General features: G+C 45.2%; 2 protein-coding genes and 2 long non-coding RNA genes across 6 annotated transcripts; 1 reads left to right on the plus strand and 3 right to left on the minus strand.

Annotated features, from left to right (window-relative positions):
* Positions 1–1,241: 1,241 nt before the first annotated feature.
* Positions 1,242–23,033, minus strand: WDR3 (WD repeat domain 3). The gene is made up of 26 exons (XM_035314628.1): positions 22,763–23,033; positions 21,975–22,184; positions 21,298–21,416; positions 20,225–20,303; positions 19,779–19,877; positions 19,211–19,321; positions 18,108–18,209; positions 17,893–17,990; positions 16,869–16,967; positions 16,331–16,561; positions 15,983–16,076; positions 15,232–15,333; positions 13,277–13,362; positions 12,708–12,843; positions 12,036–12,092; positions 11,365–11,465; positions 10,754–10,865; positions 10,505–10,639; positions 8,896–8,946; positions 8,222–8,287; positions 7,252–7,344; positions 6,622–6,669; positions 4,733–4,776; positions 4,114–4,242; positions 2,861–2,954; positions 1,242–2,471 (listed from the first exon to the last, which is right to left on the minus strand). The coding sequence occupies exons 1-26, from the start codon at positions 22,931–22,933 to the stop codon at positions 2,316–2,318; spliced, it is 2,823 nt and encodes a 940-aa protein (XP_035170519.1). The 5' UTR covers positions 22,934–23,033; the 3' UTR covers positions 1,242–2,315.
* GDAP2 (ganglioside induced differentiation associated protein 2) lies at positions 22,974–45,767 on the plus strand. Of its 2 annotated transcripts, none has more exons than XM_035314593.1 (14): positions 22,974–23,100; positions 24,725–25,053; positions 26,221–26,360; positions 30,306–30,459; positions 31,997–32,085; positions 34,186–34,262; positions 36,361–36,520; positions 38,165–38,315; positions 39,237–39,313; positions 40,882–40,958; positions 41,500–41,639; positions 42,581–42,635; positions 43,992–44,135; positions 45,012–45,767. In XM_035314593.1, exons 2-14 carry the CDS (start codon positions 24,878–24,880, stop codon positions 45,057–45,059), a joined length of 1,488 nt encoding a protein of 495 aa, XP_035170484.1. In that variant the 5' UTR covers positions 22,974–23,100; positions 24,725–24,877; the 3' UTR covers positions 45,060–45,767. The 2 variants fall into 2 exon arrangements, with proteins under 2 accessions (XP_035170484.1, XP_035170491.1); XM_035314600.1 differs by having other exon boundaries at positions 22,987–23,100; positions 24,805–25,053.
* A 9,518-nt stretch (positions 45,768–55,285) lies between these two features.
* On the minus strand, positions 55,286–55,804 carry LOC118160093. The gene is made up of 2 exons (XR_004747334.1): positions 55,685–55,804; positions 55,286–55,405 (listed from the first exon to the last, which is right to left on the minus strand). It is a non-coding gene; the product is annotated as an uncharacterized LOC118160093 (long non-coding RNA).
* Positions 55,805–57,212: 1,408 nt separating this feature from the next.
* LOC118160100 lies at positions 57,213–63,587 on the minus strand. 2 transcript variants are annotated; one of them, XR_004747337.1, is made up of 4 exons: positions 63,437–63,587; positions 62,915–62,976; positions 59,483–59,638; positions 57,213–57,524 (listed from the first exon to the last, which is right to left on the minus strand). It is a non-coding gene; the product is annotated as an uncharacterized LOC118160100 (long non-coding RNA). The 2 variants fall into 2 exon arrangements; XR_004747338.1 differs by lacking the exon at positions 62,915–62,976.
* Positions 63,588–70,434: the final 6,847 nt, after the last annotated feature.

Raw genomic sequence — 70,434 nt, forward strand, 5'->3', positions numbered from 1 at the left:
TGAAACATCAGTGTCAGTTTCAAGCTCACCCATCCACAAGGGTTTGTGACATACATATTCCAGTTATCATTTGACCCTGCATTTGCAAGTGATTTCCTACTCAGGTTTGTAAATCCAGGAGATTTCATCAAAGAAACAGCCAGCTGAGGTATCCCAGTCTACCAGACCTCTGGTATACCAGTTGCAGGTACAGACTGGTCACAAGATAAAAATCAGAGAACCGTAGGGAAAGTTCAAGGGGAAGCCCATGTTAGCACCTATGGAGGGGACTTCCCACCACCTCAAACCTTTTCTTCTACCTTTTCTTCCAAGATTCTTCCTGAATCCCAGTGACAGCAAACAGAGATGAAGGTGAAGGAATTCCACCTCCTCCAACTTACCTCAAAGGAGTCACCTGTCATCATCATGACAAGATCACACTGCATCCCACATCGCTCTTCTGTACCATGAGGTACATGCTTGTCATCAGTCCCCAAGTCTATGTGCACCTGTGGCCAGGACTTTTCCCCCAGGGCTCCCAGAGGATCATCAAACAGCAGCTCATTGCTGAGGTTCCCAAATATTTATCTCCCTGGCATAAAGGTTAAAGACAGAGCACATCACACTGAAGCACAGTCAGCCTCCCCCTTTTGGTATCTCTCTCCTCAGTCAGCAGTGCTGAAGGTGCACTGTAGTGTCATGAGCCACCCCCCCCTTTGTAACGCTTTCCATCCTTTGTTTTCCTGGTGTACCAGCCTTTTTCAGCAGCAGTTAACAAGGATACAAGACTTCAAATACTATTACCAACAGAGTTCATCATCCTACTATTGCACAGTGCTTCCTCTTCCTCTCAAGGTTCTCCTTTAGAAGTAAAGGAATAGAACAGCCAGGATGGAGACATGTTTGAATGGAGTTGTTTGATCTCATGCTTCATCTGTACCTACATAAATGTAAAATTATAGAGGCTCTCTGAAACATCTGGCAGAGCTGCATGAAGATTGCTATTTCCACAGAGTCTGAGACCTCTCTCCTGGAACTGGAGTATGAAGTTGTGCTCTAAATTTAAATTACCTGTTCTGAAGAAACAAGTGAACCATCGCATCCCAACAGAGTTACTTACTAACAGCAGTTATTCTCTGAGGTGTGGTTATTAACACCTGAAGTGCTGCTGAAAGATTGACTAACAGAACTGTTTATCGTATGTATAATTGCTAGTAACAGAGAACATAAGTCAAAGACAGAAGAGTCATTAACAACTGGGATGCAATTAAAAATTCAGATGAAGTTCAAGCTAAAAAGAAGTCCAGCTTTGAGTATCTGAGTCAGATCTGTAAGTCCAACAGTATTATTATTTTCAGTGAAGTATCCAGAACCAGCTCCCACCACATTCACAAAGCCCGTGATTACTGGGAAAAAAAAGCAACATATGCTAAAAAACTATTAACTGACTAACAGCAGCAGAGACCTGCCCACTTCACACTGCCCCCCACCGTGAAAATACATTATTTTATCCAATACAGGACAAGTACAACATTGCAACAATTCTATGCAATTTCTAATAAATGGGAGCAAGAACAATACAAATAACCCGTGCTTCTCATCCTCTGTCTGCTAACTCTGTAGAAAAGCACAATGCTTGGCGACAGCCCTTTCATTTGCTCCCACAGATTTTATTCCGTGGGAAAAAAAAAAAAAAGTCCTTTGAGAATTGATAAAACAGGGTGAAGCAGTTGAGGCTTTACTAGAAAAATATCAGGACAAAATTCTATGAACAAAGTTGTCTTATAAAGCATTATATAATCATATCTTGATTAGAGCACAGTTTTCTCCCTGTTCCACTAAAAAGTGAGTGGCTGTAGACCAAGGTGTCACACTGCTGAAGTCTCATAGCCTTGCACACAGCTTTTAAGCACTTCCACAAGTCACCAGCAGGTGTCAAAACAGCATAAAATCTTGCCAGCTGCCTTCCAGGGACAGGGCATGGTCTCACTGTCAGTCCGCGTGCTGACTCACCGCGTTCAGTTAACACGCTGTCAGTGAGCTGATCTCTTCTGCAGAAGAAATCATCTCCAATTCTAACCGGCAGTCTGCTAGAGGAATGGCATGCACCTGCACAGCCACCCCAGAAATGGTTCAAACACATACGTATACAGCAGAACACAGAGAGTTCATCTCACTAGGCAGAGACAATCTTTTTGTGTTGGCATCATCCTCAGAGGGAACAGACTTTGTCCTAGTCACTGGACATCAAAGATGTTCAGCCAGAAGAAAGTTCCATGGCCAGCACTCGGGTTACATGGCCCCATCCAGGTGTTCTGGGTGTTGGGCAGCAAATGCTAAACCACTGCAAGAATCATCTTTTCTTTCTTCTTCCTCTTCCTCTTCTTCTCCTCAAAACGGTCAGTAGCATCAGCAAAAAACATGACCTCATCCTTGGCCTCAATCTCCCTCTTCAGATGCTGGAGCCCTGCCATGTTAAATCCCAGCACATCCTGTAGGGACAGACAAGCACCGCACTGTTTGGCATATCTCAAGCTTGTTAGGGGGCAGAGGGTCCTGCTGCCTGAGAGATTAGTAGCCCACGAAAAGCCAAAGAGAAGAGTTCATTTACCTCTACTAGAGAGCCAAAGCCCAGCTACATACATCAAAGAAAGCCAAGAGTAAGTGAAGGGGAGGGGAAAGGGAGAGGGAGAGAGCATGCACATCACCGGGTATCCTCACATCAGTTAGAACGTAAGGAAAATCCAGCCAATTTGCACGGGAAGAACATCAGATGGGCTCAAGACCTCCAACCAGCTTTCCCACTGGATACCACATGCTTCCAGCCATTGGCCAATCCTGTTATTCCAGATCCTGGAAAAGGGGAAGCTGCAACACTCACCCGGGCCTCACTGACTCTGGAGATGGTGGTTTTCTTCAGGTTTTCTATCACTGTCACCAGCATCTGGTTGGTTGTTATCTGACCAAAATGTATCCTGGGAACAAAGCAGGCAGAGAGCTGTGATGTACAGATGCAGCATTGTTCTTAAAAACATCGTTTAGGCCCTCTCCCGAACCTCTGTATTTTCTGGATATAGGATTTTTATTATTATTATTATTTATGCCTCCCTAGACCAGATTTATATAACAGGCATGGACGGATTTATCTGGAAGAAACTGCTTTCTGAAGCTTCTTTTCAGCCATCACCAAAGGTCTCTCTGGGGCACGACCTGAGGACACGAGTGCATGTGGACAATGACTCCATAACAGTGACTGGTGGGTGCCATTTCAACCTTAATGTAGAACCTTTCATACCACTGAGGCAGGATCAGCAACCCACATCAACATGGGCACATCAGCACTCTGCATCCCGATTAGTCTGTTTCCCACACACCATTTGGTGCAGATGGGGGCTGCAGCAATTCCTCATCTCCCACAGAGAGGGATTTATTCCCAAGGTGGCTTCCCAAAAGCTTCAGAGCCATAAATACATGACAAAGTCCAAATTTTCCCCACACGCTTACACTGCATTCACAGCAAGCAATTTACAGCTCCAAGAGCATCATAGAATGGCTGGGGTTGGAAGGGACCTTAAAGATCACCTGGTTCCAACCCCCTGCCATAGGCAGGGATGCCACCCACTACTAGATCAGGTTGGCCACGGCCTCATCCAGCCTGGCTTTGAACACCTCCAGGGCATCCACAACCTCTCTGGGCAGCCTGTGCCAGAATCTCCTCCTAATGTCTAGTCTAAATCTATCCCCTTTATTTAAGACCATTCCCCTTTGTCTTATCATTATCTACCCGAGTAGGGAGTCCTTCTCCATCTTTTCTGTAAGACCTCTTTAAGTACTGAGAGGTCGTAATGAGGCCTTCCTGGAGCCTTCTCTTCTTCAGGCTGAACATCCCCAGCTTTCTCAGCCTTTCTTCATAGGAGAGGTGCTCCAGAGAGACAGGGTGCATTTCTGTGCTGGCTTACAGCACAGGAGCAAGGAGGACCTCTCTGATCACATTAACTGGCACAAAGTGAGTTCAAGAGGAGCCCAAAGGAACATGACCAGAGCATTGTTAGGGCTTCCTAGGGTCCGGGATCTGGACAGCAATGGCAGCTGAACTAGGACCATCAGACCTGTCTAAGCAGATGCAAGACTCACTTGAGCAGGAAGAGGAGAGCACGGCACAGGAGTTCAACTTCCGCACCCAAGCGAATATATTCATTGAAGAGTCTGAGCAGGTCAGGGACGTAGGAGAAGGGCAGCACCAGGAGAGACTCTTCCAGCTCACTGAGGAGGAAGCAAAGGCATGGAAAGAGTAGCCTCAGCCACTGCACTGCTACAGATGAGCAAGAAACACTTCCATACAGGAAGGTTCTGGCACAAGAGCTGTACTCAGTGTTCCCCAGTACTACTGGTCCATGCCTGCCCACAAAGCACAGTGCATCTGCACAGACCAGATCCAGGGCTAGTAGACACCTTCTGGCATAGCGTAGGCCCAGAGCATTCCCTCCTCAGCATCCCCAGGCTGCTCTTCACATACACGTGCATCTCCTGGCAGCCAACCCGCAAACACAAGCTTCATCCAACACTCCCCATGGAAGAACAATTTCCATTTCCTATTTCCATGCATGCTCAAAAAAGACTGTCAGAGACAGCAACCTCCCTGCTTTACAGCCCTGCCCGCTCTAGCACAAGGTCCATCCCAAGACACAAACAACCCTGGACCCAGAAACCCAACTGAACACAAACCTGTTCAGCAATAAGACTCAGAACTCACCTTGACTTGACCTTCTTGAAAACTTCTAGCACGTACTCGGAAGGCTGTAACAGAAGAAAGACACCAGCTCTGCATATCAAGAAACCTTCCAAGACAAACATGTGCCTTACAGTCCATTTCACCCAGTTTAAAAAAATGCATTAACATCTTGAGAGAGATGGACAAATCAATATGAATATAACAAAGAACACCCCTGCAGCACCAATCAGCTACCAGTCTAGAAATTCTCCCTCCACAAAGCACAAACCCAACCTTCTCAGGATACAATAAACTGGTGAAGAATACTTTAAGAAAACTAATTTATGTAAAACTAGCTAAATTATCTGCCAGCTAAATAAAACCAGCTATCAACTAGCTAAATAAAGACTTGGTGAAACAGACAAATTATATACGCAAAACCTTACGCAAACTCATCTTGCGAAGACTTAATGATTCCCGCTACTCCTGTTTATCTGCTTTAAGTTTGGCACACGCAGAGCAGAGCTGCCAAGTGCCAAAGAGAAGCGCCTAAATACCACGTCACAGGATTTCATTCACTTCTGTTCAGGCTGTGAACCTCACCATTAACTACACTCACAAGCACAGAGGAGGGAACAGAATGGCTCTGTAAGGTGGTTTAGAAGGAAGACAAAAGCAGTTTCACTTGACATGGCACACTTCAGAAAGGGGAGAATGAAAAAACAAGGGTCTTCATGAGGGTATTTAAAAATGCATACTGTAAGTAGGTATCAGAATAAACCATGAAAACTAAAAATGAATCTACTCAGAGTAGTGGATTTTTATTTATCATTTAAACCCATGCAATCAATTAAACCTGTGCATGTGTATTTTGTATAGTCAACAATTCCCAAGTATGACATAAGCAGGTAAAGGCACTTTCCTCTAGCCCTGCATTACCTGAGCATTTAACTACCATATGCAATTCCCTCAACGTAAATACTTTACAAAAAGAAACAGAATCAGTAAAAGCTGTACCAATACCGTAAAAATAAACCTGGGTGGCTACAACACAGCCCTGCCTCGCTGGGTGCTTCCCTGCCCAGCTTGTTTAGGTCAGAAAGCATCCATGTGCTTCCTGCTTCTCCAGTCAAAGCAACACAGCAGATGTGCTGGGACAAGTGTTCCACAATCAGTCTCTCCCAGGAAAGAGGATAACAGACTGACAACACACGAGGTATTTTTGTTCACGGTTAGACACAGTAAATGCTCATCATGGTCAGCTCACCACATAACAAGACATGTCGTAACTTGCCGCTGTGTTTTTACCCAGCAACCTAGCACTCAGGCGCTCTTCCAGGACCTTCTCTGTACAATGAAACTGAATCAAATAAATTTCTACTTACTAAGCCACAGGATTACATTCAGCCCTATTCAAACTATTTAACTCACACTTAAACATGCCTGTATTTACAGAGTAAGAGGGAAAATGGTTCTGGTTAAGTGCTTCCAGATGCCACATGGCCAGGGCAGCACAGTGGCACAGGTTTTCAATTACCAATTCCAGTGGATACTCAGGTGTCTTACATCAGATAGCACAGCTCCACCAGAATATGCTGTAGCAGGAAGATGTGCTGGCTCAGGAAAGATTTGAAATAGCAGGGAAAGCATGTCTTAGAGAACAGCACAATGACTGGCTCAACCTGTACATAAGGTCAAGGCTACCATCAGGGTTATGGGCAGCTGCTTTTCTTTTATTATACACATACCAAAAAAAAAAAAAATCTGTTCACTTTGCACATGAAGCAGAAGTGCTGCGTTTTCATTTCAAGTTGAACCAAAAAATCCTCCCTTCCCCACAACAACCCAATGCTTTGGCTCAGGCAGAAAACCAAACAGCCTCATTCCAGTTGAGGAAGGCACACAGCCTGTGCCCTGGGCGCTCCACTTACTGTAATGTTTCCGTAGGCACGGAGAATGGGATTGACAGGATAGGGAACCTGGAGACACAGAATGGGTTAGAATGAGGCAGGTGTGCGTCTACAAATGCATATTCCCAGAGAAAACTAACCCAGAGTGGAACACAGCTTTCATAAAATATCTTTGTGCAATTTCCACTACTTCCACCCTCCTCAGAACCTCACGGAAGGCCTCATTTGTAGCTGCAAGACAACCTATTCTCAGACATGCATAACTAACTCAAATACATACAAATTTTCTTCCACTGCTTATTGCCACTTCACTTTTACCCACTTACATGGCAGCCATTTATTTAGCAAGAAGTGTTGAGATGAAGGCAAGGAACAGGCTAAGTGATGGGATGAATTTGCAGCAGCATAGACTCCCAGAGACAAAACCTACATCCTACTGTGACTTTCAATACAAAAATCCTTGGAAAGAACACACCACTAACTGTGCTCCAGAGCACAGTGCCATCCTGTTCTCTGGAAGACTTCAGCAAATCTCTCCTATTCCCAGCTGTCCGGATTTTATCTGCATGCTGAGCCTTTCCACCAAGGTGACAGACAGCTGGAAAGTTACACCCACACACCCTGGGACTGGGATTTTCCTCAGTCGTTTACCTCTTTTCCTGCAGCTTTGCATATGGCCTTGTGCTCCTTCAGTTTTGCCATCTCTTCTCTGTACAGCTCGATAGCCTCCATGATCCGCTCAGCCTGCACAGCACAGGAGAAAAAGCAAAGCTCATGTCCCACTGGACAAACAGAGGGGGATGCAGCAGGGCTGACTTGGAGTATCACAGGACATCTTTCTCAGAAAGGTAATGCCTATTCCAGACCACACTGCTACGCTGAGCTCATCAGTCGTGTCCTGAAGGAGTCGAACTCCATCCACATTCCCCCAGCTGCCCAGGATGCAGCTTCAATTACTGTCTTGGTGTTGGAACTATGTAGTTCAATGCTGGAGAGACCCAGCAAGCGCTACCCCTTTGAGGCACAAGCTAGGGTCGGGCCATTTTGACTATTCAGGCTAAGGATTTTCTCTGTATTTACAAGAGCACCAGACTGTTGAAATCTGTAGCCATGAAACTACCCACCACTATTACCTCCCACCTTGGGCACTGCAATAAATTTCCACCTTCCTCAGGTGCCCACAGGACTCCTCAGCCCTTGGAGGAGAGGCTGATACCTGGAGACTACTCCAGCTGCCTTGTGCTTCTTTTTAGCTGCAAACCCCAAAGGGCAAGAACACCCCTAGTCTGTCTCACGTGCAGCTTGAGTATCTACAGGAATCTCGCTCCTCATTCTGTGGATAGATCTTGGGAGGAGGTCATTCCTCGTGGGTGACCCCTCCAGAGCCTTGAAGAGGGTCACATCCCTCTGTTGGCCACAGAGCAAGACAGACTGCTCTTGCAGGCAGAAGCAATTCTGCACCTGCACCTTTGTATCTCTCAGATCAGCTTCTCTGAGTTGCTGCACTTACACAACAGCACAGATTTCTCCTCTTCAAACTTGTGTTCTGACCCTGTGACACCCCATTCTTTGAGAGATCAATAAGGCACAAAGCAATGCTGGGGGATCCGTGCCATCTTACCGCTTTGATGGTTTCAATGGTCTTCTTCCCTGCCAGCCCCGTCTCTCCTTGTGTCTCTCCAGCCACCTACAAAACACAGAGTTTGCACTTCCCCCCTACAGAAACCGAGGAGCTAATACACACAGGCACCCTCCTGCGTCTAATCGGGGCCATTCCCTAAGCTTATCATTTGTCTGAGGAGATAAAGGACTTCCCAGGTGCAGAGCTCCTGCACGGGAACAGAGGCATCCTGGGCTCTGGGAGGCCAGTAAACACGGCTCTTGCTCCACTAACAGAGGCCAAGTGACCTGCCCAGCATCAAAACTGCCAGCAACACAACCCCAGTATCTGTGCAAGAGGGATCAGGCTTCCCCACCCATCCTGCATCCAGGACCTGGGAGCAGCTGCCAGAAGGCAGCACAATCTTGCTAAGGAGCTTCTGGGGATGTGAACAGTGGACATATTTCTCATCCACAGTTTGGCAAGCTCCATGCACGTTCCTGAAATTGTCTGTAGCAAGTACCAGAGTCAATTCTATCACCACAGCTTCAGCAGCACCTTCTCCCACACACCTCCTTGAAGCAATAAAATCACCAGTCTTCTCTGACACCTCTTCTGTGTCTCTTACAGAAATACTGACTTACGAAGGAGCTCTGTACAGTCAGACTGACACAGGCTCAGATGGCGCAACTCACCACAGGCTGATCTTCCTTCGCCACACTTTCTTCATACTCAGCTTCTCGTTGCTGCAGTGAATGAGGACACAATGCATTAAAACTCGTGAACAGGCAGCAAGCAAGGGGACAAGTCCCTTCCAGGCTGGTTGAGCAACAGCGCCTGCAGCTTCTTGCAGCCCAGTGCAGAAACCAGGACTCATCAGCAGAGACCAACAACACCAGTGCAAAACGCCCGCTTGCCACTGGTCCCCTCCCCACAGAGAACTTTGGCATCTCCCAGAGAGAAAGAAATCAGGGTCTGCAATCTGGATGCTGGGACAGGCAGCCCACAGACAGCCCATCAGGCTGAGACAGAGACAACAGCAATTCAGCACCAGACTGAACAGCGTGTGGCGTGCAGCACAGAAGAAATAAGCCTAGGCAAGTTCCAGGACTATTCTAGCCTGCAAGAAGAAAGAGTCTCCTGCCCACCATCTCTCCCATTTATACAGCTCCATCAGTGTGTAATACACTACTGGTGTATTCATGCCCACCTTGTTACTCAGATTTGCCCCAAAAGACACTTTTCACATCTGGAAAAGGAACTCTGTCTCTCTTGTTACCATCACCTTTCCCAGCACTCCAGCTACTGGGCATCAGGATGCTGCCTATGGATCTCCTCAGCTCTCTGCAAACAAGCTGGGATAAAACCCATTTCTTGTGGGTTCCTCAACCACTCCTGCTTCTGCACACACGGCTACAGCCTTTCCCCACTGTGGTTTGAGAACTCCTTTAAAATGGGAGACAGGGAAACAGCAAAACACAAGAGTTACAATTTGTCCCAGAGTAATTTCCCATGGGAGGTGTGAAAAAACGCTACCTCCACCCCAAGGGTGGTTCAGCACTGAAAGAGGTGCTCAGCCTGAAAAAAAACATCCTTCCTTGGAGATGCTGAGGAATAACCTAGGCAAGTCTTTGAGCAACATAAAAGGGCTTTAGTGTCAGCCTGCTGTGAGCAGGGGGTTGGACTACAGACTCCCACAAGAGTCCTTCTGTGAGTAGGACTCTTCACAATACAAGTTCAAAAGGAGGAGAAGGGGCTTCTTGTAGCATCCCTGAGCTCTGGGGCCTAATACTAAACAGAATGGGCTTCTCATGCTTGGAAAAGGGGAAAGCAAAGCAAAACACGTTTAACAGGAGCACACTCTCTGTCACCGCACAACAGCCACCTGCTCAACTGCCTCCAAAGCACACTTGAGTAGAAGAGAGCACAAGAACAGGAGATGCTTGAAGAGGAGCTTGAAGGATGTAGCCAACAAAACTGCAAAAAAACACAACTACAGAGGAAAACCTGGGAAGCGGGACGGAAGCAAAGCAGGGGGCAAGTTAACCAGGCATCTGCAATGCAGTACGGACAGGAGAGCACCAGCAATATTTGCAGTGCTGTCTCCAGACAGCTCAAGGCAACAGTCCAAGTGTGCAGAAGATGGCAATCAACCTTGGCACCTCAACGCCCGGCTGTGGTTAGTGAGAAGCAAGTCTGCCAAGCGTGGAGCCAGACTCTTCCGCAGTGACAAATGAGGAATCTGCCTGCTGGGGAGAAAATGGGTCTGGAACTTGTTTTTGGCAGGAAAAACGCATCTCTCACCATCTCCCTCTCCTCTTCCAACACAAGTGGCTCCCTTGTCCTTTCCCAGAGGCGCAGGGACTTGTCATGGGATGCTGACACCACATAGTCTCCATTGGGACTGAGTGCCAAACACCACACCTCCTGGTGATGCCCCTGCAGAGTAGAGAAAGGAGGCAAGACATGAACACCACACAGCTCCCACTCCTGAGGAAAGTGCTGCTCACACAGGGATAACACTTCCTTTCAACAGCCTCCAAAGCTTCCTACCTCCAGTGTCTGGATGTGCTCAAATTTATCTGCATCCCACTGTTTAATCTTGCTGTCCTTCCCAGCTGTGAAGAAGAGATGAGATTTGGCCACAAACTGGAGATACATCACACTGGGGGGGGGAAAAATAGGTGAGAAAGGAATCTCAAAACACATATATACAGCAGAGTATTCCAAACCCCTGTAGCCCTCATCACCACCTGTCTCTGGAGAAATGCCTTCTGGCACCAGCCCCCACTGTAGCCATGTTCTCCAAGGCAGAGTCTGGCCTGGGACAAACAGCACCAGCTGCTGCCGGAGGGCAGGAGCACCCCATGGAGCCAGTGAGGTTTGCAACAAGAACTCTGTGAGCCCAGCTGCTACCAGAGAGCTCTAGCCACACTTGTGCTTGTTGTGGCCCACCTCCCATCCATGGAAAGGTCAGCTCACGGGCTTGGTGCAAATACAAGGGACCTTCTAGAAAAGGTAGCCAAAGGCTCAAGTTCACCCACTTGGGGAACACTATCGATGACTTCTCCCCACTATGCTGGAAAAAAAAGGTCATTTCTGGATCACAACCCCTTGAAGACAAAGCAGCCCACAACCCAGAGATGCTGTGGGATTTGACTGACCTGTCATCATGGGCAAAGAGAGAGCGGTGACAGTCCCCAAAATCCAAGCCCCAAATCTTCACATTCCTATCAGCAGAGCCAGTGGCAATTAGAGTCCCATCCTACAGAGAAATGCAGAGAAGAAAGGTGTGTGCAGCTGGCTGGCAGCCCTGTGAGGAATCACCAGCGAACCACTGACTAAGCGGTGCCGAAGCACTGGCTCCTGAAACATCCCCTCCTGATCGCTCCACCTCCTCTCACCTTTGGGTGGCACATCCTTGCGGTGCTGGCACAGTCCACGGACAGCACCCTGAGTTTTCTGAACCTCTGCAGGCATTTGAGACCTTAGCTAACTCTTGACATTTTTGGCTTCCAATGGGCCTCATTTCAAGGCCATCCCAGAGCAAGACACAGCCCAAGAAGGAACAGGCACAAAGAAGCTGCTCCACCTCAGCACCTGCTCTGTGCTCCCGCCAACAAAGAATTCAGACTCCACTTAAGTTAGTAACATCAGCAGAGAGCGAGCAGAGATCAGGAGGGGCTTGCTGTGTCCCATCGAACAACTGCTGACTAAGTCAGGAGCAAGGTGATGAGAGCGTTATCCTGGCAGCCCTGCTGCCAGCAGAGGTTCTCAGTCATCAGCATCACCACAATCCCATCTGCAACAGGTGCACACCCCTAATGATACTTACGTAGGAGATGTCCATGCACAACACTGGCAGCTTGTGCCCGTACAGAGAGAGGAAAAACTGAAGGAGAAGAAGGATGTCTTAGTTAGACATGCTGGGAATAGCTGTGTGAAGATGTCAAGCTCCTGGCTAGCTCTGCTCTGCCTCAGGCGGCCCGTCTTTCTAGCACCACCCTACCTTCGCCCTTGCTCTGAGCACAAGTAGCAGCAGGATGTTTTTGCAAAACTGTGATGGGGCATAAGGACACAAGCAAACTGAGCTAACTGGTTCTATCACTGCCTATAGAGTTTCTCTCTGTTTCAAAACCACTACAAACTGCCCCAAACTGTACAAGAAAGATTCTCCTCCCCCAGGATTTGCCTGTGCTATGCCCTGTTTAAGTGCCACGTGTGACACTGATCCATCTCCACCCTTACAGTGCCATGCAGCTCTGGCACACCATCACCCCTGCTGGGTTAGAGTGAATCTTGCCACCTGCCGGTTTCACAACCCTTTCCAGATCAAACATATTTTCTCCCTAGTGTGGGCAAGCCAAGGCTCTGTCAGTTTTGTTGGCAAGCGAGTACCTGAAGTGGGACACATGGCCTCTCTTTGATTTTTACTATTGTAAATAAATTGGCACTCTTCCAACATATCCCTGCCCTGCACAGCGTCACAGCCCATATGGTCATGCACCTTGAGCGTGTCGGTGTAGAAAATCTTCACCGTGCAGTCCAGTAAGGAGACAGCCAGCAGTTTCTGGTTGGGGCTGTAACGCACACACAGAACATCTTCGTCCAGCTGCAAGATGCGCACCTGCTTCATGGACAGCCTGGCAACACAAAGAGAGAAAAAAACAGTTGTTATCCCAAAGGAACAAACTGGGAAGAGGCAGGAATACAACCTCCACACGAGTTAATCCTAACATGCAACATCTTGTTTCTCATCAGGACTTGAGGAAGACGGGATTGGAAATGAGCACAGCACTGCAGGGTGACAGAGTCCACTGCTAAATTAATGAGCTGCAGACCCATCCTGTGATTAGAGGTTAAATTGCACACAAGCAAGGGACCACGACATAACAAGTTCCCTTCCTCAGCCAGGCTCAGACCTCCACAAAACTGCTCTGAGCTCTGACACTCTTCTCCCTGCATTTGGTGCACATGCCATTGGCAATTCTTGTGGTGCAAAGCAAAAGCCAAAGCATCTGTCAGTAAGGATGAATACCACAGCTGAATGCAGTCTAGAACGGTTTCTTTTCTCACCTTTTCTGAACGCTGCTCTCATCCTTCACAAGCTCAAACTCCCAGAACTTGACGCATTTATCAGCGCCTCCTGTCACAAAACCACGCTGCAGGGGAAGAGCAAAGTTAATGTGAAATCCGTTCCACCATAACACAGAAAGTCTTCAGACAAGGAACTGTCAAAGCACAAGGAGGTTTTTGAAACGCCTCACATTCCCACAGCATTAATGATTAAGAGGACACCACGAGGAACACTTGCTCTGGTTGGAACACACATTACCTACTGGCTCAGCAACAACAATTTCAAAAGCTCTGGCAGGCAGGTCTAAGGCTGCAAATGTAAATCTAGACATGGACTGAAATTCTGGGACTGAAAGCGGTCATCTCAGCTGTAGGTAAGGAAGTGCACACATTTTGTGGGCAAGCTGATGCTCTCATTGTTTCTGGATCACAAACAGCTCACCATCAAACCACAAGTACATCTTTCTAAGGGCTGAATGAACACTTTCACATGAAGAATGAGGGTAAAAACTGCCCCATATGTTTTAGTCTGCAGAGTAAATCAATCCCAGGCAGGTTATTACTTGTTATGGTTTCGATTCCACTGAAAACAACACTGTAGCTTCTAGCACAAGATGACCACTTCAGAAAACGAAGCAAAGCATACAAAACAAAGAGAAGAAAGTTGACAGAAAACCAACGTGAACCTGAATTCTGACAACAGGGAAAAAAACAGTACAGGGAATAAAGAGACAAGACAGCTAGGACAAACTGAGTGTGTGAATGTAAAATGGGAACACAGAAACATAATTTCAGTAGTATTTCTAGAGAGAGCTACAATAACTATTAAGCATCATGGCTCAGAAAGCGTGTGGGTTCAGTAAACATTTCTCATCTGTTATGCTTCCGGAAAAGCCATGTACTACAATCACATTACAATACTGCTGAAACACTGCTCTAAAACTCACAAGACTGTCAAAAAGCAGCTACCCGTGTCACACGTTTACAAATCAACGGTTTCAGATTCCCCAAATCTAAGGCTTTTACAGAGCAGAATTAGGTACTCTCTAAACTGTCGATGTACGTTCTCAGTAACTTTGGAAAAACGCTGGGAGATCCAGGAAGAAACTACTATAACACCAGAATTCAGGCAGAGTAAACAGGCAGGTCTATTAACTGTGAGCATGGGCAATAGAAGTGACAGGTGATCACAGTTTCATCAACCAAAGTAAATATCAATTAAAACAAGCTTAGGGAAAATTAATGTGATGAAAATCATCCTTTTCCTTAAGATTAAAGCTGTAGTTCACAGAATCACAGCATGGCTGAGGTTGGCAGGGCCCTCTGGAGGCCATCTGGTCCACCCCCCCTGCCACCAGCAAAAAAAGACTGTAGTAACGTAACAGGTACCACCAGAATGATTAAGAGCCTGGAAAACACATCCTGCAGGAATGGACGAGTCTAGCCTAAGCAGCATCAGATAGATGCGGAGGGTGATATGGTCACTCAGCAAGAGGGCAACACAAAGAAACACCATGTGCAAAGGTGCCAGCAAGTCCAGCAGCTGGGAGTTAAAGCTCAGCAAGTTGAAATTACAAAGCAGCAGAAACAAGGAGGATAATCAGCTACTGCAGGAGGTTATAGGTGGCTGAAGTTCTCCATCCACAAGACACACAGTGCTGCACTCACAATGTGTGGGCAAGTGCGAGTGTTCAGTCATACAGAAGCCAGATGAGACAAGGAGGATGGCCCCAGCCAGCCCAAAGACTCACTGTGATGTGCCACGCAAGCGCAGAGATATTTCATCAAATTGTGCATATATCCACAGCCCAAGTTCTTTCATGCTACCAGCTGCATCCTCCACCTCCCATGATTAGGGGGGTCCCATGCTCCCTCCAGTAACACAAACACAGCACGATAGGAGGGAGCTACACAAAAACACGTGCAACATACAACACTTAGAGTGGCTGAGATACCTGGTCTGGTGACAGAGCAATGGACCACACTGCCCCGTCGTGAGCATTAAGTGTCTCCATCAGACTCCCAGAAGCCAGGTCATACAGCTGCAGCTTCCCTGTCTGGGGAGAAAGACACAACAAAGAGGACAAAACAGCCACTTGACATTCACAGTACACTCCAGGAACAGCTTATGGAGCATTAATCAGATCTGCAAACAGACCTGAGCCTTAGGTGCTAGAGTGGTTTCCCGGAAATGACAAAAACGGGTGAGACTCCAGCACTGACAAAGCAGCCACGCATTAATGGAGAAGCAAAGCTCCAAAGGTAGAGGAGAGCTCAGAGGAAATACTCCCAGGTTATGCAATCCACAGGAGTTAGGGCAGGGCCCTGCCGACAGCAGAGGAGCTCTTGCTCCATTTGTGGGCTCAGCTGTCAAGGCTTCCATAGCTCCGCAGAGGGGAGCGCACCTGTCATCTGTCTCCTGAACAGCCAGCTTCATTAGATGGCTGTCACACACAGATGGTCAGACCCCTGGTCTCCATCTGGGACTTCCCAAAGCCCTCCCCAGCTGTCCAGCTCAAGCCATAGCAGCTACATAAAGACTCTGGGAATAGAACAAACGCTGTCACTGAGGGTTTTGCACCTAAAACGGAGTGTTCCAGGTCAGGAAACTCAATGCATTTTCAGTAAGGCTGCCTTAATGACATTTTCAGAACATACTCCTGGGCCTGGGCAGTCAGGAGTGCAGAAGAGACGCTATTTATTTACCTTGGTGCCAACGATGACCTGCCGATCTCCTGGGACAAAGAACGAGCAGAGCGCGTACTCACAGTCCATTGTCCGGATGCACTGCAAGGTTGACCTGTGGACAAAGGCAGAGTCCAAAACCTCTTATCACACAAAATCTGCCCCAAGTGAGACACGCTCACGATACTGCATCACCACACTGTTCTGTTTACTTCCTTTACTTAAGGAACATAAAGGAGGGAACACACTATTTTATATTTCTCCATCATTCCCTCTTCCTTATCACCATCTCCCCGAACATAGCATCTCTGAGTTCTGAGAGACTGACACGCACAGGGCACAGAGGACTGACACAACAGCATGACATACCTGTTCCAAATCTTTACGGACTCTGCAGATGCTGAGAGAATGGCAATGTTGTCAGAGCTAAAAGCCAACGTCCTAACGTCACTGCGGTGGCCCCCAATGCTTATCTTGGATGCGCGGACAGCCTGTGGGACTTGTGCTGACAGGTTCAGCACGTATGACTCAATGATGTTGTTCTGGAGCAGCAACACAACCTTCAGCTCTCCTTTTGGAGAGAGAATCATGTCAAACGACCTGTTTGATCAGAAAAGAATCAGAACTGTACACAGGGGCCGTAAGACAAAATGCAGGAGGGATCAAGTATAAAGAACAACTGAAAAAGGGGAGCATAGACAGAGTGCATGCTACAAGCAGGTGCATGGTAAGCCACAGAGGGCAACAAGAATAGACTGGCAGATCATGGTAAGCTTCTGCTCGGCTCCAGGTTAAACAGACATCGAGGGGGAAACTTTTTTCACCTCCCCCATAATGAGCTGTGCAGAGCTCTTCCCAAGCAGCTGCTTAACCGTAGCTCAGCCTGTACAGCAGGATTTCCACTTACTTGATTTTAGCAGAAGCTTTGATGTTAGTGACCCGCTGAATCTCCTCCTGCAGGCTCAGCTCCACATTCCCTTCAGGCACCTCTTCCTCACACTTCTGTCTAGAAAGGTCAGATAATGGAGGGGAGTCAAATAACTCAGCCCAGCCCAAACTAAGACAGGGTCAGAGAATAAGGAAACCAAGCCTGCTGAAAACAACTGTCTTGTTATGCAGCAGTGCTAACCCCTTTTAAGAACAGGGTTAGACGGTTAAGTTCATGCTGGTATGCAAGCTACTACAGAGACAAACTGTCTCAAGGAAGGCAACCTCCTCTGGAAGGGAATCAAAGCACTTTAACATGGCACATTAGAATGGTGGATACAGACAACAGCATTGTGTTTGATGGGAAGATCATCTTCTGCTCATCTCCTACCACTCACCAAAAGTCCTCATTCATTGCCAAAGTGACTCCAGATTTATCTGCCCTATGCTTGAGTTTCTACCCTGGAGACTGACCTCTCCCTGTGGGCTATTGTGAGGCATCCATTAAGTACCAGGATACCCAGAGAGCCATTTAACACAAAGTACCCATTAACAAAGCTCTGACCTATATCTCTCTCTGCCTGCTGTAAAACAGGAGATGAGGCATCAGAGTCACTCTCGACTTCTCAAATGAAACTCTAACTCCAGTATGTCCCACCAGAGACTTTGATACAGCAAGCAGTGTAAATATGAATGTCAGGTAGAAGTGAGAAGCTCTGAAAAATACAGCAAAACATTTTCTGCCCATTCCCTTCCACACATTAGCTCTTTCTGCAGGCAAAGTACTCAGAAGGAATGTTTCTTGTGTTCTAAGAAAATTCCTTAGTCTCTGGGAGCAAGTTAGCTGCTCAGACAAGTGCCAAGGATTCACACGAACAGTACCCACAAAACATCACAGCTAGCACAGTCAGAATGACCAGCAGCTTCGAGTTCAAACACTGCGTCATGCTGCTTGAGAGGCTAACAGTTTTCTGGACACAGAGAGCATCCTCATAAATTCTTACTTGGCTTTTTTCTTTGCTTTCTTCATTTTCTTTTCCAATTTCTTTTGGACTTCCTCTTGAGAAAGGACGGAGAACACTTCCAGAACAGCATCAGTCCCCTAGAGACAGAGCAAACAGTCATAGGCGTGCAAAGCCGTGGCTGGCACTTACAAATATTATCCAAGGTCTCCGAGAGCCTCTTCTGTGACTCAATAGCAGAGCCCCCCATTACTTACATGGCAGGCCAAAATCTTGCCCGTTCGGTCTGTGGCAAGAGTAACTACTCGGTCCCTCCCTTCCCGCATGATGGATCCAACTTTACTGCACTTCAGGAGGCGCTACAGGAAAAAAAGAAGAACCTTGGTCTGGAAGGTCAAGTGATCTTCTCAAGCAAACTGAAACACCTTCTTAGAAGGGAATTCAGGAGGAGAAGAGATAGAAAATGAACCTACAGGGTCCTGGTATAACAGAGAGCAAGGACAAAACAATCTATAGCTTACAAAAATGCTTATCTCCTTTCTTTATATCTAAAATGCAAGAAACGTACCATTGACAGTCTCAGTGGAAGAATATCCTAATTTCCTTGGCAAATCATAGCCATTTGAGAAACAAAGCTGAATTTCTATGCTGCAAAGGCAGAGTTCAGCTACTCTGTCGCAAGAGGCAGAGAAGGTAGAGAACAGAGGCTAAAACCAGTGATTAAAGGGAGAGAAATCTTCTGAAAGGAAGTTGGGAAAAATCTTGAACAAGTTCAGTTATCTACCATAATTACAAGCAGTCTGGAGTCAGAGAAAGATCCCAGAAACTTTCCCAAAAAAATCAGACTGGGTGAAGCCTCCACCAGCAGCACAAGTGGGAATGGCTTTGCACAATCCAATCTCGTACCACATGGTGCCACCCTGACCCCATGCATCTGTGCTTCTACTGCTGACCTGCAAAAGCGAGCATCAGCACTGAACTCACCAGCTGCCAAACAGCTAGTAACTACATCATTCTGATGTTGTTTAATGAAAGAGCTCTACCAAACATTAAAGACTTCTTAATCCCCCCCTCTCCCAAACAGAGGTCAAAGCAACGTGTACATGCTTCGGCACAAACGCTTCTGCTGACATTCTGCAGATAAATGGGGCAGCAACTGTCGCTGGGGATGATGTCACGAAGCAAGACAAAAATTACCACGTTTTCCCTAGCAGCATAAACATCTCATTTGGTGTATAGACTCAAGACAGAAAAGCAACGTGTGAACAGCCCTCGAACTCTCGCTGGCTCTGCAAGTGGCACCATGCAAACGACACTACATATACACCAGCCCACAGACAGCACGGAAAAGTGAGCTTACCTCTTCAGGGCCTTCATCTAACTCTAGGGCCTCATCCTCTTCAGTGTTTTTTTCTGTTACAGGTGAAGACCCTTTGCTTTTCTTGGATTCTGGCTCATCAGGGTCTTTTACCTGATCATGGACAAAAATACATAAGGAATAACTTAAACCACAAGACCTAAGGTGTTCTGGTTCCTGTTTCACTCACACTTCATGTCCCTGAAGGAACAGTTAGTGTACACAGCAAAAACAATGGACTACAGCATGCCTATAGGCACCAAATGCTCCATGTTCTCCCCTGCTTATCCCACAAAATTGTCTTCTCCAGCTGGAAGCCAGACAGCTGGAAGATCTGGCATACTCTGGAAACTTTGTTCTGGATGTTCTTGCAGCTTCACATGCAAGCTCAAAATACAGAAAACATCAAAAGTCTATCCCAAGAGCAGCTTCCGGACCCCTCAGACAGCAAAGATGCTGCTTTGGCTCTGTTTCCCAGAACAGCAATCGGATTTAACACGTTCTAGTCCCATTTTAGTCAAAAGATAAGCAGATGGGCAAGACTGGGGGGGTTACAGAGGGAATATCTTACCTCCTCTTGGATGTAACTGATATCCCACACTCTCAGCTCACTGTCAGCAGTCCCAGTGATCAGACGTTTCTCTTCTGATATCAAAGCCATCCCCCAAACCTGTCCAAAGGCACAACGTGAGGAATTGGTTTATGGCTCCATTGACTATCATAGCAATAGGAGAGTATCTTTGATTTATTTAAATGGGAACCAAGAAGAAATTGGATCTAACTGGAATTTCCTCCAGGGACATCTGTATTGGAATTGTCACCCACTGTATGTTGATGAAAGTTCCTAGGAAGTTTGGAAGCCTCTCATTTGCTCATCCCTAAAGCTTAATAACAACCAAAAATACATCAGAGTTTTAGTTCACAACCCCTGAAAACAGAAAAAGCACAAGGTGAGCCATGACATGTAATCCAAAGCCCCTCCATCTCTACGGCTCTCTGCACATTCGTTTTCTTTACCTCGGTACGGTGTCCAACCAGAGTTTTGAAGCAGTGCTGGGTGTCCAGGTCCCACCATTTCACCAATGTGTCTTTGCCACTAGAACAAAAAAGAAAACCTCAAGACATGAGGATAGTTTTCTAGAGTTCATGTAATGCCATGAGCTTAGAAAGCTGAAGAAATACAATCTAAACCTAATACAGTGTGATAAAATCTAAAACGTGCTGCAACATGTCAGCTGCCCAGAGTAGGAATACACTGAATTTCACAAGCTTTGCAAGGACAAGAGTACAGCAACACAAAGATGCTGCATGAAGGTATCTAGCAATCCAGATTCAGCTGCAAGCCCCAGTGTCATGCAGCCCCCTTCCTTAGGGAAGAATAATATTCTTTAGGGTGGGACCAATAAGTGCAAAGTACTGATCAAATTCTAAACGTGCCTTTCAAACCTTTTTTCCATGTTCTCAACCTCTGCTAAGCCTGTGCATTAACCAGACTAGAACGAAAGCCATCACCTTCACTTTGAACAGTGATTTAGAGCTACTCCTCCCAATGGAGAATTACAGCTGAACACAGTCCCTCAAAGTCCCTGTAAGGTCAAACTTTCTGGAAAACACATGTTTCTGGCTATATTATGCTAACCTAATGCTCCAAGAGCATTAGTAATTTGAACATTCATTAAGATTCCTTCTGTTCACCCTACAACAATTAATACTTTTTTATTTTTGGTAACTTTGTTAGAGCCTAATTTCTTCAATATTTTAGGATTTTAGATGTGAGACCTTGTTACTCCATCACAACATCCTATAGGTCTCGTACGTATGGATGGGGCTTTGGGCAACCTGATCTAGTGGAAAGTGTCCCTGCCCACGACAGGGGGATTGGAACTAGATGATCTTTAGGGTCCCTTTCAACCCAATCCATTCTGTGATTCTATGATATAGAAAAAGACCATTCCTTTAAGCAGTAAAAGCACAGTGAGGCCTGAGAGCATAAAATAAAAACACAAATAGCTGTAGCACCTAGGATACATAAATAACAAGTAAAACCATGGCCACTTTCCTGATTTACCACTACACTAAGCTTGGCTCACCTGGTGACCAGCAGGTTCTTCTCCTTCAAGAAAAGGACTTGAGTGACAGCATCCTTGTGTCCTTTCAGCCGGTACAGACCGCTCTCGTTGATGACATCCCACACAATGACATCTGTATCCTGGAACAGAGAGGGTGTCTCCAAGGGACCAGCATTTGTCTCTGCAAAATGTCTACCTCTTCTATGGTACTCTTTGTTAGACGGAGATGCCCCTGCCCATTGCAGGGGGGTTGGAACTGAATGAGCTTTAGGTCCCTTCCAACCCAAACCATTCTATGACTGAAAAGATGCCCAAGAGCACGCTTTCTCACCCTGAATTTGAATGTTATGGATGATTGTTGCAAATGATCACCCTTCCCTTGATGTGCATTCAGACCAATAAACGCACCTCTGTCCTGGCTTGAGTCAATTTTGTTTTCCTTGACCTCACAAGCTTCTTCACCTTCAACAGATCTGCTAATACCCCTCTGCTGCCCCTCAGCTTTCTTCCAGCCCTGGGCTCCCCAACTCCATTGATGTCTTGCAGCCCTAACTCAACTCACTGCCGATTTCTGCTATAGGCAGAGGCCAAGTAACCCACTTAAAATACCGAATATTTTAGCCCAGGTCAAACTTCTCCACAGAGTCTCTCTTCCTCCTTTCTGTTAAAGGGGTGTCCCCCAGATGTGCAAGCCTCACCTTTGAGCCAGATACCAGCCGACCGCCAAGCTGGTCGTACTGCATGGCCGTAACTGCAGCCTTGTGTCCATTGAAAGTGACATTCGCTTCCCCGCTCTGGAGGTTGAAGATACGGATCGATCCATCTTCATAGCCAACAGCCAAGTGCAACCCGTCTGGAGAGGGGCAGAGGTACCTGACCTCCTGCTTGAGACCCTTAAGGATAAGAACCTGCAATTTAGGAGACAAAACAACGCAAATTAGGAGACAAAACAAAAAAGTGATGATAAATGATATTTCAGAGCCACACGCTTAGAGAGCAAAGCGTATTCTGTGCTTCTACTGAACTTCCAACACAGTGTTTCTGCGTCTTTAGAAGTTCGTTTTTCAGGTTCCTGTGCTGAACAGAGCGTAATTAACCCCATTTTACAAGGCACACGGGAACTAGAAGTATTTTCTCACAATCAGTCAGGAACAAGGCCTGAACACAGAATGTATTTTGCGCTCCTACTGCACTTCCATCTAAGCGCTTCTGCGTCTTTAGAAGTTCATTCTTCAGCTTCCTATGCTGAATTGGGTATAATTAGCCCCATTTTACAAGGCACGCAGTAACTAGAAGTCATTCCTCCCAATCAAACAGGAACCGGGACCCAGCAACCCAAATTCCTGCCCCTGCACGTTAACCACCGGAGCGCGAGGGGCCTTGCCCCAGAGCGGGGGGGGCTGCCTGTAAGCACGCTGACCCATCCATCCTCCCGTGCTCGGCCTCCCTCGCATGGAAGGAGGACAGAGCAGCTTTCCCACCTCACCTTCTCCCCCTTCCTCGCGTCCCACACGAAGACGTGCTCGCAGGCCGCCACCGCCACGCCGCGGCCCCGCTCGCCTCCCACCGCCACCATGGCGGCGTTGCCCCCGGCGCTGCCCACCAGCCCGAAGAGGGCGGCGGGCACGTAGCGCAGGTACTGCCGGCTCAGCCCCATGGCGACCCGCACCGGCACGTTGCCGCTGGAACCGGAGGCGCGTCACGGAGGGCCGGGAAGCCGCCGGGGCGGTGCTGGAGGAAACGGAAGAGTGTGTAGGGGTGGGAATGCCCGCCCCGTTCCGGGGTGATGCCGCCGCAGCGGCGCCCAGCGGGACCCTCGGGCCTGTGAGTGGGGGCGCCGCCGCCGGTGCTCGCCCGGAGGAGGCGTGGGGAGAGGGGTTTCGGGCGTGGAGGGGGGTCGTAGCTGGCTTCTTGCGGCCAGAAGTGTGCTGAAACGTGTCACGGGAGGGAGGGAGAGCCGCCCGTGCGCGGTCGGGGCGGTCGATCCGCAGCGGCTGCTGCGCCCGCGTCCCCGGGGGTGCGGGGCTGCAGCCCCTGGGGGGGGGACGGGGACACGGACACGGCGCTCTGTAAAATGTCCGCCCCTGCAGCCTGCCGGGCTCCTTGGCTTGGTTTGCGGCTCGTCGTTCTGCATGTCAGCCCGGTAACCCGTGCGGGAACGCCGCCTCTGTCGCAGGAGGTCCCCAGGCTACAAAATTTGGGTGGAAATATCCAGGAGGAGCTAGAATGCACCTCCTTTCCTGCTGCCTCTTCTTGCCGCCCTGCCTAGGCCCCTACCTTTGTCTGCACCTCACAGAGTGGGCTCTGATGTGTTGCAGAATCATTAGCTGATGAATCGTGCCGTTCTTGTCAGGCTCCTTTCTCCCAGTCATCAGGCCAAAAATCGTATTTATATGCATTTACGTCCACTGCTGTTGTAGCATCTGCCTTTATCAGCCATCGGTTTGGGGTTTTGGTGGGGTTGGTTTGTTTCCTAGCTAGCCAATATACCTCACGTTTTGGAATTGCCATTTGTGGATGCTGCTTTGTCAAGACCGTTATCGACAATGAACCTGTGAAGAAGGTTAAAATAATAAGGGTGGCAAACCAAAGTTACGTATGTGAGCCCATTGGTGCTAGTTTAATTCCCTAGTATGGTTCAGCAGTAGGAGTGGAGATGTAGTTGCCTGCTTGGTAGCCTGTACTGGCAGGTGAAATGCACGTTTTGGGAAGCTCGAGTCTCGATCTAACACCAGTGTTAGTTTGGCCTTTTGAAAAAAGGGTCAGATGGCAGAGTTCAGTCTGCTTCAGTGTTTGAAGTTCATTGGCAAGCGTTCGAGTTTACCTCTGCTTGTTTTTTCCCCTAAATCTGTTGGGGAGAAAAGGTTTTGTAAGTGCACGACTGTAAAAATTGAGCCTTGTTTGCAGTGCCTCAGAACTCATTGGGCTGCGATACAGTTGTACAGCCGAGTTGAACCACTGGGATGGGGACTGTTTTTTAAGGGTGTGATGCTGGATTTTCTTTCGCTCGTTGGAGGATTTTATTTTTGTTTGTTTGTTTTTCTGGTGGTGATGGAGGGGCAGAGGGAGAACAGACACTTGTTTTTTTGTGTGTTTGTTTTTAAGCATGACCCAGGGCTAGACCAAAATATCCAAAGGTTGTACGCACCCTACTGCAAATTTGCTTTTCCTTTATGGAAAGAAATACTGCTTTTCAGAAAGGCTAAGGTCCTTTCAGCACTTGGGAGTTTGCTTTCAGCACTTTCAAAATAAAAGTCGACAAGTCAGTTGAACCAAGTTAACAGAGAAAGAGTTTTTTTCTTGCACTATTGGAGAAATCTTGTCTTACTACAAGTATTTTATGAGTATTTTCATCGTCCTTTGGCTTACACATGACAAAACTAGAGAAAGGGAAAGAGGTTGAGTTGGAAATAAATCTGTTTTTCTGTTACCTGTGATTGCATCGTAGCCTTGTGAAAGGTCTGATGGCTCCATGGGAATTACGTTCTGTAAACAGCTGTGACCTGGTTTGATTTTCTTCCTTTAAAGCACCTAGAAGTCTCCATTGAGAACTGGAGCGTGACAAGTTAACTGGGAAAAAAGAAGCCATTCTTTCCATTCCATGGATCCCTTGGGTGCACCTTCCAAATTTGTGGATATCGACAGTCTGCCAGGCTGGAGTGATGTCTATGAGGCTAAGCAGCTGGACTCTCACCCAAACCCTGTTGAAAAAGCTCAAGTTGATATTAGATCACCTTTTCCATACAGGAAGGACATCAATGCAAAAATAATATTATGGTAAGCTCCACATGGTTCCAATGCCTTTGTCATCACCTCTCCATTTCCTGCAGGATCTGACTGCCTCAAACAACAACCACTCCATGTTTTTCTACCAAAATCTATTGATAAGTACAGAGTGCTGAGGTGAACTTACTCCATCAGTTTTTCTTTCCTGTATCTCAGACACTCAAACCTACTCTATAGGTGAGTAAGTCTGTTAATCAGTATGAACAGAGGAGGATTTAGAATGATGAAATGCTGTTATAGAGTCCTAGAATCAACAGATTTATTGGGGGCTGCTAATTAAGGGATCAGCCTGGACATCTTTCCTGGTTCATACGTGTGGGAAATATGAACCTGATGAAATAAAAAAAGAAAAGCAAAAGGTTAAACATCTCCTGTGGCCTGTGTTTGGGTAAAATAAATGTGAGCACTTTGAACTGTCACTTGAATCTCTCCCTGTGCTTGGGAATTGTTATTTCCCTTCCTATGCTGTTTGATTCCAAAATCCCTATGAGAGCTGCTGTGACAAAAAGCAGGTCAGAGTTCTGCTGTTCCATCTTCTCGCATGTATCTCTGCTGTGTTTATCTTCTGCATGTCTGATCCTTGAGCAGCAGACTGAACATGATCAAATTGTGGGTTCACAATTCCAGAACAAATGTAATGAAAACTTGACTGGCCACAGTGTCGCTTGAGATCTTTGGTGGTCTGAGGAATAGCAGCAGCAGCAGTAAGGTGCCCTGGATGGTATGCCTGCAGATAGGGGCGGGGAAATTGACATGTTTGAAGCTTTGGAAATAGCATATCATAAGGAGTGTCATCTTATCTCTAAAATATGAGAGAATACATATATTTTTAATGTCTTATATTATGCTGCTTCACATTTTCTGCTAACTAAACCACCCTACATAAAACAAAAACACTGCATTATCTACATACATCCCTAAATGACTGTTGAGGCTGAGAGTTTTCAAGGAAATGAGGGGTTGCATGCAATCTCCCTTTATCAGTTGGAAACAGAGGATGATTCTGCATGGTGAGCATGTCAGGGTACACTACCCTATGTGGGAACTGCAATATTGTTAATGCTTTAACTTATCATTTCCTTGCTTGTCAGCATTTATTTGAGAATATCCTGCTTAATCTGACGTTTAACCTGCAATAAACTTTCCTTGTTTCCTCAGGAAAGGAGATGTAGCATTACTGAACTGCACAGCCATAGTAAATACCAGTAATGAGTCTCTCACCGATAAGAATCCAGTATCTGAAAGTGTCTTCATGCATGCTGGGCCTGACCTGAGGGATGAACTCCAGAAGCTCAAGGGTAAGTAGCTGGAGACATTTTTCATACTGAAATCTGCTGTCCTTGCATAGTACAAAGCATGAGCCAAAATCAAGATGTAGCTTTTTCTTTTTCTTTTTTTTTTTTCTCTCCCATGTCTGGTGTTAAGGTGAAATAAAGAGGGGAAGCTAGATTGACATACATTTCCTCCACTTTTGGTGAGGTTTACATTAGCTAGATCCTTTGTTAACGTGTTATATTGATGATAATGAGACTTATAAACGTTCAGTTTTATTCTCAATGTCTGTTAGATGAAAATAAGTGTCCTTTTTATTTTGTGTGAGGAACCATGAGTTTATAGTTATCCAAGGTCATACAAACGTCTGATACAGCTTGCAGTTAAAACTAAGATTTCCCACATGGTACTGAGCTGAATTTTGAGACCAAACTGATTTATGTGTAATACTGGTCACTCTCTTTGGTAACAGCTCTTTCTCCTTGTCATGTAGTAACAAAATGGATAGAAGGAGCATTATATTTCCAATGCAGGCTCTCAGTAGCTTAAATCTCAATAGAACAGGCATGTTTAGTTTTATAAAATCCTATTCAATTCATTCAGCTTGCCTTTTGTGGGTAAGCTGGAAGTAAGACAGGAGGAAGAGCAACCATTGCATAGAAGAGGGAAAAGTCCATGTGCATCCTTAGAATGGAAACAACTGTTAAAATACAGCAGATGTAACAGAATAGCTAGGACCCTGGTACATACACTCACTTTTCTAAAAATAAACTGAGGGGTTCTTTCAGTGCATTGTGAGGTGGGAAGAGGGACATTTCAAGGAGTCCTTAACATTCAAGATCTGTCAGCTCTCTAGGAGGTTCTCTATAAAAGTTGGGCTGAGCTTCTTAAATTCTCTTTTACCTTCCTGAGCTGTATGCAGTTTACATCCTCCACCCCTGTGGTGACACTGATGGCTTTGATGTATTCTGCAGATGCATGACTCCTTGTGATAGTTTCCCTTTAGTCTTGTGACAAGATCCTTTCAGAAATCAATACTTCTCGGATGCTCTACTGGCGTGTTGTGTGGTGGAAGAAACTGGGTTACAGCTTTGGCTTTTGTGAACTATTAAGGAGTTTCACAGTAGCAGAAACAAAGCTTAGTTAAGAAACTAGTTTATCACACTTTTGTCACCTCAGCCTCATTTTTGTGCTTTTTCCCATTTAATTTTTAATTTTTCTTTATGTGGGAGAAAGTTCTTGGTGAGAATTAAAAATGTATGATCTTGGGTCTAAACCTGTAGATTGTGTGGAGTGGTGGTTTTTGGTCAAGTTACTTATACTGCTCCATATATTTCCATGTTTCATAGACTGAAAGAAAAAACATGATCTTAAAGCATGTGACATGCTGATCTTTAGAAGAATTGTGCTTTCTTTAAGGCTCAGCTAACGTCTGTGTTCCTGGGAACAGTGTAGTTTTGATTAACACACAAATACTACAGGGAGTAAAGGGAGGGATTTTTAATCACCAGATTAAAATAATAAGATCTCAACTTCAATTCCATTTTTGCCACAGACCATGACCTTGTACAAGTCACTGTACTAGACCACCTGACTCTGTGTCTTAAAATGGGAATAATACTTGCTGCTTGATTTAGTTTTGCAAATTTTGTAGAGATCTCTACACAGAAGGCATTGGGGAGTACAAAGTGTGATGAACATGTAGTTAGAAATTACTGATTCTGCATGTGGTTGTCTGAATTTATTAGTTTCCCTACGGAGTTCACAGTTATACCTAAGTCAAACTCTCTTAATTCTTTTCCACAAGAGAAAATACTTTGGACAGTTTTTATTACAGGCCTTTGCTCTTCTGAGTTTGTGTGACTTTATTCTTCCTCCTTGATCCATTCAGATCACAGAATCATAGAATGGTTTGACTTGGAAGAAACCTTAAAGCTCATCCAGTTCCAACCCCCCTGCCATAAGCAGGGAAACCAGCCTCTAATCCAAGTTGCTCCAAGCCCCATCCAGCCTAGCCTTGAACACCTCCAGAGATGGAGCATCCACAGCTTCTCTGGGCAACTGGTTCCAGGGCCTCACCACTCTCATAGTAAAGAATTTCTTCCTTATATCTAATCTAAATCTACCCTCTTCTAGTTTAAATCCATTCCCTATTGTCCTATCACTACACCCGCTGACAGAGTCCCTCTCCAGTGTTCCTGTAGGCCTGCTTTAGGTACTGGAAGGCTGCCATAAAGTCTCCAGGGAGCCTTCTCTTCTCCAGGGTGAAGAAGCCCAGCTCTCTCAGCCGTTCTTCATAGGAGAAAATAATAGCTTGATATCTAATATATTAAATGTTTTGGCTTTAGCTTCTCATTTTCCTATTTTCAGCTTACCTAGATATGTTCTTTGGAGTTGAGGCATTTTAGAGGATGTACAGCAGTTCAAAGTCTATGCTTAGTTTTAGTATGCCGCTGTGTTTTCCACTTAATTTAGAATAAACAAGGTTGACTTCTATAGAAAATAATGTGACTTACGGGATCAAAAAGTTTACAAGGTGTTGGCTTAAAGGCAATATGTTGCTGCCGTTGAAAAGGCATGCCTTAAGTCTTGAGTAAGATTCTCAACCTGGAATATTTCCTGCCATAAAACATGCTTTCATGTATGCTGTGAAACAGCCTGTCTGAGCACCACAACAAATTCAGTGGAGTTGGAGAGAAAGTGAACATTTCTGTTCAGTGTGAAGCTTCATAATCAACTTGAACCAGGCGGCAGCAGTGCTGCTGCCAGAAGGGTGGTCCCAGCCACTTGTTCACACAGCATTTCTTATCATGGGCAATAGCAACCTATAAGATCAGGTTGAAAACTGATCTGGTGAAAAGATTCGTTTTCAGCTAGATCAGAAAGCTTACGTGGATCTCTGCAGCTGTACAAGCAGAAGGAAGAAGATGAGAAATATTCCTCCTTGAGGGCTGGGAAAGAGAGAGACTAAAAGTACTTCTTCAGCTGTTCAGAACTGCAGTGGACTGGATTTCTTGTGAAATGATTTAGGTGAATAAGGGGAGAGGTACCTTTCCTGAAGGAAAAACAGATTTCAAACACAATAGCTGTTGCTGGATTATTATTTTTTTTAATCCAAAATGTATTGACAAATGGAAGGCAGTAGAGAGGCTTACAGATGTCACAGAGGGTTCTGACAAAATGCAAAAAAACTTGCAAAGAAATGCAGAAATTAAGTAGGAGTAACTTGCAGGGGATAGCCAAAGAACAGTGCTAATCAAAGTGAGTTAAAGACTATGCTAGCATGCAGTAAATGATCCTAGAGAATGTAACTGGAGGGTGCTGGGAATGGAACAATTAAATGTGGTGTTTAAACTTCATTGCCTTTGGACTAGACATCTGGTCTGTCAAGGAAGGTATGATCTCCTTGAAAATTATACTTATGCCTTATGGACACTAAGAAATTTGCAAAGCGATGAATGTGACCCTGCTCTGGGAGTGCAGATGAAATGTGTGCTCAGTCTTTCCAGTTCATGTAAGTGAGTTTGATTAAGGAGCTTTGCAGTCCTTTTATCCAAAAAGCAGTTTCCTAAAACGAGGCTGTTAAATTCAGAAGGACTTTTTATTGGTGGTTGTATAGTATATCGGTATATCACTGTTCTGCATGTTGTTAATACCTTTCTCCCTTTGGCTCTGTCTGTAACATAGTAAGCACTGCAATTAAGACAGCATTTCTAACAATTTATGGTTTGTCTTCCTATGCGTAGTTTTTAAAATTGAGAGGAATTAGCACAGCCTTCATCTCTTCAACATGACTAGGTGGTATTAAGCAGTAGGTATGAGAGAGAAAGTGTTATCCTTAATATTAGATACCCAAAATACTGACTTTTATGGATGAAGTCAAATATCTGACCCAGGAGGAAGTCAAGGGCTTGATTACTTCTAACCTGATGACATTTGTGCAAATCCTGGTGTTTATTTTTTTTTTTCAGGGTGCAGGACAGGGGAGGCTAAACTCACCAAGGGATTTAATTTGGCTGCACGCTTCATCATTCACACAGTCGGACCCAAGTACAAGAGCCGGTATCGCACAGCAGCTGAGAGTTCTCTGTACAGCTGTTACCGCAATGTCCTGCAGCTCGCAAAGTAAGTGTCCAGCGCCTTACGTAAGGCTTGCATGGCACATCCGTTCTCCTACAGGAGGCCAAATGTCTGTGAATATCGTCTCACATCGATTGGATTGGGGTCAGAACATAAGAATGTTACTGTGTTTATGGTATACCCCACGTCTTCTGATCTGTGTTGAGGTTTAAATAAAATGTAGTGAGAGATCTGAGGGGGTCAAGTTCTGAAACAGCGTAGCCAGAGCTGTGCAGCATTCAGACATTCGGAGAAGCATCGTTTATAATTCTGCCAGACTCCATGGTCAAGCAGCAGTTTTAGGTGTCTCTCTGCAGCCACACAGACATACCCAGTCAGATCAGACTGCTGTATCAGTTCATATTTTTGGCTTCTCAGCCCTCTTACAGTAGCCACAATTCTGAGTCAGGGTGCAAGGTTATTTCTAAATCAACAGTTACTGCAGATGGGTCTGTAGTTTTTCCTCTTTCATCCGTAGTGTCTTCTACTTCCTCTTAGCTAACATTTTTTTTCATCTTTATGGTTTCTGTTTTTGTGTTCTTTCCTGAATTCTGTTCTCCCATGCGGGCTGTTGTGATAGTAGTCGGCAAAAAATTCTTGAACAAGAACAATGTCAGAAAATTTACTTCACAATTACACAGGGTAGGGAAGATAATTCTTCCAAGACTGATCTCTGTGTTGTAGTACAGTAGTAACTGTTTCATAATCCAGATTGTAGCTAAGTCTTCTAGTATATACCAGTTCTTGGTTTTTGCTTTTTTTCTGCCTCATAAGTGGCAAGCAAAGCCAGGTCTGGATTGGAACCTCCAATAATGAAAAAAAAAAAAAAAGATAATTATGCTTGCTGATTTCTGAGTGACTTTTAGTCCTCCTATTCTCTAGAGTGATTTTTGACACCTGTGAAATTACTGTCTACCAGCTCTGAGCTTGTTCAAACTCCTCTGACTATTGGCACCACTTTTACTTTACTCTTCTAATAATGTGCCATGCTTCTGTTCTTACTGAATGTATCTGTATATATACTGTATATAGCACTCCTTGCAGTGGTTGTCTAATCGTATGTAGGATCAAGTAAGCCACTTCACTCAATGTATGGACCACTGACAAAACAAATGGCAGGACAAGTGAAGGAACATAATACTTACAGTAAAGAGCACCTTTTCTTCCCCTCTTTTCTCTTGTTGTCAATCCTATACAGGAAGAAAAGTATTTTGAAAGGATTACAGGGAGCTCGAGGTAAGAACTTCATTCAGGATATGAGAAATTGCAGAAAGAAGGTAGCGGAGGTAGAAGGAGAAAGCTGAGAACAAACACAAGAAGAAAACACCATGGATTCATTAAAGGCTCTTTCCTTCCCTGCTTAATAATAGTATGTGTGCATCTGGCCAGGATAGCATCCTTCTGCACAAACCTGAAAGAGGGTTACTACTACACAGAAGCAGGAGAAAAATACTGGTGTTACCTACTGTACTGGCAAAAGTTTGTTCTCACCTGACCTCAAGTTATGTGTCTGTTCATTGACTTCTCTATTTCTGGATTTCAGGGAACAGGCAATGTGCTCTGTAGGATTTTGTGTCATTAACTCTCTGAAAAGATGCTACCCCTTGGAGGATGCAACCCACATAGCACTGCGTAAGTTTATGTTGGAAAGTGAAGTAAACTGGATGGCAATATTCAACAGATTGCTTACCTCTGACAGACTGCTATTGATATGGGGAAGCTTTTTTTAGGGGGCTGTAATGTGTCACAGGAGGCCATAAAGAGGCAGGCTTTGCATGGGTGAATAGGAAATGGAGGATAAAAACAAAAGACCTTTCTCTGAGAGGCTATCAGTAAGCATCCATGGGTTGGATGCTGTGTTGGAACTTAGTGTTTGATACATTTTTTAATGACGTGGAAAAGATGCTGCAGAATGAGGTGAGAGTTTGCTAATAATAGAAAAATGTTCAGGATAACAAGGATGAGGCCTTAACTGTGAATAACTGTAGATGGACCTCAAGCAACAGAGTGAATTTCACCTACTATTTCAGTGTTGTCAGCATATCCAAATGTAAAGTCATATTCTTGCCCCACTGACCCACCCGTACGTGGTTCTGCCTCCACATGCAAAATGATGGGCTAATGCTAGGAAGCACGACCTTGAGATTATAATGGTTCCGTGAAAACAACAGCTCAACAGAGTTCAAAGGAGCAAACTAAATAAGACTGAACAAAATGAAGAATGCTGTGCTGTACACCTGTAGATTGTCCACCCCTCAAGTTGCACATCCAAGAGAAAACTAGAAGTTCAGAGAAGGTCAACAAGAACAGGCAAATGCAATGAACAGCTATGTAGGCTAAAGGCTTCTTTAAACTGCAATACACTGGACTTGAAAGGCGTGTGATAGATGTCTGTAAAATCATGAGTGGCATGGAAATGGTGAAAAGGAATCAACTGTTCACTGTCTCCCATGACAAATACTATGTATTTGCCTTTTTTTTTTTCCTTTTCCTCTTTTAACTTTTCATTCCCATTGTCCTGCTCTTCCTGTCTGCTTTCCACCACCACCCATTCCCTGGACCTCCCTGTATGGGACTCCTACACGATAGGACTGTTGTTGCAGGTGGAATGATAGGCTTTTCCTCTTGCTGTGCAAGCTGTCTGGAGAAATCTCACCCTTTGCCTAGCAGAGGTGCTGGCACTTGAAGCCGATTCATCTGTTTCTCTGGTTTCTCTGCCACCTGCCTGAGTAAGACTTCTGAAAATATCTGCTCATGCAGGTTCAGAAAAACGTTTGCTGTGGAACTGCAGAATTGTGTTTGTCCTATACAGTAGTGTTGTGGCTCAACCCAGTTACACTTGAATTTCTGTACAGGAAGTTTCTGAAAAGAGCTTTTTTTCTACTGACTGGTTGTTACTTCTTTCCTTTATTGCTTTGTTGTTGTCTGTGTAGGGCTATATGCTACTTGATAAAAATGTTGCTATGCCCATGTATTTGTTTGGCCATTTTCTGCCTTAGCAATCTTGATAGAAAAGCACTTGAAAATCCTGACATCTGTCAAGATTACAGATGAGGGCCCTGAGCTGCAACACAAGGACATACCTGACTGGGAGTTTAGTTACAAAGCATTTCTCCCTAAACTGCAAATGCTCAGGAACTTGACAGTGTTTTTGGATTATGCTACAGTTTTGTGGAGGGAATTAGTAGAGGGAATAAATTGTCTCCTGACTTACATTTATGATTTCTATATGCTGCTCTTGCATAGCTGACCCCTGAGTTTTTGTGTGGCTAACTCTGCCTTGTGCCAGCTTCTGCTATGGCCTGCTTATCAAGTTGCTTTCCTGATAACTGAGGGAACCGCAACTTGTTCTAGGAATATCCATTTTTGACAACTTGCAGAGACTTGGTAAAGGAGGGCTTTGGTTTGTTTTTTCACAGGGCACTAAGATCACATTCCATAAATTGAGGTGTGCCTAGTAAGCTAAAATCACAGAGAGCCTTTTTCATTTTTTCATCCATCTGTAAAGACAGAAGCAGGAGAGAATGGAGATGGAATTTCCAGTATGCCCGAGAACCCATTTCATGTTAAACCACCACTTAATCCATGCTTGTGTACTGCCTGTGGAGCTATTTTGTACAAGGAGAGAGATGTCTTTCTCTGTTCTGCACTCCGTTGATTTCCATGCTTGTAGTCATGCGTGTAAATTTCTTCTCCTCTTTTGCTAACTACATTTACTCTTCCTCCTTGCAGGCACAGTTAGAAGGTTCCTGGAGATTCATGGGGAGACCCTAGAGAAGGTTGTGTTTGCAGTCTCTGAGCTCGAAGAGGTATCTCTTTGATGTTCCTTCCATCAAAATTCACGGACATGTTTGATCTCAGCATCAGCATTAACCTCTGCACTGTAGGCTGAGACTTGGATTCTCCCTAACAAATCATCCTGTCTCACTTCGACTTCTGGTTGCACAGCTTATTTCTGTTTCTTATCAGCACAGTATCTTTTCCAGTACTTTTTCCCAGCACACTTTGAGCAGTCACCGTAGATTTGTTTACAGTCTTTCCATTTTTGGGTTCCAAGTTCCTGAGCCGTAAACAGGAGCCAATATTAGAGGTTAGAGCATGCAGTTGTGCTGGATGCATGCTACCAGCCAGACACGAATTTCTCATGCAAGACTTGCTCTTTACACAAGGTTTGGTATTCTGCTTTTAAAAGAAGATTGCCCTGATTTCCATTCACATATAAAGACCTTAAACATTGCTTGCTGAAATAACAAGCTTGATGTTTAGTGATTTGTTTTCAGATAAGTGCTAACAGCTTCAGTCCTGTTTTTGCCCGGGACAGAGTTATTTTTCCATCTAGTAGCTGTTACGGTTTTGTGTTTTGGATTTAGGGTGGGAATAATGCTGATAATGCACCCATATTCTAGTTGTTGCAGAGCAGTCCTTGCACTGAGTCAAGGACTTTTCAGCTGCACTGTCTTTATCTCAATCCTTGAGTTTTTAATTCTTTTATTATTTTTTTTCTGATTCTCTCCCCCATTCCACTGAGGGGGAGGGAACAGACATCTGTGTGGTGCTTAGCTGCCTGTCAGGTTAAACCACACCAGTCCTTTTGGTACCCAATATGGGGCACAAAGGGTTGAGATAATGACAGATCTGACCAGAGCATGTTAAAACACAATTGTTATAAACACTTTATCAGTTTAATAGTTGCTGACCAGTGATGCCCAACACAGTGCTCAAGGTTTACACATGACCCATGTAAAGGACCATTGTGGTTTAATCCAGCAGGCAGCTAAGCACCACACAGCCATTCACTCACTCCTCCCATGCCCCCAGTGGCATGGGGGCATGGGGGGGATGGAGGGGAGAAAGGTAAAATCTCGTGGGTTGAGATGCAGACAGCTTAATAGGACAGAAAAGGAAGAGAAAATGATGATAAAAATACACAAAGCCAAGCGATGCACAATGCGGTTGCTCAACACTAGCTGACCAATGCCCAGCCAGACCGCGACCAGCAGCCCTAATCCCCCAGCCAACTCCTCTCAGTTTTATTGTTGAGCACAATGCCATGTGCTAAGGGATATCCCTTTGGCCAGTTGGGGTCAGCTGTCCTGGTTCTGTCCCCTCCCAGCTCCTTGTGCACCCGCAGCCTCCTCACTGGCAGGGCAGCAGGAGGAGTTGAAAAGTCCTCGACTCAGTGCAAGCACTGCTCTGCAACAATTAAAACATCAGTGTGTTATCAACACTGTTCTCATCCTAAATCCAAAACATGACACCATACCAGCTACAAGGAAGAAAATTTATTTTATCCTAGCCAAAACTAGGACAACATCTCTTATATATTGGACTTAATAATAGCTGCTCCTGTGCAGAATACCCACACTGTTCAGATTCTGTCACATCTGGATGACAAAAGGAAATTACTTAACAGGGGTTCTAAAGGTACTAGTCTGCTGTAGGGAACATGTGATGAAGTATTGCAATGTTTAGTAAAGATTTTCACTGTTTTCCTATACGTGGGGAGGGTTTCTCTTGCCTGTTTCTTGTTTATTCTTTTTCCAGTCAGATCACTCAAGGTGGTCTGTGTAGTGATCCATTTTAATTTAAGCAACCTTTGCTGAAGTTTGTCATCTACATGTACTGTAACTTCCTTATAAAGCTGAAATATCTTCAGTCCAACTGAGTTAATGGAATTTAAAGCAGAATCTTCTCTGGGTTACTTGCCAATGTGGCACCAAAAAAAAAAATTTAACCTTCATAAAGGCTATCTGCTCTTATTGCCAAATAGCAGCCCAATGTAAGCCATTGTGGAAAGTAGCACTTTGCCTCCAAACCTCAGAGAAGATACCTGCTGCAAGGGTAGGTGTTACATCTCTGAAGAGCAAGGATGCGTGATAGACCTTCACGCATTTTTCTTATTTATAGGCCACTTACCAGAAGTTGCTGCCTCTGTATTTTCCAAGATCATTGGAAGAAGAGATACAATCCTTGCCTTACCTCCCTGCAGATATTGGTAATGCGGAAGGGGAGCCTGTAGTACCAGAGCGGCAGATCAGAATTACTGAGAAGCCAGGTGTTCCAGATGGTGAGTTCTTAACTCAATTTTGGAATAAGGATCTCTTTGTGAAAGTAAGGAAAACACAGGAAAAAAACACATGGTGAGCAAAGAGATATCTTGGGTGAGGTGGGGTGGGAAGGCAGGCTGTAATGAAAAGAATTGTCAAGTTGCCTCATTAGCTATGTGTGTTCGACAGCAGTAACTTCTGCTTTCTGCCTCGACGTTGAGAGTGGTTAGAGGATGTGGTAAAGCCATCGTTCTGTCTTTTTATTTCTGGGGGAGGGGTGAAGGAGTTCATTCACTTTGCAGATTTTCTCCAGAGCTGGTTAGGAGCTTCTTTTCCCATTCAGAATTGTACCAGCCCTTGGCTGAAAAAGACATTATTGTTACTGGGCTGTCATAGGCTATTTATTAAAATGTTGTTTCTAGCCAGGTCAGATTCTGTTGATCCAGTACATGCATCAAACTAGCAGGTGCTTAACAAAAATCAGCAGAAACTCCCCTAAAAAGTAGAGGAACTAGATCAATCCAGAGATCAGTGTTTGAGAAATGGCTGTCAAAAGCTTAGTGAAAGAAGACAGATTATAAAGAGGTTGCCCAAGTTTCAGGGTTGAAGTGGTGCGAGGTGGATGGCAAAACAATAAGCGTGTAAATGGGCATAGATGGTGCATTCTGCCTTCTTCATTAAGCAGTCCTGTAAAAAGTTTGCACTTCAAGCCAGGCCTTAAACCATCAAAAACAGAGAATCTGGAATGGTTTCCAAAGGTTTTCTGCTTTTGCATGACTGGTAGTGATAAGGCTGAATATGCAACAAAGATGCACACAATTTCCCTGTTCGTGGTGTGATATCTGATGTACCAACTCTTGCTGTTCAGACTACTCTTTTCTTTTTTTCTTTTCCCTGCCTAAACCTCTGGCCAGAGTAGTATAGAGTGGCTGATCAGTGTGAGGCACTTAGCCACTGGCTAACAATTTCTGAAATTTTGGGTTTTGCATATATAGGAGAAAATTGGTATAGTGGAATCCTATACTCCTGTTCCGTTGTTGCTATAGCATGTCATACTAAAGTTGGGAAACTCGTTTCCCATCATCCAAATTGCCCAGAGAGGCAGTATTAGAAGCCTTAACAATATTCCTTGATGGTATAAAGTTCAGTGAAGCATTCTGTTATGGTTGCCAGCAAGTAAGCCTGTGTTCTCATACTTCATTGCACAGCCATGTAGTAGATACCCAAACTCAGGTCATCACTCTTCTACAGCATCTGTTTCAGCAGTCAACTTAAAAGGAAGAAGCAAGCCCTTCTAAGCTGAGTAAAACTGCAGCACATGTCCCTCTGAATGCTGCTAACTTTTCCTCTTAAAACAACTCAGACAACTGGAAACCCCACGTCACTCTCTCAAGACTTTATTGTGGAATCCACTTGGGAGAATTAACCATTTTCTATGTGTTACAAGGTGATAACTAAGACTTGCTCAGTTATTTTCCAGTCAAACCAACACTTTAAGGGAGTCTGTAGTTCTCAGTTGCATGCTATAATCATGGTACACTGTGGTTTTTGTGTGTGTAGCATGACGAGTGAGTTGGCTCACAGAGATATTTAGCAGTTCATTAGCAGCACTGCTGTTTCGTACACAGCTTGAACATTTCATGCTACCTTTGTTTCTACTGCAGATGCTTCAGATGAAGAGGGGTTGGAGGCAGACTTGTCTTTCATTGGTTCCCATGCTTTTGCCCGCATGGAGGGAGACGTTGACAAACAGAGACGCCTCATCCTTCAGGGACAGTTGTCAGAGGCAGCACTGCAAAAACAGCATCAGAGGAAGTGAGAATTTCCTTGCCTGTGTGAATATTCTGGGTTAGCTAGCTGTTCAGAGGACCAACTCTCACGATGACTGTTATCTGTAAGGTCTGATGTCACCCTAAATCTCAGTGGTAGCTTCTCTAGCCTGAAGCAAATGGGCAGTAGAAGGGAAGCCACTGCTGAATCCTCTAGCACGCACAGTGCATCTGGCCAGCTGGTTTATTCCTTTGCCTCAAGGTGTCACTGTTTAATTATCACTTTCTGTGGTGGGGTCACACTAGCTTTTCGTACTGCCTGCTTGCTCCTGAGGCTCTGGGCAGCTAGCAAGTAGTTTTTTCTTTGTCTCAAAATAGAAAGATTTAATAAATAAATAAATAAATAATGGACGGTGACAGTTCTTCCCTCTTTTTTTTGTTTCTTTATTTTTTGCCACTACCCTTAATGTGCATAACCACTTTGCAAGAAGCCAGTCCCATGCTAGGGAATCTTTAAGGTGTAATATTTGCCGTGTTTACTCAGATGAGGCACTAAATTCTTCACCATTTAGGAAATAAAATACATATGTGATGCTGGTTGCTGAGTAGTAAGGTTCAACTTACAGACTTTTTAAAGAAATCTTCTGTTTTTAAAATGCTGACACGGAGATGTTTCAATGGAAAAATCTTTTGAGATGTTTTCAGCCCAGATGCAATGCCACTGATAGTTACTAGGTGGTGCATGTTCAGTGCCCCAGTAAAAATCAGTGGGGAAGTCACTGACACTTGAGTGTTTATTTTAATGCTTCTTTATCAATTTGAAAGTAGCTTTATTATCAGAAACTCACATTAAAGAGAGATCAGTCATGAAGTGCTTGTTTTATCCTTCCTTCCCCATATACTTCTTTAGGCTTCTAATGCTGGCCCAAAGGGGATTAGATCTGACCAGATGTTTTTCACTTTCTAGTTACAATCGCTGGCTGTGTCAAGCAAGAGCTGAAGACCTCTCTGATATTGCTTCCCTCAAAGCCTTGTACCAGACAGGTAAGTTTAGGGCACTGATGACTTGCTCTGGTGATGACCCTGTCTTAAAGTAAAAATACAAAATAAAAACATGATATTTTCTTTGGAATTTGAGTATAATACATCATGTCATCAAGTCAGAAACCTGGCCAGGAATTAGGCAGCACCTCTGTAGTAAATCTGGTATTTTCATGTTCTTTCTTGACTGACTTTGAAAGACTGAGTAGTAAGCTCCCCAGCAGCTCCTCTTTAACAGTCTGAGGATATATGCATACTCTGAATTTGTCTGTAGAATGCAACCAGTAATAGTCTCAGAGGAAGAATGAACTTAGTGTGAAAGGCAGTTTAAACAAAGAAAAAGTAATGTTCTGCGGTTAGTTTAGCAACAGTAGTAGGGAGGTGCAGTTACACTTTCTGATGTGCAGGAGCTTTCTGGCTAGCAACTTTAGATGTGAATCAATACAGTTAGATTTAGCCAATGTATAAGAAGCTCTGTGTGATAATTTATTGTTCAGTCTGAATAATGTCCACCCTTTGCAAAGAAATTAATGTTGCTTTCAGGTGATTAGTGCAGAGAATAAGCAGTTACCACAGCAACTTTTAACAGAGCTTTCCTGAAGAAATAGAGCTTTTAATAGAGCTTTCCTGAAGAAAATGGCTTTCTTCCTTTACCCTCAGCTTGGGTTTGTGTTGCTCTCCTCTGTATCTCTCTCATAGGACCAGTGACTTAGTACCACGGATACCACACCTTGCAACCTTGCGTTTGGTAGATAGGGAAACTAGGGAGAGAATCAACATACAGATGAGTTTGGTGGGAGGTACTAGCTGCTAGACCCTTGCAGCACAGGAGCCAGAAGCAGGGAATGTGTCCTTTTTCATTCCTTTTTCCTGTTTAGGTAATGCCACATTTGGAGGTAAAACCTGCCAGGCTCCCAAGTGGCTTGTTGCTGCTTTGCACCATGACAGAAAGAGACATGTACTCAAGCTTTCAAAAGTATAGCTGCATTTATCACAGAATCATCTAGGTTGGAAGAGACCTCCAAGACCATCTAGTCCAACCTCTGACCTAACACTAACAAGTCCTCCACTAAACCATATCACTAAGCTCTACATCTAAACGTCTTTTAAAGACATCCAGGGATGGTGACTTATGTAGCTCATGGTTCTGCAGAGTCTATTCAGCACTTTGGCCTCCTGAAAATCCAGACACTTACAATGTTTTTTGTGCAGGTATCAAGACTTTGTGATACCTTCTACTCTGAAACTTAAATTTTTAATTCGTTTTAGGTAAGGCATGTTGTACACTTATTTCTTGAGATTTAGGTAAGTGTAGAATACACAGTCAATGTAACATTACAGTCCTTGAAACTTAAGATTCTAGGATGTGATGCAGCCTTCTTTTCTGGACCAGAATAGCCACTGGCATGGTAAAAAGTATCTCTAGCATATTTCCTCCATTTTTGAGATGGAAACCAGAAGCATTGCAAAAATTCTGAGTTGTGGCTGGTTCTCCCTAGTTTAAAAGGACCAACTCTGAAACCTGACATGACTGGGAGGATTTCTGAGTCATGTTTTTCTTTCTCTTGTAGGTGTGGATAACTTTGGTCGCACAGTAATGGTAGTGGTTGGAAGGAATATCCCTGTAACATTGATAGACATGGAAAAGGTAAAACTTTGCAATACTAGAGTTGTGTAGGTTGAATGTGAATGTTCAGGTTGTGAAAGTCAGATTATAAAGAGTGGTTTGGTGTTAATTCTAAAAGTGTTATCTGTAGAAGACTTAAGAGACTAAATAAAAAATATTTTCATAGACAGATCAAAACTTATTCCCCCATATGCTTTGTATGTCTTGTGGTGGCTTTTCTGGAGAAGGAACTGGACTGTTTTCAGATAAAATTGTTGTTTTTCTTCTCAAAAAGCAAGACTTGCTGTAACTGGAAGATATGTGAAGTGAAATGTAACAAGTTAAATAAGTTTTTCATGTAAACAACAAAACTTTCTCTGTGAAGTCAGACAAAAAAAGATATCCAAGTGATTACAATCAAGTTCAAGACTTGGAGTGCTCACCTTGCTTTTGTAGCTCAAACAGAATGCCACCCAGATTCGTGATTCCTGATATTTGAATGAATTAAAGAAAGCATATTAAAATATAATGCAACTGTGAAAGAGTTCTTTGCATATATAAATTTAACTTCTTTCCATCTCAGGCTCTTCTGTATTTCATCCACGTCATGGATCATATTGCAGTGAAGGAATATGTCCTAGTGTATTTCCATACACTCACAAATGATTACAATCAACTAGACTCTAATTTCTTGAAGAAACTCTATGATGTTGTTGATGCCAAGTGAGTGTCAATAGAAAAACCCTGCTATGCTGTGCAAATGTTTGTCATTCCTTTCATCTGGTTTCCCATTTATTCATTGTGCTAGGACAAAGACCTAAGTAAGTAACAAAGGCAAAAAGAAGGGTATCTGACATCATTCCTACTCACAGAATTATAGAGTGGTTCGGGACCTTAAAGCTCATCCAGTTCCACACACCACACCACACCACCAACCCACCATGGGCAGGGACACCTCCCACTAGACCAGGTTGCTCCAAGCTCCATCCAACCTGGCCTTGAACACTTCCATGCATCTACAGCTTCTCTGGGCAACCTGTGCCAGTGCCTCACCACCCTCATAGGAAATAATTTCTTCCAAATAATCTAAATCTGTCCTATTTTAGTTTAAAGCCATTCCCCCTTGTCTTATTACTACACTCCCTGATAGTCCTTCCCCAGATTTCCTGTAGGCCCCCTTGAGGTACTGGAGGGCCACTGTATAGTCTCCCCAAAGCCTTCTCTTCTCCAAAACTACTCTCTACTCAAATCATCTATGAAATCAGGAAGTGTCCTCCGCAGTCTCCCTTTTGTTAGCTGCTAGAGAAACATACTGGGTGTATGGTCTGCCCAGATGTAGAGCTTCTGGAACCTGACGTTGTGAGAGGTGTGTTGTTGGGTTGTGACAGAAGAGGCTTGTGTAACCCTGGCAGTCTTAAGTTGTTGATAATATTCACTGTTCACATAAAAGATGGCAGGCTATATCTTTACCAGAAAGATAATCATTCTGCTATATATTTTCTCTTTGCATTTACTCTCCTGGTATCTGCCCTTATATGAGATCTAGCTTTGTGAAATTGCATCACAGGCACTTAAACAAAATGATCTATATTTCAACAGTTCTGTTGTCTAGGTAAGCTTGATTAGAAGTCACATTTCAGAGTTTTTTTCTTTCTTTAAATCAGGTACAAGAGGAATTTGAAGGCACTGTATTTTGTCCATCCAACATTTCGTTCAAAGGTGAGGTATATAGTAGAAAAGAAAAGAACATTTTGGGTGTTGGCAGATAAACATGTAATCTTTCTTTCTCATTGCCATGCTCAGCCAGAGCTCTACTTTCCAGAACTTTCAGAGCAACACTGGATCTGACTCAGTCTCCTCCTCTGGAGGATGACTAAGTCGTCCTTGTCTCTGATCATATGGAATTTAGATTGATGCTCTTTTCCTGACCAATTTCTCTCCTGTATGGTCTCCCAGCTTGGAATGTCTCAAGAATTTCTTCATCCAGTAACAACATCCTTTCAGCCAGCTTTCTATGTGCATTTCAATAACTTTTCTGCAACAATATTAATATCTGAAGCTGGAAAAAATTTGAATTCTTTCCCTTCTAGCTACCATGTTAATATATAGTTTGTCAGCAAAAGGTATTTTACTTGCTTTTTATTTTCCAGAAGTCCAGCTTCTATTAGCAGAAACCAAACCGACTTTTATCCCAAGTTTGGAAAAATTCAGTGGCCTGCATGCCACCTGTCATGGGCCCTTGACCCTCCCGCCCCCGCCCCCCCAGTATGAGCATTTGTGACCTGTAGAACAGCAGCCTCTGCTTCTTTTTCCTTTCCCTTCATTCTATCAGCCTAGATAAGAAATAAGTAATATAGTGCTCAATCTGGGAGAAGGTGGGTTTGAAAGCAAAAGTTTGCACCATCAATCTAAACAGCAGTATTTAACAACTTTCTGAAGTACAGATGGTGTCTTACTGGCCTTTGCAAAACAAAAATTCCTCATCCCATTTACATCCAGAGACAGAGGTACATATGCTTCCAGCAAAATCCTGTCGAGTAAGTTGGTAAGACTTCGTTATTTAAGAAATGTGATAAAATAGAAGGGGACACACATGCTTTCCACCAATCCAAAGCAGCGAGGAGTTTTCAGCAGAACTGCTGGAAGTCTCTCTCCCTAGAACTGCCCTTTTCTTTGAAAATTTAAAGGCAATGGGTTGAAATTGCTTCTGTCAGGTATCAAGTCAGATAGATCATATTCTGAGCTGGCTAAACCAGAAGTGAAAACATGTTGCTATGTAGCCTTCTTTTTTTAAGACAAAAGTAGCAGAATAGTTGTCACTATTCTAGAGTAGAAAGAGGGGACCTTAAACTGGCAGCTGAGGAGGAAGAGGAGCTAGCATGGAGTCAGATAGCACTAGCTTTAAAGCTCTAAAGCTTGCTAGCACTCATTGATGTGTACTTCCTGACTTCGTTGTGTTATTGCAGTGGTATCAGTGCTTCAAGTGTAATTCAAACCAGATTTTGAATATTATGCTCAACTTGGAGACTTTGAAACAGCACCATCTTAATTAGTTTTGTTGGGGTTTATTTTCAGGTCTCGGCATGGTTTTTCACAACTTTTACAGTCTCAGGGCTAAAGGACAAAATCCACTATGTGGAAAGCCTTCAGCAGTTATTCACAGCCATACCCCCAGAACAGATTGATCTTCCCCCTTTTGTCCTTGAGTATGATGCCAGGGTAAGTGATTTCATGTGGCAAGTATCTGTCTGTGTTCCCAAGTGTAGTTATTGTGCATCTCCCATTCTGCTCTGCAAAACCTGTAACGGGGTTGGCCTCCATGTATTAAGAATGTGGAGAAGAAAGAGGGGAGACTTCCTGGATAGTCTAGTTTTTCTTCTGTGACTAACGATTTTCTTAGATTTTATTTTCAGTATTTGTCCAAGGAGGGGACAAGAAGCAGACTCCATTCTCAATAGTGCAGCCTCCTATGTGTTTAAGAGGCAGACTAGTTTTCTTTGGCCAAGAACTGTAACACAACATGCCAAGAGGCTATGCAGAAGATAAAATTCATGTCATATATGTGCTGTATACTTTATACATATTGAAAAAAAAAAAAAAAAAAGCTGTCTTGTCTTTTCCTTTCTCACGTACCAAGGAAAAAAAAGGCAACAGAAAATAGAACTGTAGTAGGATGCCTTGCATTGTGTGAGTTCATCCTCCTCTCACGTCTCTGTACAAATGGTGGAATGCATATGGCTTGCACCATTCAAATCAACCTAATGAGGTTGTGCTCTTAACTACAAAGTAGCCGACACAGCTGCACGTCTGCATAGGCAACGTTCTCTTGAAGGGAATGACTGGCTGGCTACCCTAGCGTTGGCGGTTTCCTTGCATCAGAGTTTTGGCTGAATTTTAACCTGTATTTTGTGTTTAAAACCAGTTCAAAACTGATAACCAGTACTGTCCTGTTCTGGTTGAATTGTGGTGGTCACTGTATTCATGGAAAAAGCAGTTAGGAGTACGTGTTTACATCTGCTTCCGTATTATCATCCATTGTACCCAGGTGTGCTGGAGAAGGCTTTTATTCAACTATTTATTCTGTTCTCATTGCAGGAAAATGGGCCTTACTATTCCTCTTATCCTCCATCCCCTGACTTGTGATCTGCAGTCCTGCGATGCTGCTGGTTTCCCATGGATCCAATGACCTGATGTCTGCCAAAACCTGTGCATTTGCCCATGTACAGAATTCAGAGAGAGGGTTTTCCTCCCCCAGCTCTGGTATTTTTTTACTGATGAGATATTTTCAAGCACTCAAGCAATCAGAGAACTTTATGCCACTGTGAACTCTACAACTATTTCAAATATATTTATCCAATGGAGAAGTTGATTTCAGGATCACTAGGTACATTTTATTTTCTTCTTTTTTGAAGCAGTTACATTTATTCCTGAACAGACGTTCTCTTTTCAGGGAAGTCCATCCAAAGCACTTGATCATATTTTTAACTATTATAATTTTCCACATCCATTTGCAATACCTGTTTTTGACTGGTTTGTACAAATACTGTGCAGTACCAGCCTGACATGTTGCTCATCATATGGTCGCTGTGCTTCACATCTGGTTACTTTCCCTTTGTTAGTGCTGATTACTCTGGTCTTGCCCCAGCAAAAGTACCTGGAATTGGGAATACCATGTCTGCAGGCTGATGAAAGCACTACAGCCAAGCAAAGATTACTGCAACACTTAATATGATAAACGCTGCGTGAGATAGGAGCCTGATACAGTCCCTGCCAGTTTTCATTGGATGATGTGACATGTCAGGATGCCACTACCCTCCCAGTAAGAATAAAGTTGAAAAGCATTGAAAGTTTCTTTATACTCTTCTGTAGTTGTTATGCTTTGAAATGGACAGACGTGTTTCTATGGTAAGAAAATATCGTCTGTCTGAAGCAGTGGGGAGGTGGAAGTGGCTCCAACCCCAGCCAAGGGTGGCAACCAAAGTGGTTGTTTTAGGGGTATCCCTTTTATTTCCTGGTATATTGTATGGCACAATGTTCTGTATGGCACCTGTTGATTTTGACAGACAGTGTGCATGCGAGAGCTCAGCAGTGATACGGAAGTGAAGGTTGAAAGTCTTTCAGCCTGACAATAGAATACTGAGAGAAGAGGGAGAAAGCTCCCTTGTAAAACATCATCAGGGATGATGACATCCCTGGTAGGAAGAATGTCACAGAAGTACTGAGTATGAAAATGATACTTTATTTTTCATGTTTTCATGCTCTTCTATCCCGACACATCGCTGACACTCTTTACCAAACCTCAGTTTTCCGTTTTTCTGCCACCTTTGCAGTAACCACCTTTTTAAGAGTAAGCAAAAGTCATCATGAAATCCTGGCGGTTATTCATGCCCACCACTGGAAACAGGTCTCTCTCCTACTTAAAAACACTGTAAATTGTTAGGATAAACGGGGAAGAATCCTCCCTTTGTCTTGATCATCTAATTGCATGTCACAATTCATGACTGAAACTCAGAGTTAGGGCTTTCTTGTGTTAGTACGGTGAAAGATGGCCCATATTGAGTTTCCTTTCTCTCCTACCTTGGCCTCCTTTTGGCTTAATGTCGTGTTTATATTCCACATATCCTCAGCATGTTGGTATGTCGGTTACAGATGAAGATAACTCGGCTGGGGTTTAACAGTCATACAACTTAAAAGTGGTATTGCTCTTTAAGTGGCCTCCAGGGTCTTTATGTGATTCCATTATCAGATCCAAGGTGCGCTGCTAAAAGCTGGAAACTGTAGCACAATGGAAAACCACTTTGGTGTTAATACTTAGGAGCGTTGCACCTTGTGGTCAGTTCACATGTGCTTCCTTCAGCACTTCGCTGGTGTTTTTTAAGACAAGGAAATAGCAGCAGTCTATATGGAGCAGCTACTATTTGTTCCTACCTCCTCTTTTCACCTAGCTGTTTTCAGCTGCCCTTGTCTACTGACTGTTTTATAGGCAGCAATGAATTTTCCATGCTCCTCTAACGATTTGTATAGCTTTCCGCCCCCATTAACCATCTGCTGTTTTTCACACCCGTGGCATTTTCACCAGGGCTGTTGCAAAATAGCTGGTGCCCACTTAATAGGCAGATTAAAGGTGATTTGGAGCATATTGTGAAAACAGAACTCGGCTTCATCGGCTTTGAGCTGGTGCCTGTCCCTATAGCTCACAGATGGCTCAGAGTCATAAAAGCTGAACCGTTTTTCTTAGGACTCGGTCTGCACGTTTTTCAGACCCGAGTCCAGTCATTTTAAGAAATTATTTGGCACAATGAAGTGCAAATCTGCCTCCAGAGCGTTTGCAAAGAAAAAAAAAATATATGATCTTGGCACTGTGCATCTTACTGTGTATATTTTTCCCTTGAAAGACCTTGGTTTAATTTTTTTATTTTTTTTTTTACCCAAGTCTTGCAAATCTGAGTGGCAAGACAGACCTGCATTGTGCTGCAAAGATCCTGCATTTTTCCAATGAGTCTTGAGTTGTGGCAACTTACCAATTTCTTTTTGTTGGAGACTGTTAGAAGTAACATTCTCATGGGGGAAAAAAGATCAAATCACGGAAGTGGTCAGTATAGCCATTTGTTAAAATAATTTTTATATGCAAAAATTTGCATAAACCAACTGAACTGTTTTTGTTTTAGGCTGAGATAAACACTGTCATCCCATAATTAAGGGTGGATCCAATGTATTCATCTTGGAGAGGCCCAGGGAAGCAGTTTCAGTATGTCTTAACAATGAGTCTGTTCTAAAAACCTTACCCCGTGCAGTCACTGCAGAATTAAAACTTCTGCTGAAAGCTTTATGCCTTGCTTAAGCTATTTCACACCATCTGCAGGCTTAGAAAGGGAGTCTCCATAGGGGAGTGTATTAGAGCAATTACGTGAGGGTTGCTGTTAGCGGTGTAACCCCCTGTGTGATGTTAGCATTAGACTGACACAGTTATTGTCACTAAAGCTCATATGCAGCACGTAGGCCACTCATTAGTTACACCTCTTCGGAAAGCATCGTGTATTCCCTTGCTGACGCTGTGATTAGAGGTCTTCAGGGCCAGGTTCTGCCAAGCTGATGTCTCACCATGGACAGGTCCTCCTGCTTACCTCTTGTCATTTGGCCAAGCCAGAGTTTGAAGCAATTACCGAGGCAGTGAAAGGTGAAGGATTTGGTGGCTCCTTCTCTTCTTCCCGTTGTATTTTTGTGCTTGCTTGTTAACCAGATCCTGTTGGGAATAGGAAGTGGCAAGAAGCTGTGGACAAAGTCAAAAACGTCAGCTTTGTACAGGCAATTGAGCCAGCATGAATTTGCCACGTATGCTTGAAGCTGAGCTCTTCTCTTCCTGCGTTCTCCTTTCAAGATCTTAGAGAGAAAACAGAGCTTCCGAGTCTTTCTGGCATCTTTTCTTCCACTGAAGTAGCCTAAAACCTTGTTTTTTCTGTCATATATGCCTCCACCTCATGTTTTTGCTGAATTAAGCCTTCTCTCTAGTCTGTCCCTGAGTACTTATGTGGCTGCAGTGCTGCAAAGGATTAGCATCCAACTGCTGAGACCAGACACTCCATGTGAAATTAATTTAGGTGGCTCTGCTATTCAGCGAGCTGATATCAGCCCTTCTCCTTTGTCGAACTGAAAAACAAGAGCAAAAGGAGTTATCCCCTTTCCTTGGCCTCTCTGGGATGAATCTCCTATTACATCTGTGACCAAGCAATAGAAGTAATAGTCCCAATCTGAAACTTGTTTGCACCTCTAAGAATATTACAGACATTCCTGAATATGTTGATTCTGGCTGAAGAAGAACTGATCCTAGTGGCTTCTGTTAGCAGGTACAGTCTTGGGAGAAGGAATGTGGTTCAACGGCAGTTGTGGAAGTTGGGTACAAAGCTCTCTACCTGAAACAGCTCAATGTGTGATTCTCCAGTGCCAAGGAAGACAAACACTAATCCTAGCCTGTACTCCCACAGCAACTGGCCTACTGAATTTTCTTCAGTTGTCCACAGGACAGGAATCAGTCCTGAGCTAAAGGGATGAATGACTGACCAACAGCCTCTGCGCTAAGATGAGGATGTGGGTGAGCTAAAGCAGGTCTCAGCTGGAGCAGTGAGTGGCTAGCAAGCATGCTACAAGGTGATACTTCCTTCCAAAGCTGAATTGAGAGAGAGGTGTTTTATGCCTGTGTATTGGGATACAGAACCCTCCTAGCTTGTATGCTTAAAACAGAAGTGAAGCGTGTGGGTTAGCAGAAGGGTGTTCCACCTCTGGTCCCAGAGGTGGCAGAGTCCTTGCCTCTGGAAGAAGGGTGCTCTGTAAAGATTAAGCATGGCAGAGATTGAAGTGCTACAGCCCCAGGCCTTTTGCAGGATGGAGTCTGACTCCTTTGGATACCAGGTGGCTTTCTGATGAGCATTCAACTACTTGACTCTAAAATCCCTGTAAAATATTTTAAATGACAAAACCATTCACAATATGTATAACTGGAAAAAGTGCCAGGATTCCTAATGCAATTTAGACGTAGCTATGGGGGAGGTGGCTGTGCTTGGAAGGACATTATGTACAAAAACGAGGGGAAGGGGATTGTATCAGATGATCCACAGCAGCCTGTCTGCCAGCACAGCATCTGTTTTTAATTGGCTAATCAGATCCTGTTTGAAGCCTTTCTCAGCTGTGCTTCCCTTGAAAACCAGATTCCTTGTCCAGATGAGGCAGGACTGTTTGCGATTACAGTGCGGTTGGAACAAGAGCAGCAAGACTCAAAGCGTATTGTGTGCTCAACACTTTCACCAGAATTTCATGGGAACCTCTTACTCTAGCGGAGATGTAGGAAGCAGAGTCTCTTCTTCATTCCTCCGGTCTATCAGAGGAGTCTATCCTATGCTTTTTGGGGTTGGGGAGGAAAAGGAAGATAAATAAAGGTCTGTCCCTGTGCTGTGAACGGAGGACCATCTGAGGCATCGAGCCTCAGTTCAGCATCCTCTAATACTGGTGCTTCTGGGTGGAGACGCTTGTAGGAATGAGATCTGGCTCTGTAGTCAGGAAGTCAGCAGTGGCACAAATAGCCTGGCAGACCTTGGAGAAGTTGTCTGCCTAGGTTTGAGAGGAAAAGGGACTGTACTTGGACTAGACACGCAAACCAGTATCCACACCGAATGTGCACTGTATCTACCACATTAGTCATTGTGGCCCTGACTCATCTCTGCCTGCTGCTTGCAGTTGAGCTGCTATCTGCATATGTCATTTTCAGATCACCCATCAAGGGAGCTGTGGGAAAATATGAAGAGAAGAGCTTAATCTCAGTCCTTTGGAAAGATCCAGTAACTCAATGAGAACACGAACAGCAAATGCTCAAGAGAAAGGGTCAGCATAATTATTTTTCTCTTGCTGGTTTGCTGGTATTTTTCTTTCCTTTCCTTTCCAGAAAGCAATGAAAAACAATTTGTGAGTAGTCAATAAGGAAAATGACTGATTTAATCATTGACCCTTTAATAAAGAGCTGGGGTGATATACTCAGCATCTCTGCTGGGACCAGCTGTGTGGCCCATCACAGGGTTGCACACACGCTCTGTGCTGTGCATGCCCACAGCACCACAGACCCTGTGTTGTGCATCTTTTCCCTGTAGACACGTGCCTGGTACCTTCAGGCAAGGGGGGTTCCTGCGTGCCTGGAAGGCTTTGCTTGGGAGGCTACTGAACTGCTTCATCGACAGGATCATTCACAACTGAGTCTTGCTGACAGGACCGCTTTGGTTTCTCTTGTGGCATCAATGGTAACAAACTCACCTACCGTAAAGCGACACCACACCAAACCAGACGGATGTATCTGCAGGATGGTGACCTGTTCTGGGGCCGGGTGCGTGTCCTGCAGAGCACGCTAAGTGTTGTCCATCGGGTTTACCATGTTTATTTCCTAGAAATAAGTAGTTGCAAGCTCTATTTCTCATCCTCACCAGAATGTGCAACAACAAGGAGGTCGTCACTTACACATGGTTTAAAAGGTTAATAGCAGCAGTTGGCTCACATAGCGACTTGGACACACTTTAGCCATTGCTAATACTTTGGCAGAAGAAGCCGTATTTACATGATCTGAATAGGTTTGCTAATTCACAAGCAAGACGTTACCCTGTCTGCCCAGGAAGGGCATTCCAAAGGTGTCTTTGCTTGCTGAAGGCTAACAAATGCTGTCACAAGAACAGGGAAGGTGCATCGTGGCCCCTTGACTGAATTTGTACTGCAAGAGAAGGAAATGCCTGCCTGGCATTTGTTAGCTCTGCTGATTCTCCAGCTCACTGATCCAATGAACTCCACTGGATCCTGCTGAGCTGGGTTTCTGCTGGAGCAGTGAGCTGGCCTGACTGCTGGCTACCATGTGCCCACTGGATTGAACATGGGAAATGGCAAAGGCACCATTTGGGGCAGGTGGATTCACAGCGAATGGACCTATTCTCTTTAGCAGGCAGCAGTAATAACAGGCTCTGCATAACCAGACTCTGCTCTCAGTCTTACACATCCTGTGCAGATTCAGGAGTTCCTAAAAGTCTTCATGACACCCCATCAGTAAGCTGCAAGGGCCCAGAGATAAGCCACTAAACAGGAGATCCCAAAAGGGAATGACTGAGCCAGCCTGGCAAGTGCTAACCCAAGCACAGAAGAGCAGAGGAAAAAAAAAAAAAAAAAAAATCAGACCCCAAGGCCACTTGGGTCTGTTGCTATCAGCCTGTAATGAGACCAGTCCAGCAAAACCTTGGAGTCTGCAAGGGGAGGAAACTAACAGAAAACTGCTGGGCATAGCTGCAGCTCTCCCAGATCTCCCTGGTCGTGCTCTGCATTGCTTTCTGTTCCTACAGGACTTCAGAAAGCTCTTCTAAAAATGCCTCTCAGTGTCAGGCTCGCAGGAAAAAGCCTCTCTGGTTTGTTAGCAAAATGCCTCCAGAAGGTCTTGCACATGGTATGAAAGGCGAACCTGGAAGAAGTTACTGAGCAAAGACCATCTGGTGGTTAACAGCAGGGGCAGGATGGTAATGTTACACAGGTTAAGAAGTTTTAGAAACGTAAGGGGAGAAGGAAGACTGCTAAGCAGAGGAGCTGCTCTGTTACAAGAACAGAGGAGCATTGTAGACCTGGATTTCAAAAACACAAACATGTTTTACTGTAATGGTAGGACAGCTGTATCGGCAGAGCCAAATTAAATAGTTACATTAGAGGGAAATACTGCTTGTCCTGTTTCAGAAACGTTTGTTTGCACTTGAGAATCTCTTTGAACTTAACTTTGTTACAGCGGTATAATGAAGCATTTTCAACGGACAGATCCAGGAATTTAAATATAAATAAAATAAAACTTACAACCCAACAATTTACAGCCCCAAAGCGAAACACGTAGAAATGTTCTGCAGTCTGGCTAGCGTGGTAGCAGCCATCAGCAGGATTTACTTATGTACCCGCTGGGGGCAGCTAAGCCCAGGGGTACAGGATGGGCACTCTGTAGACAGAGAAGATGGTGGGGGGATTTATGCAGATGGAGTGGCCCCGAGCAAGATGCCCTTTCAGACATTTCCGGAGCCACTGATGCAGCTAGGCAAATTCTCTGCTGCATCACATTTAAATGTTTCACTCTACGCTCTGTGATCATCACTGTTATCATCAGCAAGCAAAAACAGTTAAATAGTCATTACAGAAGCAACGGTGAAGGAAATATTTGACAACTAGCAGTGAGCTTTCAAATCCAGTGACTAAAAACAGACTCTGGGGCTGCCCCCTGCAAAATCCCCTCCTGCCCCATCCTCCAGTGGCAGATTTCCAAGGGGAATCAAAGTGTGACAGACCCAACAGCTGGGCTGGAAAGGTATTGCTTGGTGTCTGCTGCTGGATGCAAGTTATTTTACTAATCCCTGCAGGCAGCGAGTGTTAGAACTAGAAACAGTCCTTAGACCTGTGGAAAATGGTACATTGCAGAGCCAGTGGCAAGGTTTTCTCTTTAATGAAGGAATCCTTCATTAGCCTGGACTTGGGCACACACACCGCCCGAAGCAATGCTCATCGGCTGTCCCACGGAACTACGCAGCAGCTCTGGAGCTCCAAGCAAGGACGACATGAGCAGGAGACCACTCCAGTGGCATCCCATCCCACAGCACGGCTTGGTGTAGTCTGAATCCATCGTCATTAAATTAAGCATGTTGACTCCAGACACTTCTCAAGGTTTGGGCTTGATCGTTTTTGGTGGGGAGGAACAAAGCTGCTTAGGAGCCCCCTTGGACCCATCAGGCCCCCTCTGATGTTCCACAGGGTCCACGAGTGGGGTGCACGCCTGCACCTTGGCACCTCGGGAGTGATGGGGCCGTGCCCATGGCATTACTGCACCGCTGGGAGCTCATGCTGCCCAACGCCCTCCATTTCAAGCTGCCAGCACCCTGCGCAGTCTGAACAGCTCGGGGTTTGCTGTGCCTGGCAAATCCCAAGAGAGGAGCAGCTCCCAGATGGCAACAGAGGCATGTACACACGAAGCCAGAGAGAAAGTCTTTTCTCTTGGCACCGTAACAAGCCCTAATGAGAAGCAGCCCACCCAAGCGTTTGAAGAATGAACTCACCAGGAGACTCCTCCGCTCTGATCAGCCTCCAACCATCTCATCCACTTGTGAGAAATAATAAGCCAGGGCATACAAGTTATTTTCATACACACAGTTGAGTAACCTCACACAGGGCTGCTGGGATGGGAGGACGGGGCAATGGGGGGCTGCTCCCCCGGGAGCAGCAAGGAGCCGGGAGGGCCCACAGAAATCCTCTGTCCCTTTGGGAAGATGTGGGAGTGGGGTAGGGACAAGGGGACAGTGTGCTCCAGTTCCCAGGGCCCAAAAGTCTAATATTGTTAACTTGGACACTGGCTAAAACCTTCACAAACTCAGTTCATTGTCACAAGGCACAGAGAAGGGCACAGCAATCTGCAGGCTCACTGAGTGGCTTTACTCTGGCCCTCCAGCAAAGCAAGCTGATCTTATCACGACAGCCCGAGAGAAAACTTTCTCCTCCACGACCCTTGCTGTTCCCCAACAACAACCACCTCGGCTTGCTGGGCCTGCTGCAGTGTCCCATGTCCCTGGTCATGGGCAGCTGCTGTCGTGGGCAGAGACCACTCCGAAAACGAGCTAGAAAGCCCAGGGTCGCTGCCTCTTCGCCAAGATATTGCCACCAAACCATTTGTTTACCCAAAGTGCCACAAGGACACCAACCAGTTACAGTGAGTGGCAGCTTAGTGAGAAGGGAACTTAACACGGGGAAGTTTGAAAGGGAGCGTGCACGGTCCCCAAACCCAGTCCTTTGTCCCTCCCGTGGCACTGAGTGTGCCGGGCATCAAGAGCTGTCACACTTGCTCAGGGCGTGCTTTGCACCATGGTGCTGCTGTTCCCCGAGGTCCCACTGTTCCCTGAGGTCCCCCTGTTGATGGGGACCTGGCACGAGCTCCCACCTGACCGCAGACCAATGTTTTTGGCACAAGAAGGGAGAGCCAGGCTCTCCACAAACCACATCCAAAGCAGCCCACTGGAGGACAAGCACCGGCGTTGTTTGATGCACACAAAACACAGATGCCTTGCATTTAATCCCCTTGTAGCATTCCTTCCAGAAATTTTCCAGAGATTCCTCTGTGCTCCACCATGAGGATTCAACAAAAGCTGTCAAGCAGGAATGCGTGCAGCAAAGGAAAGCTGGCGAGGGAAAGGCTGGCTGTGCCACCTGAAAGCAAGCACCCCTCTCCCCAGTGCTGCCCCAGCACTCCCGGGCGTGCAAAGCCGTCGGCCAAGTAGGCAGAAGGGTTTCAAAACAAGTTTCCATCCTTCCCAAGATACAAATCATAACAGCTCAGCCTCAGCATCCTCCCCGGGGAGAAAAAAAAAGGCTTGTGCTGTGGGGTGAGACTCAGCTTTTCAAAACATTGCTCCCAGGGGCAAAGGTGGTGATTGCTGCTGCTTTGTGACAGATTTGCTGTAGGGCTTTTGCTTTCTGGTCCATAACAAAAAAAAAAAAAAAGCAAAAGTAACCAAGAAGAGTCTTACTGTTGTTTTGTTGTTGCTGTTGTTGCTGTTTTCTCACGGATTTGATTTTTGCGTCCTGAAGCGGGTTCTCTTTGTATGACCTGCTTTCCCTAACGTTTCAGTCCTCAGCCCTGTTTTCTGCCGGAAGATGGCTAGATAAGGATAATTAGAGATGGAAACTTTCTCCATTTCTAACTGAAACAGCTAACGATCTTTGACTTTTCACATAAAACACCTTCTTCCGACAACTCGTCAGACATCTGGAGACAAGCAGCTGCTAGGAGGAACCAACACAAAACACATATGTTTTGAATGATTCCACTGACTGAAATGTTTTTGCTTCTTGGTCACCCTTGCTTTCCCCTCTTGGTTAGGCCATGTCAGATCCATGTTCTACATGGCCGCTTCTGGTCAAAGACTTCCAGGAAAAAAAGAGCCATGAGACCTAGTTTTCTGTCAAGTATTTCGTGCAGATATTTCAGCAGATGTTTGTGTCTGCTCATGAAGAAGCAAAACAAAAATAAAAGTAATTCTCCCCTCCCTCCTCATAAGCAAGGACAGAAGTCCACCTCTCCTTTCTGTTTTAATGCTGCTTTTAAGAGAAAAGGGACATTTTCAAGTCGTAGACGGAATGAAACAAGGATATTTATGCCAGCAATTTGTGCTGATGTTTTTGAAAGACTTTAGGCCACTGTCTCAGCAAAAAGCAGCCCCAGCAGGCTCGTGCCCTACCTGGCAAACTGCAGTACGTGGGCAGCAAAGCAAGGCGAGGCCGAGGCACATTTCCCACACCACACCATCGCTGACTGCAGCCAGGGGAAGCTCCACCAGCTCACCAGCCCAAAGGGATCTAGAAGAGAATGAGCTGGCAGTCACCTGATTTTTCAAAGGATTTTTAGTAAGGTCCGATGGAAGATAATACGCAGACACGGTGTATGGATGCAGCATTGTGTTTTTTTTTTTTTCTTTCTAGCCTTTCTGCCCAGCAGTGTTTAACCTCAAGGTTATAACACTAGATATTGAAATGCCTAGCTGTTAAACTGGCACACATTCCCTGCTGGTTCAAAGCCATGGAGCCTTCATGTGCTGGCTCCTGAACCACACGTGTTTATGGAAGAGCAGAGCCCTAAAACCCCACACGGCGCCAGGGGAGCAGCGCTGCGCTGACCAGAGCCCGGCAAAGCAGCAGGAGCAAGGCCAGGACCGTGTGGTCAGCCTTCTGGGGCAGAAGATTAGCCAAGACTGAGGACGGGGCTGACTTGGGCTGAGCTGATGAGTGGTCTCCAGTACAGGAGGAGTGTCACAGTGCTTGGGAGCCTGATGAGGGACTCGAGGGCCTGCCATGAGAGCATTGCATGCGGTTCCTCTCCGACAGCACAGCTTCTCCCAGGCTCACACAGCAACTCAGTAGAGCCCCTTATTTTATTTTGGCTCCCTTTTGCATGATGACACAGATGACAGCTGCCTTGCAGAGCCTCTCCTGACCAGCCATCAAGGTCTCCTAAGGATCCTTTTCTCCAGGACAAGGCCTCAACCTACCATCCACAGTGCACCTTCTTCCAGGGACCACACTCACCCATTTTTCAGCTCAGCCACTGACACGGACCATGAATAGCTTTGAAACTCCCCAAGCTGGTCTCTAGGACCCACGGCAGAGTCCTGCACCAAGCTGACACAGGCTGCCCTGCAGCCCACAGAGAGTGCCACTGGGTCTGCTCACGTCCACAGATCACCCCTCCATGGACAGGAACATCCCCAGCTGCTCATCACGCAGCGCTCGCATGGAGCTCTGCCCAAGCATGAGGGGCAGCAGGACACCCCACAGTCATTAAGGAGCACGGTCCCACCACACAGCTCTCCACCAATGGTTTTCACCATCCACCACTGCGCTGCTGCTTTGTCCCTCTTGGGCGTCCCAAGCACACAAAGGTGGCCCCAACACCCTGCACAGACGTGAAGGAGAGAGGAGGAGGACTGAAGCAGTTTACAGAAAGGGGGCACCTTGTTCCTGCAGCCCAGGAAACACCTGGCTCAGACTTTGGGAGCCTGGGTGTCCTGTGCATGCAGTGGGATACGGCTGGTTTCTCTCTTCATTTCTCCCTCCCCTGTTCAGTACATTATTGCCACCTGGGATGCTAATAAAGGTTTTGTGTAGGCTGCACCTGGCCCTCTGGCTTTGTCCCCTTTTAGTTGTTGTGTGCTCTTTCAGAATCGCTGTTCTGAGTCAGAAAGGACACCAAGAGGGAGGCTATTTCCAGACACCAGCCCTGCTGCACCGTCCTATGTCAGAAACAGCCAGTTCCTGTCCATCCTGGCTAAAACCCGAACGAAGCCACTCAGAATCCTTCAACAGTCAACATCACTGTGGCATCCCAGCTTCAGTGTAACCAGGAGGCCTCTGTTACTAAATGCTTACCCTCTGGGCTCCAGCTCCCCAGGAGTCTTGGCCTCTCTTCAGGGCCGTGACTTGGCCACGTTGGCCCTGGAACCTGCCAGCCCACGTGGTCCAGCAAATGTGATCCCTTGGACAGACAGGAACTGCATCCCGCTTCACCCCCTGCAGCTCGGTGTCCTTAATTATTAAAGAGAAAAAATAGTATCAGAGCAGCATGTTGTGTTGTGTCTCTGCATGGATCATTTCCTGAGGCTATCAAGGCTCTGGAGGTCCCCACTTGAACAATAGCCAGCTTTTGCCTACATACAGCCCTAGCCCCAAAGCCGGGTTCAGAAGTTCCCCTTCTCATTTCCTTGGTATTTGTCCGCCTCACCCCAAGCTATGCCCAAGCCTGCAGAGAGCCTTCACCTCCCAGGGACTCTGCTGGTGGCATCTGGACATGCCACCATGCAGGGCACTGTACGACTCCTGCCCTGCACAGCAACAAGGCTGCCCGTGACGTGCTGCTTTCTTGTAGGTTGTCTAAATTGGGCCCTGGGGCAGGCACCAAATTCATTACTGAGAAGCCAAGGTAGGAGGAAGTGAAAGCCACAAGGGCCATGACACCTGTTCTGCCTCTTTGTTTCTCTTGTCTCTCTCTCTCAGGAAACCTTGAGTTTCTATATTTGAGCACTGATTACATCCTGAGTTCGTCCTTATCCTTGTTTGTGAAGTTTGACTGAATTCACACACTCCTGTGTACATAACAAACTTCCCCCAAGGCTGCCAGGGTGTTTGCACACCTGGCCAGGCTCCCCCAGGCCACAGGGGCACGCACTCCCAGGTAGGAAGTGTGCAAGGCAAACACTGGGCTCTGCAACGCTGAAATGCAAGCAGACACATGAAGCCAAAAGGGATCTGCTGGCAACACAGGCTGGGCACAGGCATGGCACAGGCACATTATTTTGGCCCCCACACTGCTCTGCTTCTGCTTTGTCACTGTGCCACAGGATCCCACGCACCTGCTCTGCCACCACGCCTCACATCCCACCCCGGGCCCTTCTGTTTGCAGGAGGACACAGTCCTAATGCAGAGCATCCAGACTCACACAGGTTATTCCTAGCAGATGACAAAGAGAGTTTAAAAGAAGGGACAGGTGCCACAGGAAAGTGAGGACGGAGCATGGGAAGAGATGCCCAGGGATGCAGGATATTGGTCCTTGCCCTGGAGAGTGGAGCAGAGCAAGAAAAGGCAGGAAACCTGCAGGGGGCATTTTCAGCTGACCACAGAGAGGACAAGGCTTAAAGTCAGCCCAGCCTCGGAGCAGTTGCTACAAAGGGGTGTGAGGGGAAAGTTCCTGGGGAAAGTCTTGGGGGTACAAGTAAAGGGTGTCATGGTTGGGGGTCTGTGGGAGAGAGTGCACAAGAAAGTTCCCCCCCTTCAACAGTATACCACTGAGAGATTGTCCTTTTTAAAATAACTAACTAAATAAATATATTTAAGGGACATTTAATTATCACATGAGCTGACGGTGACTCAAAGAATCACAGAATGGCTGGTGTTGGAGGTCATCCAGTCCAGCCCCCTGCTCAAGCAGGGCCACCTAGCGCAGGCGGCCCACTCACACCCCCTTAGGATTTCATCCCAGCCCCCAGTCCCCTCACCTTTTTTTCTCCCCAGTCACACGGGGCACACTGGAGAGAGGCAGACAGGGTGGGAAACTGGGTCCTCTTTGACCAGGTGCACCCAGTCAAAGGCACGTGCCCCTGACAGAGCTTCCAAGGGCAGCAGAAGGAAGCTGATCAGCGTGTCCTGCTCCTTCTCCCCATGGACATTTCAGTGGTCAGGCTGAGCTAGTCCTGATCTCTCTGTCCTTGGTGACATGTTCTCCTTGTTAAAAGTGCTGCCCAAATGCTGCTCCAAGCTAATATGTGGTCACCAGCCCAGAGAGCAAGCAGGTTGAAACAAGGCTGGGAGCTCACATTGTAACACCAGGAGAGAATATACAGAAAGGAGAATCTCCTACTCAGACCCAACACCCAGGTGAGTGTGGCCTTTTAAACATTCTCAGTTGTCTGGAAACAGCTCCCTAGCAGCGTTTGACCAGCACACACTGCGGGAAGCAGAGGTGGGAAGCCACTCTTCTCATATTTGACCTGTTATGGCCTACTCTTGAATTATCTTTTCTGTGCAGCTGTCTCCTAAACAGGATTTGCCTTGAGACTTCCTTATGCTTGTCTGTGCTTCTTGAGGCGGAAGCACAGGAATCCGTGCAAGCCCACGCTGCAGCGAGGGTGTTTCATAGCAGCTAGCTGCAAGGGACAAAACACCCTGCGGCTATTTCAGTCTTCACTTCCTTCTCTTTACAGGTCTCCACTAACAAAAAAAAAAAAAAACGGGGTTAAAACTCTTTCTCCTCCTGCGCTGAAAGGCAAAACAACTGACCCTCAGTAGACCCTCACAGCGAAACGAGACCGCCGCAGAGCACAAGGCCCTGCCCCGCCGCCCGCCCGCGCCCTCCCTCAGCACAGAGCGGCGGGGCGGGACGGCAACAAAATGGCGGCCGCCCCCCGCGCCCGGCCCGGGACCGGGATGGGACGGGACGGGACGGGGCCGGCGCTGTCCGCGGTGCTGAGCGGGGTTTCTGCCCCTTGGGGGGGGCTGGGTGACGGGGGGGGGGATGAAGTGTAGAAGCAAATTACGACTGGGCGTTGGAAATCGGGTTTAAGGCTTGGAATCGTAGAGTTGTAGAATATCCCGAGGTGGAAGGGATCGAGGGTCATCGAGTCCAACTCCTGGCACCACACAGGTCTACCCAAAAATTCAGACTGTATGACCAAGAGCACAGTCCAAACGCTTCTTAAACTCCAACAGGCTTGGTGCCATGACTATGTCCCTGGGGACCGTGTTCCAGTGCCCAACCACCCTCTCAGTGAAGAACCTCTTCCTGATATCCAACCTGAACTGCCACTGATGCATGAGTTTCTCCACCCTGTATCAGCTCTGAGGTACCATCATCCTACAGCCCTACAGACAGAAAATAACTAACACCCAGTCATCTTGTGTGCTTCACAACATAATCCATGTTCCAAAACAAATTTCCTAAACACTGAAGGGAAGGGCCGCTTGCTGAACTTTATAGCAGCCTGAAGTCTGGGGGAAGCAGAGGGGCTGAGGAGTTTCAGAGAACCACTTCTGTAAGGACACACAGATAACTGTCCTTGCAGCTCTCAGCAAGCCTGCCTCTTCACAGACACTACGAGAGTCCCTCCAGGCTGTCTCTGACCTGAAATTAATACAAATCATAAAATGCGACTCGAGGCAGAGGTGGCCCATTTATCACTGGCCCAAACAGGCACACGCAGCTGCTGAACAGGTGTGTGATACATACAAAAGATGGCAAGGAGCAATAGAAAATGACTGAGGAATTTACTCAAAGAACACAGCAAGCATGCACAAGTAGAATAAGTCACTGCTCATTCACTCAGGCAAATAATTAGAGACAGAACAGAAAGGGGAATGACTTATCTGAGCCTAAATACAGGCATTGAAATACCTGCTTCTTTTCTCTCTCTTAATTGTAGAGCCTGTGTTTCTCTAAAATGAGAAATAAAACCCCAAAGCTTTCTTCATTAGCGATATTTATTTAGGGTGAGCAGAACTGGTTTGCAGATAACATAAACTGTCCTAGAAAACTTCAGAGAATAAAGGTAATTGGCTAAATTAGGCAGGAATTAAATAAAAATGTATATATATCCACTTTTGCAGACAGGATCAGGGGTCTGAACACTAGTCATCAGTAACATTGCCTTGTTTTCTCTTTAAAAAAGCCTATATCAACAGTGTATTTACTATACACAGCACTGAACACATAGTCAGGAAGAAATCTTTTGAAGATTTTGAAGTTAGGAAGAAACCTTTGAAGGCAAAAGTTCAAGAACAAATTATGTCATGTGTATTTCCTCATGGGAACATTGCCCTTGCAGCATTGAGTTACTTTCTTCCAAGTACTGTGCAGCCAATCTGAAATACAGAGTAGTTTGTATTTGAAGCATTTGCAAAGACTTTTGGCTCACAATTTTATTTATTTGGCTCACAATTTTATTTATTTTGGCTCACAATTTTATTTATTTTTTACAGGTTTTGCATCACCCAAATCCATTTTATTTCTCAAGAGTCTGTACACTAAGTGTGTAAAATGAAATCTCTCTCCTGTACCAGCCTCATTGCTCAATGCACACTACACCAACCACCTTTCCCCTGTATGGATCAGGGAAAACAGGAAATGAGAAGAGGCAAAAAGGTGACATCAGAAGACTAGGGTTCAAACAGTCCACCACAGTTTTAAGCTTTGAGGCCAAGAAAGCTGAAAGTCAAGAAACTCCAGTAACACTCTCCACCTCCTAGTATACATCATGACTCTCCTTTTCCCTTTCCTAGTACCAAAACCTTGTTGTAGAAAACAAAAACAAAACAAAACAAAACAAACAAAAAAACTCTCAGATATAAAAATGGTTCTAGAAACCTCCACTGTAAAGTTGTAATCACTTTAAGGTGTCCATGTGAAGCTCTTTTAAGGAGTACATACCCATTTTTTAATATCGTGTAATAAGCGGAAAGCATGCACAATCACCATTTCATTGTCATAAGGGAAAATGACTTCTTTGGCCATGTGAGTTTGCCAAGCTATCCCGATTCTACAAGCCACATTCAAAAACAAATGGTCATAACTGGGCAACAAGCACTGCATGACAACCATTCTCATGTGAAAGTGTGGCCTCCATCAAGACACTTGTGAGGGTGCTCAGATGTCATCTTTTCATTCAAGAGGATCCATCTGAAAGATTTTCATTTTGTATTGTCTGTCAGGATGGTTTTTGGTGGTTAGGGTGAGGACACCTATGTCTTTCCATGAAGATGCGGTGGCTGATCTCCTGAGTACTATTGTCCCACTGTCAGAGAAAAGATTTTTTTGTCTCCATAAGGGCCTGTTGCCCTTACAGTGGCTCTAAGGAAGGATAAAACTGCCTTGCACTCAGCAGAGGTACCGTGCACCTTGTAACAACCACTGGGACTGGTGATGCACTCTCCTGTTGCCATCCTAACTGCTACTGCTGAGTGGGACAGGAGTAAATGTGGAGCAGGTTACTGTGGGGCAGCCCCTATGGCCAAGCAAGGCTATGGGAGGATTCTCAGAGCTGATACCAGGCTTCCAGCCATATGAGTTGTGTAATCTCAGATTTGGGTGGACTGACAGTTTCAGCTAGTGTTTGCTAGCTGAAACTGGAGAAGGCCATTTGTATGTAGTTACTTGACCCCTCAAGCTGGTGCTACAAAATGAAGGGACCTATCTTGTATCATCTCTCCTTAGCCTACTTCCAGTTCCTCTCGTGTGACTGTACAAAGTGGGGATGGTTCTGTTGCTCTGTAGTCACAGCAATACCTCAATCAATACCTGCGGCTACTAATCAGAACCTGTATTACCTTATGCTCTAAAGTGTCAGAAAACTCATTGCCCTCACCCACAAAACAACATCCTGAAAAAGCCTATGTACTCCCTTACATGGACAAGGCTTTTATTCACTAACCTGTAAAACTGGAGTCAGAAATGAGGATTTATGCCGTTCTTCCTAGATCCCCTCTTACAGTACTGGAATAGAGGCCGTATACTTTCATTCTCCTGGAGTTTACCTTGTACTCCAAGATTTAACATTAACATCGGCAGACCAGAATGCTCTCCAGCCAACTCCTATCGCAAGTTGGTGTTTTCTAACAATTTCCCCCCATTACTAATGGGATGAAGAGCAGTTTGTCATTGAAGCAGAGCACCTTCCCTTCCAAACATTTGTCAGAAAAAAATATTAAACACTTCCATCTTTTTGAATCTCTATTAACAGACGTACCTCCAAAGAATAAAAGGGTGCGTGCCTTCAGTACAGTAAGTTTTGTTCAAAAAATGAAATATCTTTTTTATTATCTTCAAGGAAAATGTTTCTTTGATGTGGAAAAGTAGCTATTTGGCTATCTAATAGGTTATTCCTAAAGAATTTTCCCCACTTGAAAGCTTAATTTTTCTCCACAAAGTTTTTTTCCCTATCTGTTTTACTCACAATTTCCTCATGTTGGGATACTAGACGTTTAGAAACATGCCACAACACATCAAATCACAGTTTCATTGTTTCACATCCCGAACTTGGAAATGCATTTCCAAACCAGCTTCCAGACCCCTGCACCCCTGCTCTCTGAACCAGTCTTGCCTGCACAGTCAGCAGCCACTTCTCAGCACTGACTGTGTAGAGAGACTCAGTCAGACTTGTTTTAGAGAACAAGTCTTATGAGGAGCAGCTGAGGGAACTGGGGTTGTTTAGCTTGGAGAAAAGAAGGCTCAGGAGAGACCTTACTGTGCTTTACAATTACCTTAAGGGAGGTTGTAGTGAGGGGGGGATCAGGCTCTTCTCCCAAGCACCAAGTGATGGCCTCAAGTTGCACCAGGGGAGGTTTAGGTTGGATGTTAGGAGAAATTTATTTACTGAAAGGGTTGTGCGGCATTGGAACAGGCTGCCCAGGGAAGTGGTTGAGTCACCATTTCTGGAGGTCTTCAAGAAATGCGTAGATGTAGAACTTAGCAGCATGGTTTAGTGGTGGACTTGTCAGTACTAGGTTAAAGGTTGGACTAGGTGATCTTAGAGGTCTTTTCCAACCTGAATGTTTCTATGACTGGTTTTCTCTTGCTGGCTCCAAGATGTTCTGGAGTAATTTTGTCTAACTTGGGAACAGGGAAGTCCTTGAATCCACAGGACTGACAGTGACTTCACTCAACTTCGGACCAAAGATAATAGGTGAAGATGGCTAGGAGAATGGGTTAAACATAATTGAAAGATGTGAATCTTTCCCCTTTGACAAAGCTATGGTCTCTGAGTCAGACTTAGCCCCTGAACATTGTCCCTGTCATAGCAGCAGGACTTCCTGGCACATACACAGAAGTGACGAATAAATAAATAAATAAATAAATAAATAAGGCACAAACAAGTGGGTCACCAGACTTTGGGGAAGAGTGGATGTCAGAGAGTGCAAAGACATCTCTTCCTTGAATGGGGCTTCTCCACCCTGTTCCCTGCAGACCTTTGGCTGAAATAGCTCCTAACACCCAGCTTGACATGAAATGGCGGAGACTCAAGCAATTTGCAAGAATGGACCATGAGACAGAAAGAAGTGCTTGGAAAGAAAGCAGGCTTGAAAGAAAAATCCTGGTGTTTTTGTCTGATTTCTGACCGCTTGAGATAAGATTATTCTTGACCCTTGTCGGCATAGATTTCTGAGCCAGTCACTCCAGGATTTCTTTATAGCCACTAGAGACAAATTGGCATTTTAGAGGCTGAGTTTGGACCCCAGCTAACCTGAAGCCAGAGCCTCGGAGAGCAAAATGCCCCAGACAGGCTGTGCAGCCCAGCTGCCTCTTCTCACAGTGACTCTCCGTGCTCAGGACGCACGCTGCGTGAAATGCTATAAGCAACTTGTTTTAGGTGGCTGCACATCAGGAAGCCTTGGCCAAAATAAACCCCAAGGTTTGTTCCAATGCATCTATTTTAGAAAAGAATTTTTATAAATGATCTTTCATGAAAGAAAAATATTTTTGCAAGCCTGTGCAATATTTCACCCTGATTTTTCAAAGAAAATGTGATCTTCACTCTGGAGCATAAGTAATACATTAGCCTGAAGACCAGTCAGAGCTGCATTTTGTTGTCCTTATCACCTATGACGGGAATATGGAAGTAACATCTGGGAGCAAGGCTACAACTGGTACCTACCTGAAGAAAAATTAAAGTAGCAACTATGCAATAAAAGTAAGATTTTAGTTCTTTAAAAATATCTTCAGTAATAGATTCCTCTGACCTTTAAAACATTTTTTTTAAGTTTCTTTACAACATTTATAAGGCAGTTACACCTTATTTTTAAGTGCTTCGGTTCTCTGCTGCTCTGTACTGCAAGAAAGAAGATTTGGTTAAAGTCTAGATAATTTGCCAGCACTCTGGCATGTCTGGATTCTCAAGAATCCATTGCTACGGAAATAAAAAAGGAAATTAAACCACTAGAAAAATATAAAAAAGTATGTTAGGTTGCTATGGAGCCTGATTAACAAGAGCAAGGAAATGTGGAAGTAAGATTTTTACTTTATGCTTAATTCGCTCCATTATGCAGTGAATGTGGCAGGAGATTCAAGGGCCCCGTGCCACCGCTCTGCACTCACCTGAGCACCAAGTCCTCTCCAAAACCCACCAAACACCCAGGTCCCCTCCTCAGAAACCAGACTGAGTATGACCAGCTGTCTTCTTCTAGGCAGCTCTGGGCACCTGAACCTTAGGTTTCCTTTTGCACGTTTAGCCATTTATTCAGACTGATTCAAACAGCTCCGTGAGCCAGTACTATTACATCGCAGCCTATTTTTGATCTATTACAACTGCAGCAACAGAAGGCCTCCTCTGAGATGGCCCCTCTCACAAATTACACATCGTAATTTATTAAGCATGCCTGGAACAGCCTTGGAAATCATAAAGAAATTAAACTGTTTTTCTGCAGTTTTCCATTGTTCAAGTACAGACTAATATAACGACTTACAACAGGACTACTGCTTTTCAATGAAGTCTGTGATCTAGAGTTTTTGTCAGCTATGGATGTGCACTCTGATAACGAGCAGGTATTATAATACTGCAAGAAAAGCCAAAGGATCTCTGAGATGGACTGTAGGTCCTATCACTACTCATTCTTTATGAGCAATAAGTAAAACCACTAGTCAAGTATTGTGAGCCTTCAAAGTAAAAGCAGCTGTTCTGGAATTAAAAGTCATAACTTTACAAGCAGTTTTGTGGTTAAGGACAAGACCACTTCCACCAAATACAACACTGTTAGCTAATGCACTCTCATTTCTGAATAGTCAGACATGGCTGTGAGAACATGTATATGCACCTCTACCCCAAAACTGCAATTCCCCAGTTCATCTCTGTGCTTTAAATTACCACACCCTTCTATTCTATTTCTGAAATGAATGAAACAAATGTCCCATTCCCCCAACCCTTCCCTCTCTGCCCCATCAATATGCAGGGTTTCCAAAATATCCACTCCTGGCCCTGTCAGCAAGCCGCTGGGTTACCTAACCGTGCTGCTTCCCCTCCTCAGGGCTTGTTTTTTGTCTGTGAAACAGTGGTAAACAGGAATCCTCCTGTCACAGAAGTGCTGCGAGGAAGGAGGCTAACGGCTGATGTAAAGTGTCTCTATATTCAGCTAGAGCATTACTCCCTGTTCAAAGCTTCCTCCAGACCAGAACAGACACCATTTTACCTCTTTTATTTATTTATTTATTTATTTTTAACAAGTATTCCTCTGGAGTAACTCCATGAATTTGACCCCGAAGGCGCAGCCCCATCTGTGCGCGTTGCTTCCTCGGGTTGAGCAGAGCTGCAGAGACGCCTTCCAGCGCAGGCGGCAGGGCAGGAGCCCTGGGCACGTCGGCCTGCCAGGCTGTTAGCAAATCCATCCTGCTGCTTGATGAACTCCCTTGGGAGCAGGACAGCGGGACTGACGGCAGGCTCTCTTCCCCCCAAAAATAGCTTACTTCCCCCTGGTTTTGAGGAAGGCTGCCTGGGAGGAGAAAGCAGAAGGCGGCTCGTGAAGTCTATAAAAGCTACATCAGCCCTGGCAATTATTCAGTACTACACAACATTTGGGGAGCCCCAGATGAACAGTTAAACAGCCCGGCGGATGACATGATGACTAACAGATGTAACAGCAACAGCAGTTCAGTCATGTTGCTAACTCCTGCCCCTGGGATACTCGTCACTGCAGTGTTTTAGATGTAGGGGTGCGGAGGAAAGGGCTGAGGAACTGCCGTTAAGCACAGTGACGGAATATGTAGGCTTTGTCTGCCGTCTGTACCTTGCATTTAAAAATAATAATAATAATAACAAATCCCCAAATAATCTGCATCCTTTGTGGACGTTGTGCTGACATTGTTTCTAAGCCACCTGCAGGTTTCAAAGTGCCCGCAGCAACCTCAGGTACTCTTTAGTATGCAAGAACAACTCAGAACTGTGCGTGGCTTTGTCATTTACAGGCATTACACAACACTTGTAAGTCGGTGAGCTTGTGAACAATGAAGTCGAGTTGCTCTGTCCTTATACTTTGTCAGTGTTCGACCACAGGATTCAGACAATGTTTTTCTAATACCACCAAATGCAAAACGCTACATCTGGAAACCAGGAACACAGATGTCGTCAATACCAGATGGGAGATGGAGCTTTGAAGAGCAGCAGATGGACTCTGAACTCGCTGCAAATAACTGCCAGCAAGAGCACTCGGCATGCCATAATGCTATGGTAAAAACGGCAAGCACAATTTCGGGACGCAAGCATCAAGAAGCTGAGAAGTAATCTTAGCACTATTTCTTTTCTGTGGCTACGTGGAGCACTGGGCTAGCCACTGGTGCTGGTTCATTAGATACACAGAAACAGAGCTCCTAAAGAAAAGGTTTCCAGCTTCCAAATCCAATACATACAATATCAGGCTTCAAGGGCTCATTTTCCTCAGTGCATCCAAGAGCTGAAGGGATTAGTGGATAGCACGAGACAGTCTGGGACATTTCAGCCTTGTTGATAAGGATGCAGCGATCTGCAGGTCAAAGATTCTCGAGAATCCATGGCTAGAGAAATAACATAATTCTCAGTAAGGACTACAACCAAATATTAGAACAGGTTCTCAGAGTACATGATAAATTTAAGGAAAACACTTTAGAAAGATTGAATAACTTTCCAGGAGTTAGACTGAGATACAGCTTTCAGAGTAAGTAATTCAGATAAGAGATATATAGGGGGTGGAGAAGGGAATTGCTGCAGGTGGCAGGCTGATTCTGAAGTGAGAAGTGCCCACAATGAGACCGATTCGTGGGTGTGATTCACATGTTTCACATCCGACATGCTCAGAAGACTTGCCTTGCAGTGTGAAGGCAGCGACCGAAGCAGAAGGCTCACATTGCAACCGTTCTCTTGTAAGGAAGACAGTTTTCCCTCTGCCTGACATACAAGCAGTATAATCAGTAGGTTCCACCATTTTCTGAAGCAGTTTTGCTGTCCAAGCACCATATGAGTCAGAAAGAGAACAAAGCCAACATGTTTCGGGGATAGCAGTGAATGGGCACCCAGTGTCCCCTGCACCACTTAGCAGCCGTGGAGACTCAGTACAGCATTTTGCTGGATTAACTAGCCTAAGCAACTGGTTCCTGCTGGTTTACCAAACCCCCTAACTGAGAGCAAATGTGGTAATGCTGCAGCAGATAGTAGAGCTTTCCTTAATTTACATAAGTGAACTACCAGCTTCGGATCTAGCAGCTGCTTTGCACATGGTTCTTGGCAAGACTGTTTTTCCAGCACGATGACTCAACTCCTTCCTACTAGGAAAATTACTAAGGTTTGGGAGGTTAACTACGCCCTTCGCTAGGCAGTCTTGCCTATAGGATACAGAGCTTATCTTTTTATCACTGAACCAAACCCGACAGATTACAGCACTGCTACTAGAGCAAAACATGTCTGGTATGTCTAACACCCACACTCAAGTGGTGTATTGCATCCTTTGATATATCTCCTGTTTGAGTGGTTGGATAAATGCAAACCCTATTTTACTGCTGAAGACAGCAACTACCCCCGTTCACTGTATTAGTGCACTAAATAGAGTAAATATGTTGTAAGCAATGTTCAAAATAAGCAGGCACACAGTCTCTGTTTCTCCTACAGAAGCATCTGCTCTGTCTGTATGAGGACACATCGAACATTGACTTCAAAATATTAAAGCCAACAGGAGCCACCACCACAGAAAGCAGGCAGGAAATAATTGCATCTGCCAGGACAGCGGTGACAATTTGGAGTACCAGTCCTCTCATGCCTCCTGCTCCCCGTCACAAAACAGAGCTGATCTCGCACAGCATGGATAAGGCTGGGTTCTGGCAGTACCGCCAAACAGGACGCTTGCTTGTTTTCACTAACCGTGCAGCAGCGATAGATTAGAGCAGTTCACTTCTTCATTTACACTCACAATTTTCACCGTGCTGGAAGTTCCGTATGGAACTGAAAGCACACATACGGCCACTTGTCTAACCATGGCCATCTTGCTGTCGCACTGTCTGACCCTGCCTGGTATTCTAGAAACCTAAGGGATGTTACCCAAAATAACTCTGAAACTTTTACGACAAGATAAATTGAGGAGTTGAGGTAAGGGAGTTTCAGGTGACAAACAGATGGTTTGTGTCACGCAGCTTTTGTACAGCTGCATTATCAGTTCTCCCTTTAAGTCCCTAGGGAAGCAACTACACCTTGAAAAGGGTCTACACAGGCTTCCTGACCGCCTTTGTAAGATCTCACAGTGCTCCTGCCAGCCTCTGCAGAAGTTTCCACTGCAGTGGAAGGTCCTGAAGGCTGGAGTTTCCTCTAGCGTAACCTAACAGAGGGTAGAGCTTCTCTGAGCTCTGGGAGGGATTAGAAGCAGGCATGCTTTTTATAGTACATTTATTTTTGATTCTAGAGCAGCAAATATACTGCCACACATCCTTAGCTTTTATTTAGCCTTGACCTGCTCAGCCTACATTGACCATTAAGTTTTAGCACTTCAGTGCCATACAGAAGCATCAAAACTCAGGACACGGCGGAAGCACAAAGACTTTCAGCTTGTAGATATCTTAAAATTTACTTGTTGACTTCATTTCTCACCTCCCTGACTCAAACTGAGGTACAGAGCCCCTGACTTGGAGCAGCATTAAGTTGAAGCACAGCACAGATGACACACGGCCTCTAGCCCAGAGGGCTGCTGCTGACAGGCCTAGGAACGTGCCTCCACGCGTTTCAGTCTCAGACCAGTGGGAGAGGGCAGGTGCTTCTTTAAAAGCCACCACTGTAATCTAAGTGAGAGATGAATCACTCACCTGTCGCGTTTAACTGACTCATCTTCAGGCGGTTAAGAGGCAGATCTATACAGCAGTGATAAAAATCCTTGATGAAGATCTAAAAGCCAAACATTACTGTGTTCCCCACCACTATTTCTTCCCCTCCGCAGTGTATTTACACACACC

This window comes from Oxyura jamaicensis, chromosome 1, assembly GCF_011077185.1.
Source record: "Oxyura jamaicensis isolate SHBP4307 breed ruddy duck chromosome 1, BPBGC_Ojam_1.0, whole genome shotgun sequence".
Lineage (NCBI taxonomy): Eukaryota > Metazoa > Chordata > Aves > Anseriformes > Anatidae > Oxyura > Oxyura jamaicensis.

Bases quoted from the DNA above. Each gene is read 5' to 3' on its own strand.
- WDR3 (XM_035314628.1), bottom strand. From the start codon at position 22,933: ATGGGGCTGAGCCGGCAGTACCTGCGCTACGTGCCCGCCGCCCTCTTC. The intron at 17,991-18,107 runs GTAAGTAATGGG...CTCTGTCTCTAG, and splicing joins GCAAGATTTTGGCCTGCCAT to GGGACTGATGCTGTTCTGGA. The intron at 13,363-15,231 runs GTATCTCAGCCA...CTTCCCCTGCAG, and splicing joins TTGCTCTGTCACCAGACCAG to CGTGGTTTTGTGACAGGAGG.
- GDAP2 (XM_035314593.1), top strand. From the start codon at position 24,878: ATGGATCCCTTGGGTGCACCTTCCAAATTTGTGGATATCGACAGTCTG. The intron at 26,361-30,305 runs GTAAGTAGCTGG...TTTTTTTTTCAG, and splicing joins TGAACTCCAGAAGCTCAAGG to GGTGCAGGACAGGGGAGGCT. The intron at 42,636-43,991 runs GTGAGGTATATA...GTTTATTTTCAG, and splicing joins ATCCAACATTTCGTTCAAAG to GTCTCGGCATGGTTTTTCAC.